This window comes from Lolium rigidum, chromosome 1, assembly GCF_022539505.1.
Source record: "Lolium rigidum isolate FL_2022 chromosome 1, APGP_CSIRO_Lrig_0.1, whole genome shotgun sequence".
Classification (NCBI taxonomy): Eukaryota; Viridiplantae; Streptophyta; class Magnoliopsida; order Poales; family Poaceae; genus Lolium; species Lolium rigidum.
This window is the reverse complement of record NC_061508.1, coordinates 212,218,200-212,290,288: the sequence shown is the minus strand read 5'-3', so window position 1 is coordinate 212,290,288 and position 72,089 is coordinate 212,218,200. Positions and strand designations below refer to the sequence as shown.

The window sequence follows — 72,089 nt, the reverse complement described above, 5'->3', positions numbered from 1 at the left end:
GCCATGAATCATGGTGGAAGTTTCAGTTTTGGACATATATCCTCAATCTCATATGAGAACACTAATTGTTGCCACATGCTTATGCATTAAAGAGGAGTCCATTATCTGTTGTCCATGTTGTCCCGGTATGGATGTCTAAGTTGAGAATAATCAAAAGCGAGAAATCCAAAATGCGAGCTTTCTCCTTAGACCTTTGTACAGGCGGCATGGAGGTACCCCTTTGTGACACTTGGTTAAAACATGTGTATTGCGATGATCCGGTAGTCCAAGCTAATTAGGACAAGGTGCGGGCACTATTAGTATACTATGCATGAGGCTTGCAACTTGTAAGATATAATTTACATGATACATGTGCTTTATTACTACCGTTGACAAAATTGTTTCATGTTTTCAAAATAAAAGCTCTAGCACAAATATAGCAATCGATGCTTTCCTCTTTGAAGGACCTTTCTTTTACTTTTATGTTGAGTCAGTTCACCTATTTCTCTCCACCTCAAGAAGCAAACACTTGTGTGAACTGTGCATTGATTCCTACATACTTGCATATTGCACTTGTTATATTACTCTATGTTGACAATATTCATGAGATATACATGTTACAAGTTGAAAGCAACCGCTGAAACTTAATCTTCCTTTGTGTTGCTTCAATACCTTTACTTTGAATTTATTGCTTTATGAGTTAACTCTTATGCAAGACTTATTGATGCTTGTCTTTAAGTACTATTCATGAAAAGTCTTTGCTTTATGATTCATTTGTTTACTCATGTCATTACCATTGTTTTGATCGCTGCATTCATTACATATGCTTACAATAGTATGATCAAGGTTATGATGGCATGTCACTCCAGAAATTATCTTTGTTATCGTTTACCTGCTCGGGACGAGCAGGAACTAAGCTTGGGGATGCTGATACGTCTCCGACGTATCGATAATTTCTTATGTTCCATGCCACATTATTGATGATATATACATGTTTTATACACATTATATGTCGTATTTATGCATTTTTCGGCTGTTGTGGGTATACTTCATGGGTGTACCATCGACAGTGCCTAGATCCGACAAGCCCGGGTGGCCCACAGACGGTGATGAGGCATGTGGCCCATCGGGCGGCCCAGTTGCTGTTGATCATGAAGGAAGAAGTCCAGCCCAGGATCAGTAAGCCGGATCCGTACCGACATAGGAGTAACCCGGATCCATGGAGGCCCATGACAAACCCGGATCCAGTACGACGTGTATGGAAGGCGGATCCGTGACGTGCACGGCAAGATATTGTACCGTAGTTAGGCAATCTGTAATCCGGCTAGGACTCTTCATGTAAACCCTAGATCCGTGCGCCTTTATAAGCCGGATCCCGGGAGCCCTAGAGGCACAACCACAACTCATTGTAACAACGCGAAAGCGCCCGGATAATTCCGGACAAGCAGCGGTAGGCCCCTGTCATCGTGCGGGTGTTCCGAAGCTGGGTAACTCGCGTACCACCGTCCCGTGTGCACTCCGCCCTATGGCCCCTACTTCTTCTCCCCTCGTGAGGATCCCTCCTCCGAGGTACCGTCGACTAGGCAACGACGGTTGGCGCCCACCGTGGGGCCTGCGGCGTCCGGAGGCCGGAACCGGGAGGGTTCCGCCATGGGAAGCTACGACGACACCATCGCTGTGGGGCGTGTCCTTTACGCCGGAAATCTGCCGATCGTCCCTCCGGATGAGTGTTGGATTCCGGCTAAAACCGACCATGTCAAGCTCTCCATCGTCCCAGATGGCGGCATACACATCTTCATCGGGGAAACCGTCGATTCCGACGGAAACCCACTGGTAAGTAGCGCTGACGCGACCGCCGCTGAGCAGGACGCAGTCGCGAAGATCTGATCTGAGACGCAGGAACTTCCTAGCGAAGATTCCGCCTTAGATCTGAAAAAATCAAAACCCACCCAATCCGCCCCCGAGCAGGAAGTAACGGTGGAAGACCAATGCGAGATCCGCCCGGGTCTCCCGGTGTTAGAGAAGCAAAGGTGTCACTTCGTACACTTCTTGGCCCATACCGCCGGAACCGCCCCTCAAGTAGCCGGAGCTGGTCCCGAGCAGGTCGAGGCCCCGGAAAACAACGCTGCTCTGGATCAGCAAGAGGCTATCGGAGAAAGCGAAACTCCGGTTGAAGAGTCGATCTTGGGAAATCTAAGCCCAATCTCCGGAGACACCCAGATCCATGGACACCGCAGAGTTTGATCGCAAGGTGACGGAACTCGGATACGGTGAACAGCCTGAAGTCGATTCCGTCCAGCCAAAGCGGTACTTGCAACCGTAGCGGCGCTCGGAGAAGACGGATCGAAGCAGCAGACACTCAATCCTACCCCCAGCCATCCCACCACGGATCTCCGATGTCGCGGGAACGGCCCCGTAGGGATCCTTCCTCGGAGAGCCTCTGTCGCCCGAAGAGATAGTTGCACAAGCTCGCATGGATTTGGTCGCAAAGTCAGATGTCCTCAACAAGCCAATAACTCCTGGCGATGCCGCAGATCCGGAGGCTTTAGAAGCCACTAGAAAGGAGATGCTGGCCACAGCCAAAAAGTTTGCTAACACCGCAGCTGCTATATTGGATGAGAGGGAAGAAGCCGCACCGATCATGGATCGCTTTGAAAGACGAGGATCGCGAAGTCACCGCAACGCTCGAGCAAGTCAAGAGTATGAGAAAGGAGTGGGAGGTGAAAATGACCTACGCACGAGGCGGAGGCTGATAGAATCGTCAGAGAAGCAATCCCTCCCCGCAGGATCAACTTCGCAACCCCTGCCGAACAGCAGCCGCTCGCCACCCCAAAGGACAATTTGGCAAAAGCTGCAGAAATTCTGAAGAAAAGTGACGAGGAGGTTGATATCAACTACTTGCGCACGCTCGTCGCTTCGGCGGTTAAACGAGCGAGCAAGGCGGATACTTCGCGCAAGTTGGAATCTAACCCGGAGCATTGCGTCTCCACCGCGCGAAGGACGCCCACAACAATCGCCGGCGAGATGACGAGTCGCGAACCGGATCCTCGGAACGCGAGAAGGAAAGCCGGGGAACACCCAAATCCGATCCCCGTACCATCAAAGACGCCACCGTCGGATCCGAGAAAGGGAAAGGATGCAATGTACTCCGGACGAGACAAGTACCGCAACGCCTCTCCTCCGCCTAATGGTTACCCGCGTCCCCCTCGGCGCCGTAGTCCAGCCGGAAACACCGAGGCCTCAAGGGCATGGTGGAATTGTTATCCGCGACATCGTGATGCCCTCCGGAAACCGGAACAGGGAGCGCACGCCGGAACCTCGCCGGAATCAGAACAATGATCGTGAGCCCGAGCCTAGGAGGAGCCGGAATGAGGAGCGCGACCCGGAGCCCCGCCGGAGCCGGAACGACCAGGGCAGCCAGCGCCACGGCGAAGGCAGCCACAGGAGCCGGAGCCAGCACCGGGAGGGCCGTGGAGAATCTGTAGGCGGAAGCGAGGAGGTCGGATCGGCCCCCTCGCAGGTCTCCCTCACCACCACCTAGCGGTGGCGGCGGAGGTGGAGGCGGAGGCGGTGGCCGGAGATCTCGCTCTCGCTCACGGTCCCCCGTCACGGCTCGCGCGACGCGCGGGAACGCCTCAACGAATACGGAACCGACTACATCGGACCGAAGTGCTTTGGCGGGATGATTCGAGAGGAACCAAAGCCAAGGAGCTCCCTCAAGCTACCCGGAAACCTGAAGCATTATGATGGCACCGAAAGGCCGGATACCCGGATTGAGGATTACTACAATGCGAGTAACCTTCGCCGGAGGAACCCCTAATATCGCCCGCCGCATGCTCCAGCTTGTACCTTGTAGGACCAGCTCGGATCTGGCTCAGTGACCTCGAGAAAAACTCCATCTTTTGCTGGTTTGACCTGAAGACCTCTTTCGAGAAACACTTCAGGGGCACCTACAAAAGACCTACCACAGCAAGCGACTTACAAGCTTGTATCCAGAAGAAGGGAGAATCCTCAAGAAACTTCCTCACAAGATGGTTGGCATGCAGGAACGAGTGCGAAAACGTCGACCACACCACTGCCATGTACGCCTTCATTGGTGGATTACAGAGAGGAGGACTGCTGAGGCATAAGCTTACATGTTTGGCCAACGCCAACAAACTGACTTTGGACGAGATGATCTCCATCGCCAGTGATCACACTGCCGCCGATGACGACGCAGGCGGTGATATCGCAGCTACAGCAATTCCCCTGCACCAACAAAAGAAGAACCGTGATAACGGTAACAACAGCGGCCACAAACGCAAAAACCCTGATGACCAGAAGAGTGGCGGATCCGACATGGTCGCCATGGCGTTCCAACGCGGAGGTTCAGGGAGGCGGAAGAGGACGCGGCCGCGGAGGCGGAGCCGGCGAGGGTCAGCAGCATGGCACGGAGGTCACCGCTGGCGGATCCCGCGCCCCGCAAACCTACGAGGAGTACAGAGACATGCCCTGCCTGGCCCACTTGGATCCGGCTACAGGGAAGTCCACACACACCAACCGCAACTGCAAGTGGGTCAACGACCTAAAGAACGACCCGGAGGCAGGATACAAGCGAGCCCGGAAGCACCGCCCACGCGGCAAAGGAGGCAAGGGCAAGAACAAGGACAAGGAGGAGGACAGTTCCGAGGCGATGGACGAGGATGATAACTCGCCGGATCCCAAAGCCGGATCCGCAGGTAAATCCAACCCCTTCGAGAAAAAGAGCGTGGGGGCTTACCACACTTTCCTCGGAACCCCCACAGTCCGTGCTACAAAATCAGCTACCCGGATCCTGAACGCCACAGTCCCGGCTGTGCCGCAGTACGTCAGGTGGTCGGAAGTTCCGTGCACATTTGACAGGGAGGATCATCCCGCCATTGTGCCAAAAGAATACTACGCCTTGGTTGTGAGTCCCCGCATAGACGGGTATGACTTCTCCAAGTGCCTCATGGATGGCGGAGCCAGCTTGAACATCATGTACCTGGAGACTCGGAGCGGATGAACCTCACCAAGGAACAGCTCAAACACGGCACCACCGAGTTTCACGGCGTGGTTCCGGGTAAGAAGGCGAACTCCCTCGGCAGCATCACACTTCCCGTGGCTTTCGGCGATGTTCATAATTTCCGCGAAGAAAAGATCACGTTTGAAGTTGTGCCCTTCAAGAGCTCCTACCACGTCATCTTCGGCAGGCCCACCTACCATAAGTTCCACGCAAGAGCATGCTATATCTACAACAAGCTCAAGATGCCGGGTCCTAATGGTATGATCACCATAACCGGAGACTACAAAAAGGCTCATGAGTGCGAGCTGGGCGAAGCCGCCTTCGCAGAGTCTGTCATATCCGGAGAAGAGCTGAAAGGCTACAGAGCCGCGGTGGATCCGGCCGAGATGCAAACCACCAAGAAGCAGATCTCCGAACGAGAAAAACTCCTTCGAGGCCGCGATAGAGACCAAGAAAGTCAACTTCAAGGAAGATGACCCTAGCAAGCAAGTCTCGGTCGGAGCCAACATGGACCCCAAATAGGAAGACGCGCTCGTCGAGTTCCTCCGCGCTAACATGGATATCTTCGCATGGCAACCTTCTGACATGTCCGGAGTACCTAGGGAACTCGCCGAGCACTACCTCAACATAAATCCGGGGCTAAACCGGTGAAGCAAGCTATGCGACGCTTTGGAGATAAGAAGCGCCGCGCCATAGGAATGGAACTAGCAAAGTTACTAGAAGCAGGTTTTGTAATAGAAGTTATCCACACCGATTGGGTCGCGAATCCCGTCCTTGTACCCAAAAAGAACACCGAAATACTAAGAATGTGCATCGATTACTCGGCTTGAACAAACATTGCCCGAAGGATCCGTTCCCCCTGCCGCGCATTGACCAAGTCATTGATTCGACGGCGGGGCGGAACTTCGTGTTTTCTTGATGCGTATTCCGGGTACCATCAGATCCGGATGAAGGAATCCGACCAAAAGGCGACTTCATTCATTACCCCGTTTGGCACTTCTCGCTATGTTACTATGCCTTTTGGTTTGAAAAACGCAGGTGCCACCTACCAACGTACGATGCAGCGATGCTCGAAGGACCAAATTGGCCGGAACGTGCACGCCTCGTCGACGACATCGCGGTCATGACCCGGAAAGGATCCGACTTGATCGGCGACCTCACGAAACCTTTGAGAATCTCCGTCGGTACAAGATGATGTTGAATCCGCTGAAGTGCGTCTTTGGCGTGCCAGCCGGAAAACTCCTTGGCTTCATAGTCTCTCACGGAGGCATTGAGGTTAACCCGGAAAAGATCAAGGCAATCCTGTGTATCAAACGGCCAACTTGTCTCAAAGATGTGCAACGACTAACTGGTTGTGTCGCAGCAATCAGTAGGTTTGTTAGCCGTCTTGGCGAGAAGGCGCTACCTCTGTACAAGTTGCTAAAGAAAACAGACAAATTCGTTTGGGACGACGCAGCTGACACAGCTCTTCGAGGGTTGAAGGAAATACTTACCTCCCCACCTATCCTGGCAGCCCCAACAGAGTCAGAGCCAATGCTCCTTTATCTGGCAGCTACCAACAAAGTCATCAGCCTCGTCATCGTGGTGGAACGAAAGGAAGAAGGTCATGAATATGACGTCCAAAGACCTGTCTACTACATAAGCGAGGTGCTGACGGAGTCAAAGCAAAGATACCCTCACTTTCGAAGCTAGCTTATGGAGTTTTCCTAGGCAGCCGGAAGCTGAGACACTACTTCCAAGAGCACCCAGAATGCCAGTTGTGAGCAAGGCTCCGCTGTCAACAATTCTCAACAACGCTGACGCAACAGGACGGACAGCTAAATGGGGCATTGAATTATCCGCCTTCGACATCGCTTACAAGCCAAGGACTGCGGTCAAATCCCAAGTCTTGGCAGATTTCGTTGCGGATTGGACGAAGCTCCGGATGCAAGTCCGGAGCCGGAACCAGAGACATGGGTTATGCACTTCGATGGATCCAAGCAGCATCAAGGCTCAGGAGCCGGAGTCACCCTGAAGTCCCCCACCGGAGAAGAACTGCAGTACGTTCTGCAGATCCACTTCGAAGCTACAAACAACATGGCGGAATATGAGGCTCTATTACACGGTCTGCGCATCGCTAAGGAAATTGGGATCAAGCACATCATATGCTGTGGAGATTCCGACTTGGTGGCACAACAAGTAGCCGGAACCTGGAACGCCAGAAATTCCGTCATGGCAGCCTACAGAGACGAAGTTGACGAGCTCGCCAAGTGCTTCCTCGGATACGAAGTCAAGTACGTCAGGAGAGACGATAACACAGCGGCAGACATGCTATCCAAGCTCGGATCCGGCGAAAGCCAATTCCGCCTGGAATTTTCCTAGAGCATCTCCGGATACCCTCGGTGAAGGGCGCTAACCCGGAAAACCCAGAAGTGGCAGGGTCTCCGGCTAAAGAGGTATTGGCTACCATTCCGGCTTGGACACGAGCCTTTCCTGGACTACCTCATCGATCGAAGTTGCCGGAGGACGAGGTCCTCGCGCGCCGGATCATCGGACGAGCACGATCCTACACAATTGTTGATGGACAGCTCTACAAACGAAGCGCAACGGGGGTGTTTCTCAAATGCATCTCCAATCAAGATGGCATTGAAATCCTCAGAGAGATCCACGCAGGGGATTGCGGGCACCATGCCGCTCCCAGGTCACTCGTTGCAAAAGCTTTTCGGCTAGGCTTTTATTGGCTCACAGCTAAAGAAGATGCTGACAAGATAGTCAAGACCTGCCGAGGTTGTCAGTACTACGCTACTCAACCAAACGCTCCAGCCCAAGAGCTGAAGACCATACCTATCACCCGGCCATTTGCGGTCTGGGGGCTCGATATGGTTGGTAAGTTAAAAAGATCATCTCCTGGTGGTTGTGAATACCTCCTGGTCGCCGTTGACAAGTTCAGCAAGTGGATCGAGGCCAAGCCAGTGAGAAAAGCCGACGGTGCTACGGCACTAAAATTTGTCTGCAGCCTCGTGATGAGATTCGGCATCCCACACAGCATCATAACAGATAATGGCACAAACTTCGCTCAGGGAGAATTAAAAGATTATTGTGAGACAATGGGGATTCGATTGGACCTTGCATCTGTGGCCCACCCACAATCCAATGGTCAAGTTGAAAGAGCTAACGGCCTAATATTATCAGGAATCAAGCCACGCCTTGAAGAACCGCTGCGACGAGCAGCTGGAGCTTGGGCCGACGAACTAGACGCTGTCTTGTGGAGTTTGCGAACTACCCCTAACAGGTCAACAGGGTTTACCCCTTTCTTCCTGGTATACGGATCCGAAGCCGTGATTCCCTCCGACATCATCCACGATTCACCGCGAGTTTCCGCCTATAATGAAGAAACAGCTGACGAGGCCAGACAGCTATCTGTGGACTTGATCGAAGAAGCTCGGAACCTAGCTGACCAGCGCTCCGCCATCTACCAGCAAAAGCTCCGACGTTATCACAGTCGTCGAGTACGGAATCGCTCCTTCATGGCAGGAGACCTGGTCCTCCGCCTTCGACAGGTGAAAGACCATAAGTTGCAATCTCCATGGGAAGGACCCTTCGTCGTTAGCAAAGTGCTTCATAACGGGTCGTACTACCTTGTTGATTTCCGCGAGCTGAGGGATAGACCTGCTAACTGGCGCCGGAAACGCAAGCGTGAGGATCCGGATGACATCTACGATGAAACAGATCGCCCTTGGAATATCGCACAGCTACGTCCTTTCTACACTTAGCATATTCTTTCCGAGTTACAAACTATGTAATAGTTATACATGATCAATGAAATAAAGCTTATGGTTCACTCTTTGAGTCTTTTACCTCCTTTACTCGTTCATTTTAGATCGTGTATGTTTTTTCCGACTAAAACCGCAGAGCTGGATGTTTTCCGCCTAGGCGTGTATAAAAGTTGTGATTTCTAAAACCGTCCTTTAGGACGTAAGTTAAGTTTTCTGATTAAGTTGTTATCTGTTGCGAACTCGTGGATTCCTAGTAGCGATTTCCGGCACCTATGCTTGGGGGCTTGTTTCCGCGGTTATGGACGGACTGCCATTGGGCTTCGTCGCCGCTGGCGAGCGTTTCCGGCTAAGGTTTTCCGGCTCGTGGAAGGTCAAGCGGGCAAGCCGGAAAATAACGAAGTCAGCACTTGCTTTTCCGACATAAAACGAAACATGCACATAATATTTAACGGATAGCAGGATAAGTGTTTCCGCCCCATGCATAATCGTTTCGTTCCTAGCTACTTAAAAATTTAAAGTCTTATTACAAACCCTCGCTGGGGCCAAAATGATGCAACTTGTTTCATTGTTTCAAACAGGAACTCTACTCGGAGTCCTCCTCTTCAGATTGCTGGTAGCTGGAGCCGTCGTCGCTGTCACCAGATCCGGCTTCAGAGTCGTTTCCAGAGTTTCCTCCGGAATGCTCGCTGCTGGACCCGGATCCTTCCCCATAAAACTCTGGCTCGCCTGCTTCCTCCTCTGCATCGGAAAAACCTTCGGGCAGGTTGTGCTTGTTGTACCAGAACGAGTGATCCACTCGCCTGACAAACAGCTCTTCATAGCCTTCAGTTTCCGCGAGGAGGGCGCTCATGTCGGAACTCTCGGGGGCTCCGCGTGCAACTTGCGCCAGGTTGAGTGAGGGGAAGAAAGCCTTGCAGGTGGCCAGGACCAAGGAGGCGGCTCCGCGCGCTGAAGACTTCTGCCAGTCCTTGATGAACTCCGGCACCTGTCGCATAAGTTTGGTCATCGTATCGATGACTGTGGTTTTGGCCTTCTTTAGCGACAGAGCCGTGGCGATTCCGCGACAGGCTTCAAACAGCGCATCAATTGAGATCCGCGCTTCCTCGTATGCCTCCGTCCTCGTCAGGTTTGAATCTTTTGTCCACTCAAAGCCAAGGCTTGCTGTGGAAGAAAGAGGTTCAGTTCCGTCAGAGAAAACATACAAGGTGGTTGGAGCAACGACGCGGAAAAATGCTTACGGAAGATAAGTTTGTCAATGGTTTCCGCCTCCGCTTCCAGAGCTTTATTCTTAGCAATTGTGGAGATCACGCGGCCTTGGCTTTTCTCCAGCTTGTCAATCAGCTCCGCCTGCTCGCGGGTATGCTTCTCGGAGAGCTCCCTCCTCGCCTCAGTCTCTTTGCTTGAGGATTCTTTCATGAAGTTTCTGAGGGACTCGTTCTCCGCCTCAAGCACCTTGACCTTGGCGGAAAGCTCATCAAGCGAGGAGCGCTTAGCAGATTCTTCTGAAGGCAGACAAGTTGCACATATTATGCATCATGAACTATGACAACACAAAAAGAGAAAGACCCGGATCTCGTACCTTTCAGGCGGGTCTCCAGCAGCTGGATAGCCTTTTGGCTGTTTTCCGCGTTCGGCGCAGCCCCTCGATCTCCGTGATCTGCTCAAGCACATGGATGCGCAAATCTTCGTGCAATTTCCGTGTGGTCCGTCGGCAGCGAGGGAGTTAGCCGGATTTTTAAAATCTTGGGGGCTAGCGAGGAATTCAGTTTGAGATATAAAAATTTTAAATTTCCGTCTAAAGTACATTCTGGGAAAGCATCGGATAATACACGTTACACGGAACTATATCACCCAATGCTTGGGGGCTAGTATTACCTGCCGCACTTCCTTGTGCTTGGCGAAAAATTCCTTCGAGGCCGTCCTCCGAGTTCCGCGAGCTCTCGCGTCTCCTCGTCCGGCTTCCCCCATACCTTGTTCGGCATCGCGGAAACCTCCGCGTGACGCCGTGCGAGGGTAAGTTTTTGGAGGGACGGAGTTGGCTCGAGGCTGACTCGGGTCGCATTGGTAACTTGGAGGAGCTTGACCTTTTGCTCTTGCTCTTCATCAGTAGGTCCCGCAAAAGCGGAACTTGGTTGATCCGGTGGAGGAATGGGTGGGGAGGTCCCCTGGGCGGAGTCGCCATGGTGGGCAGGGTCTTCAGGAAGGTCATCAAGGTCAATGATGTCCTTCGGATCCGGCTTGCTGGCAGATGAAGCCTTGGGCGGAACTTCCACCTCAGGAGTGATAGGGAAAGAAGCCGGAGATGGTTTGGCTTTCTTCTTGATGACCCTTGGGGCCTTGGGAGGTTGGCTTCCGGAACTTCAGGAAAAACATAAAAGCATAAGTACGAGTTTGAGCGAAAAAACCAGAACTTGGATCTCGGAAGTAAACGCTTACCCGGAAGGCTTGAAGAAATGCTGGATGGCAGGTTGCCCCTTGTTGCTGGTGTTAATCAGCGAGAGGCGCTTCTTTTCCGCCTCCGCTTTCCGAGTAGCCGCAATGCTGAGCGCTTCGCGGGGGCGTTTCGCTTGGGGGCTGGAAGGGGCTGGCCTCTTCCTCTTCGCAGGGCGGCTGGCTTCAGGAGCTTCCGCCTCCGATGCGGCTTCTGGATCCGGGTTACCGGTGGATGGGACTCGGAGGAGATTTCCGAGTTCATTTTCCTCAAGTGCCTCGAGCTAATGCAAAGATAAACACTTAGACAAAGTTTGAAGAAAAACAATAAACCAAGTCCAGACGGCGTACCGCGGTTCCGGATCCCTCCGTGTGGATGTCTTTGTTGCATACGTGAACATGGAGTTCACGTGGGATTTTGAGGAGGAGCCGGATCCTCTTGTCAATAGCGTCGGCGGACAGATTATCTTTTGTGGCGCGCATCTTGTTGTCACGCCCTGTGTATTCAAACATCAGGTGGTCCCTGTGTTGCAGCGGCTGGATCCGCTTCATGAACCAGGAAAGAGTTAGATCCTTCCCCGTCAGCCCCTCCTCCGTAAGCTTGCGAGATCCGCCTAACGGCGCGGGTCGGCTGGGGCGAGTCGGAGAAGTGAGGGCGAGTGCGTCCATGACGGAAGCTCGGTGGCGGGGCAATTCTTGAAAGGTGGCAGCTTCTTCTCGCTCGCGGGATCCGAGACGTCCTTCAAGTAGAAGAAACCCCCGGACCAATACCTCGCGGATTCATGGCGGTCGGTGTGGGGGTAGACGCGACCCGGGCGGAGGATGAAAGTGATGGATCCGCAAGTTGCCAACTCGGAAGTTTGGCGGATCTTCTCCTTCTTGACGGTAAAGAAATATTGGAACAGAGGAAGTTCTGGAGTTACCCGGAGGTGGCCTTCGCAGAGAGCGACGTGGTTGCTGATGGCGAGCACACTGTTCGGAGATATATTGTGAGGTTGGAGCCCATATGTCTTCAGAATCTCCCGGAAGAAGTCTGAAGGCGGAAATGAGAATCCGCGCTCCACCAGTGCCTTCGTCAGCACCATCTCGTCATCCTTTGGAGCCGGAGCTGGTTCAAGTGGAACTGACCTCCAGCTTCCGGGTTGCAGGAAACCCTCCGCCTCGAGGTTCTTCAGTTCCGTTTCGGTGGTGGTACAGGGCCACCATTTTCCCTTAGCTTCAGAGTCGCGCTTCCGAGCTTTTGATTTCTTGGCAGCCTCTTCCGCCTGCTGCTCCGTCTGGCCCGCCTCGGAGGTTTTCTCCGGGTGAGCGGAGGTCCCCTCAGCTTCCTTGCCGGAATCCTTTGAAGGATCCAGCCTGACTGGGGCGAAGGGAGGAGGGGCGGAGGAAATTGGCGTCGCCATGATCGGTTCCGAGGTCGGAGGCGGAGTTGTTGAAGACATCTGGAGAAAAAAGTTTGGCGGAAATTTTCTTTAGTCGGATCCCACATCGTCTTCCCCAAGTTCATCCCTACCAACTACGGCGCGAAAGTGAAGCTCGAAGGTTTACCGTAATGGCGTGCGGTGATCGGAGTTGCGGTGGCTCGCCGGAGTTATGAACACGAAGAACACCACGGTGGCGGGTTCGCTCCGGTGATGCTCCGGTGACTTTCCGGCGGGTTCCGGCACGGTGGAGGAGGAGCTCACGGGCGGCGCTCGGCAGAGAGGTGAGAAGGGGGTGAATGAGGGGTAAAGGGGTCGACGGCTGATATTTATAGGCTGAAGGGATAAGATTCGTGTTCCGCATCCTGTGGTCGGAACGCAAGCGTCGCGCCGTTGGATGCGTGACACGTGTCCCAAACCCTAGCGGTAAAAATGGCTAGAGATAAGTTACCGCGCGAATCGCGCAAAAATGGCGCCAGAATTGGCGGAACCGTTTGAGTCTTTTTAAAGATTCCGGGTAATTGCGTGAAGATAAGTTGGCTCTCGTTCGCGAGCAGGGAGTAACCCGGAAATATTCTTTGGAATGTCGATGGATGAAGTCCCGCAGGATGAGAGCATTTTCCGGGTGTAAGTTGGAAAAGGAAGAAAATGCAAAGTTGGAGCTCTTCAAGTTTCTCCGTGTTGCCGACGATGCCGGAAACCTAAGGAACAAGCATGGCGGAAACTGCAGGCGAAACTCGGAGAACTCTGGGGGCTACTCGTTGTGGGTATACTTCATGGGTGTACCATCGACGGTGCCTAGATCCGGCAAGCCCGGGTGGCCCACAGAACGGTGATGAGGCATGTGGCCCATCGGGCGGCCCAGTTGCTGTTGATCATGAAGGAAGAAGTCCAGCCCAGGATCAGTAAGCCGGATCCGTACCGACATAGGAGTAACCCGGATCCATGGAGGCCCATGACAAACCCGGATCCAGTACGACGTGTATGGAAGGCGGATCCGTGACGTGCACGGCAAGATATTGTACCGTAGTTAGGCAATCTGTAATCCGGCTAGGACTCTCCATGTAAACCCTAGATCTGTGCGCCTTTATAAGCCGGATCCCGGGAGCCCTAGAGGCACAACCACAACTCATTGTAACAACGCGAAAGCGCCCAGATAATTCCAGACAAGCAGCAGTAGGCCCTGTCATCGTGCAGGTGTTCCGAAGCTGGGTAACTCGCGTACCACCGTCCCGTGTGCACTCCGCCCTATGGCCCCTACTTCTTCTCCCCCTCGTGAGGATCCCTCCTCCGAGGTACCGTCGATTAGGAAACGACACCGGCATTAACCTATTAACGAGATGCCGAAGAGCCAGTTGCTGTTTTCTGCTGTTTTTGGTTTCAGAAATCCTAGTAAAGAAATATTCTCGGAATTGGACGAAATCAACGCCCAGGGTCCTATTTTCACACGAAGCTTCCAGAAGACCGAGGGGGAAAGGAAGTGGGGCCACGAGGCGCCGACACAACAGGGCGGCCCGGCCCAAGCCCTGGCCGCGCCGGCCTGGCGTGTGGGGCCCTCGTGTGGCCCCCCGCGTTGCCCTTCCGCCTACTTAAGGTCTTCGTCGCGAAACCCCCAGTATCGAGAGCCACGATACGGAAAACCTTACTGAGACGCCGCCGCCGCCAATCCCATCTCGGGGGATTCTGGATATCACCTCCGGCACCCTGCCGGAGAGGGGATTCATCTCCCGGAGGACTCTTCACCGCCATGGTCGCCTCCGGAGTGATGAGTGAGTAGTTCACCCCTGGACTATGGGTCCATAGCAGTAGCTAGATGGTTGTCTTCTCCTCATGTGCTTCATGGGCCTCCCCTCCGGGTCTCCTTCGGTGTCCTGGTCCGTCTCGGTGAATTATGATGTTTGGTCTTCGTTTCGTCGAATTCCGAGAATATTGCCCGAACAGCCTTTCTGGAACCAAAAACAGCAGAAAACAACAACTGGCCCTTCGGCATCTCGTTAATAGGTTAGTTCCGGAAAACGCATAAAAACATTATAAAGTGGAAGCAAAACATGTAAGTATTGTCATAAAACAAGCATGGAACATCAGAAATTATAGGTACGTTGGAGACGTATCAACCACCGCCACCTCGCCGGGAATCGACAAATTCCCCCCGGCCTCTCTCACGGCACACCTCGCCAGAACCCTACCTCGAGTATCCTCTACAATCCGTTCAGCCGCACCGCCTCGCTGCTCTCCGAAGTTCTTTCCCGCCACGCCCCCAAGCAGCCCCGCGGCCAAGAACCCTTCTTGGTCGGCGGGAATGGCGAAAAAGAAGTTCGACCTGAACATGGAGCACGGATCCCTGCCAGTCCGAGAGCACGGCGTCCTCCACGCCACGCCCAGTCCCTGCCCTGGCCGAGAGCATGGCGTCCGCCCTGGCCAAGAACGCCGTGCCCTCATCGTCCAAGGACTCGTCCAATAACAAGGACCCCGTCCTGGCCAAGAACAAGGCCCTCGTCGCGCCGTCCTCGTCCAAGAACAAGGACCCCGTCCTGGTCAAGAACAAGGCCCTCATCGCGCCGTCCTCGTCTAAGAACAAGCACCCCGTCCTGACCGAGAACAAGGCCCTCATCGCGCCATCCTCGTCCAAGAACAAGCACCCCGTCCTGGCCGAGAACAAGGCCCTCGTCCCGTTCAGGAACGCCGCCAAAAACAAGTCGTCCCTCTCGGCGAAGAACACAGCCCCCGCACCGGTCAAGAACACGGAGTCCGCCCTGGACGAGAACACAACATCCTCCATGGATAAGACCGCAGCACCCAAGTGGTGGCGGTGGCGGTGGCAGTAGCAGGGACTCCTCAACGCCTTCTTGCACCAGCTGCACGACAGAGCAAGAGAGAAAGAGGCACCCACTGAAGAGGTGAGGAACCACTGGCTCTGTTCACTTATGTAACACAAGTCTCATTCAAGTGGAACACTAACATTTGAGTTAGCATTGAGTAGGGAAATATGGGAACTGAGATGCTATGTCATGGCAAATGTGATGACTAATGTTTGTCTGTCGAATTTTGAGACATGAATAGTTGGGAAATGAGTGCAAGGCTTGCATTTTGCCAAGCCCACGAGGAGCCTTTCTTATGGTGCCTCAACCAGTCATTTATGATCAGCAGTCACATCCTTATGTCTGCTTTTGTGTTTCATTCGAGTATGTTATGGTGTCAAGATAAATTCGACCTTCCATATTTTGCTTAATTTTGGTTGCCCGTGTGTCAGCACTGCTTTAGTAATGGAGAACGTGCAAAGAAATGAAGAATGATCTTCCTAGCATTATCTCTGCAGGTTGAGGTTGACGACATTGCTTTAATTGATTGATCTTTATGGAGTGGAATGATTAAACATTGAAATCTCCTCTATGTTTTTCGATGATGTTCAGGAAGAGAAGGAGAAGAGGAAGGAGCAAAGCAATCAGATTTACCTGGAGGAGAAAGAGGCGCCCACTGAAGAGGTGAGGAACCACTGCCTCTGTTCACTTATGTAACACAAGTCTCATTCAAGTGGAACATTAACATTTGAGTTAGCATTGAGTAGGAAAATATGGGAACTGAGATGGTATGTCATGACAAATGTGATGACTAATGTTTGTTTGTCGAATTTTGCATCCTATTGAGACATGAATAGTTGGGAAATGAGTGCAAGGCTTGTATTTTGCCAAGCCCACGAGGAGCCTTGCTTATGGTGCCTCAACCATTCCTTTATGATCAGCAATCACATCCTTATTGTTATATTGTGATCCAAATTCCAAGAAGTGGCTAACTTCTGACGAGCGGAGCGAGGCCCGTCGCCTCCCGCGGTACGGATCGTTGCCACCGTCTATATATTTTCCCTGTAAGCCGCCGCTAGGGTTTGGTCGCATCATTGTACACCCACGGCGTTTGTAAACACCACCGAAATAGTGAAGTTTTGCTGGCTGGCGTCCGTGGTTTTTCCCTTGTGTGTTGCAAGGGTTTTCCACGTTAAAATCTCGTGTCCCCTGCAGTGTTTTACTTTTCGTTCTTCGTTTATTGTGCATCTCGATTATAACACTTATGTATGCTTTTGTGTTTCATTCTAGTATGTTATGGTGTCAAGGTAAATTCGACCTTCCATATTTTGCTTAATTTTGGCTGCCCGTGTCAGCACTGCTTTAGTAATGGAGAACGTGCAAAGAAATGAAGAATGATCTGCCTAGCATTATCTCTGCAGGTTGAGGTTGACGCCATTGCTTTAATTGATTGATCTTTATGGAGTGGAATGATTAAAACATTAAAATCTCCTCTATGTTTTTGGATTATGTTCAGGAAGAGAAGGAGAAGAGGAAGGAGCAAAGCAATCAGATTTACCTGGAGGATACGAATAAGAAGACTGAGCAGCAGGCTTCACCTCAACTTCCAGAGGTATATGTTTTATAAGTTTTCAAGGCGAACAAAAATGCTACACACAATTGCTTTCGTAACATTATACTCCCTGATTTTGGTAATGACATGGGGAATGTGGTCGGTAATGTTTGTCTGTGTAGAATATTGTGTCATACTGTGACATATGAATGGGCGAGAAATGAGCGCAAGGTTATTGAGTCTTTGAATTAATTTCTTACTAATTTGTAACATGTCGATGTTCAAGATTATTTTTTGCATATATTGTCAATTCACACTTTTTATATTCTCAAATGCTTTATTTCCATCTTAACTTTGTTTGCAAATGTTCTGTGGAACAATGCCTCAGATGTGTTAATGTTTAGTTAACTGATCTTTATGAAGTGGAAGCACTATAATGTTCAAAATTCCTCTACATTTTTGGAATATCTTCAGGAGTGCAAATGCCAGAACCATGCTTATATTTATGCTAAGAACGTCTAGCATAGGAATATGCATGATCATGATGAAACAGGATCAGACCACAGTAAACCTGCAGGACCTTCAACCAGTCGAGTAAGTGAAACTGCTTGATTGGTAGCTCTGGGAGTATTTCTGGGAGTAACTGTTAAATGAAGTAGGATGTTAAAGAAAAAATCATACATAACTTGCGAATTGTACACTTGTAGATTGTTGACGACAATCCGAAATTTGGCCGGTATTTGAGAAGTGCTATTCACAAGCACTATATTGAGCTTATGTCAAGATGCACACCTGGTATGGTGGTGTGCGCCGTTTGCTACTTTGAGAGAGACTACCGCCGTCCGAGGCCTCAGTCAAGTGTAAGTTTTAGCCAATGAAATATTGTCTCGCGTTTAACTTTATGGTGTTGTTGATTTGAGTCCATATATTGCCCGTTCATTTTGATTTTCAATCTGCAGATGATTAGGCACTTTAAAGACAATCATGGCCCATCGGCTGGTGTGCAGTGCAAGAACTGCGCCGCCACATTTCGTTCGTAGCACCACCGAGACCTGCATGGCAAGCACTGCAATCCCTAGTTCTAAGTTTTGCCTATTGGGAAGATCCGCAGTGGCTCTAGACTGAAACCAAAAGGACCCTGGAAGAGTTGCAAAGACTGTAACCTGCACTTCTTTGTGTAATCTGCACTCCCATGGATATGGTAGCATGGATTCTTTTTGAAGTCCTCTTTTTCCAGTCTGAGGTTTTAGGAGGCATCTTCAAGTATAGCCTTATTGGGATTGAAGAACTACACAGTGTGCTGATAAAAAGATATGAGATACAGTATGTTCTTCTAGGATTGAAGTCCTCTTTTTCCAGTCTGAGGTTTTAGGAGGCATCTTCAAGTATAGCCTTATTGGGATTGAAGAACTACACAGTGTGCTGATAAAAAGATATGAGATGCAGTATGTTCTTCTAGGATGATGTGTGAGAACAATGTCAACCACAGATTGTGAGCCTAGGGTGCTCAGGTTGTTGAGAAAATGATTTTGTTGGCGGATGATATGTTGGAACTACTGTAGAACTTACTGTGTCCATTTCGATTGAGCTGCTCGAAAATTACAAATGGGGAAGATGGTGACAAGCGTTGTCTTGGTCATCTTGACAAGGAAGAATGACATGTGTAGCTTACTAGCTTCACTTATTTGTTATGAGTTCTGCAGGCATAATATCATAGCCTCAGTTTTTAGTGTAGGTTTGACTGTTTCTCGGAAAAGTTTTGAGCATAAGTAATTCTGGTAAAGTTCAGCTTGGGAACCCAAACTAGGATGAAAGTCTTTCATATTTAGCTGAACATGTTCACCATCTTGTAGTTTTGAGTTTTGACAAAAGGACTGAAGTCCTTACATTGCAACAGAGCTAATGGAAGATGTACCATACATATATAGAGGATCAGAAGGTACCTAATGCATTGAGGGATACAGTTGTTGTTGCAAGCTTTACTGCCTGTGAAAAAGCACAACTAGTTTATGATGACAAGTTGAGCGTAAGAGGTTCTTTTAGATCAATAGGACATTACACCACAATCTCATTTTCAGTGAAGTTTATGTGGTTTTCGAAACTACAGGGTTCACAAGCTAAAGCCGGAGTTGTGGTATGGGAGATTTTGTTGAGGCATGAACTAAGAATCTTTGTTGCCAAAGGTAAATAAGTATTTTCTGTGGGGAAGATTAGCAGTAGCCGGTGATCATGGTAGCATGTTCTGAGGACAAAAATATACCAAATTATATTTCATTGTGAAGGCAAGTTTGGAGATTCTCAGTTTCTAGCATTGCTTGATGTCCATTAAAACAACCTTTGCCAAGTTTTGAACTAAAAATGTTGGGAATGGAATAAGAAGATTTACTGTAGGTAAAGATTTTGTTAAGGCAGTGAGTAAGAGTCCCTGTTGCCAAAGGTAAATGATTTTCTATGGGAAATATTAGCAGCTATAGATTTTATAAGGGGCACTGTCCTACTGTATTAGAGCAATCTTGGCGATCCTCTAAAACCATGGGGATACAGCTAAGGGAAAAGGTGGGGGACACGACCATGTAGTGAATCAAATACTGAATAATTGGTTGAGGAATCGCAGGAGTTGATGTCAATTTTTCGCAAGACTGTGAGGCACTGAACCAACATAAAACTATTCATCTACGAGGTTGGGTTTAGAAACACGGCGTGTTGATGGTGATAAGCATCAGCTTGGTCATGGTGACAAGGAAGCATGACCACTATAGCTTTCTCGAAGGGCCATGACCACTATAGCTTTACTTGCTGATTATTAGTTTTACAGGCGTATCATGTGATTAGAGTTTATTATAGTTTTACTGCTTCTGGGAATAGTGTTGAGGATGGTTAATTATGTTTATGGTAAGTTTGGGAATTTAAATTCAGATGGAAGCCTATCATTTCTAGTTGAACATGTTCACGAGGTTGCAGTTTTGAGATTTGACAATAGGACTGATGTCCTTACATTGCAACTGAATTCGTACCAAGGATAACTTTGTGGAAAGGTGGTGGCATGGTAATGTAGCTTGTCCTTTTGTGCTTCAGAATCAGAAGATGCAGTGTCAAATGGCGCGATATGTGGTAGCATGGGATTCAGTTTAAATCATCTACATTGCAGCCTGAAATCCCAGGAGGGGCCTTCTCCCACGGTTTTACTTGGAATGTGACTGTTCATTTGAAGATCAAGTGCTCATCAAATTTTTAGTACTCAAAACCTGAATTTGTACCAAGGATAACTTTGTGGAAAGGTGGTGGTATGGTAATCAGAAGATGCAAACCCTTTATGTCTTTGAGAATTTGTTTAGGCACTGGGTGAACGGTTTCAGCAATAAAACTCGAAAGCTGGTAGTGGCTGTGGAAGTGGAATATCTGATATATGTCTTATTGTCAGAATATTTTCCTAATTATTCTCTCACTGTCATTCATTCTATTTTCAGATTGATTCGTGATTTGTCTAGGTTTGAAAAGATGAAAAGATGGGCTCTAGTGGCAAGGAGCAGACTTGAAATTGGAGGAGCAGAATTTTCAGAGCTCCCAGATTCCTGCCTCGTTTTGTTTATTAATCAATGTTTTACATCTAACATGAACTTGTCACATCTTTTGTAGGTCGTCTGTTTGACGCCTTCATGTTGCTGCGAACCGGACCTTGTTATTTTTATGACAAAAAACAAGAAAATATGTTGAGGAAGCCATTTGGATTTGCTCCAGAGATTTCAGTGTTAGCCTTGCAAGGGAAATTTCTTCTCCGAAAAAGCGGCTACTAGGAAGAAGATAAATCTAGGAAGAGAAATGTGGATTTGCTCTAGATTTCAGAAGTATTATCTTACTGTAATGATACTTGGGATTCTCTTACTGTAAATATATTTTGACCCTGGACGCCTTCTTTGTTGTACAACTTGTGCATAAATTTGAGGAAGAGCTATCAATTCTGGAGGTAAGACTAATGATGGCAAATCAACCTCTATCTTTTGGACATGATAAATGCAGACAAAGTGCACATAATTTTCAAGGGATACAGGAACCTACTATCAAGGAAATACGAACGTTGGTATTGAATCTTGACGGCGAAAAGTCATGGACAGCTTTGTTTCTTGAAGAGAGCTGGGTCATCTCGCAGCTTGTCTCTCCACCCTCCAGTGGACATGATCTTGCTAAACTCTACAAATTTGATGAATTTCCAAACAACAACAACGAATAAACCTGTTAGCCATTGTCCCATAAGCTATTTCCAGCTTACTAAGCTGACCTCATCAAAACCGACACAAGCTTTCTGGCACGTGGCATTAATTCGTCAAGAGTGATCATATAGGTGCAATAGATTAACAAAAAAAATTATCTACTTTCAAACTCTCTCCAGTAGAATACAAATAAGCAAAGCCACACGTGCATTGCAGTAACAAGTTTACAGCATAACTTCTCAATTTCAACCGAGGGACAAACATCCCATGTGTTTAACAGATTATAGTGCCCCTACAGATCAGGTAAGCACAGATAATTAATATAAGAAGCAAATATAAGCGGCTCGCATGCACTCTCCTTACAAGAAGTCAAGAACTCAAACATGAAACTTGTACTGAGTCACTCAAACAAAGGAAAGTTCATCCTTTACAGTCTTGTAAGACTTGGTGTTATCCATACGGGCGTAGGCCAATTGGACCAAAGCTGAGGGGACACAAGTTCCTCACAAGTGCTATTTGCCAAGTCAAAGATTCCAATATCACGACGGTTATCCTTCCATCCAGAAAGATATGTCTCTTCATCATCTGTAAAGTAAACACAGTTTGCCTTCAACTGCAGATACTCTTGAGCACTTAGACAAAGTGTTTGGTTGTGCCCAAGAAGCAACACGTGATCATCCAAGCTATTTATTCCCACAAGCTTTTTAGCCCTGGTGTCAACTTTATATATCTTGATATCCGTGGTATTAGTCACATATGATGGAGGGCCAGCATCTTCACTGCCCTTCCGGGTTCTCCAGATTTGCAGTAGATCGCCGTACGGAGCCTGGACAATATACATATCCCAGTAGTATTCTACAATGTCTATAATTAACTCCGTTGTGATCATAGGGCCTCTGAGATCGAATGCGTGAATTTTTCCTTGCCATGTCACTGCATATAACAGACCATCCTTGTAGATGCAGTCCTGAAAACCAGAGTGTGGTGGCAGCCAGGTCCACTTGTTATCCCCTAACCTAGCAAATGAAAGCTGCCCGTATGGATTGTGGATAAGTGCCACAATATGTCCTCCTGCAAATGCATCATAAAATACGAATGCCTTCATATGGAGCTGGTTCCGCAGCGTGGCGAGAGCTAGGGATCTGGGTTCGTCACTACAGTTCTCAACTGTGTCGGGTGAATAATGGTACATACACAAGGTACCTGCTTCATTGAAAATGGGAGTCACATGCTCGATGGTGATCACCGACGGTAGAGCGATCTGTTCACAAGTGATTGAATTGAGAAGATGCATCTCAGACCTCTCATCAGCAGTAACCAGCCAACCATTTGAGGAGCCAATCAGATACCTAGTGCGAATAGGAGGCTCCGGGAGAGTCAACTTGTATGACCTCTTCTCCGCGAGGCTGTAGAGGAACCCAACACTCTCTCCAGCAGATTCCGAGGTGTAGAAGAGGCACGGCGTCTGGGGCCTCTTGTACAGCCCAAGACTGCATAGGCTGGTATGCATGGAGCGCCAGGAGGAGCAGATGGAGCTGGCACGCTTTAGGTCAGGGATTTCGAGAAGAGCAAATATATCCAAGAGGACATCCTGCGGCAACTCTGGCAGTTTGCCCACTTCAATCTCCAAGTGTGCTGGATGAATATGTTTTCGCTCGAGGAATTTCTTCATTAAATTGGGAGGAAGACCTAGCAGCTTGCGCAAAACTCTCAAGAGCAGAGAGCAGAGATTCCATGGGTGCCATAAGCCAAATATCCTGGCTACGCTACATGCCTTCATTGGAGCAAAACCGCCTCCGCGTGAAGACGACGAATCCCTTTAGCACTACTTGGAAAGTTGCAACCTTTGCTAATTGATTGAGAGGTCAGAGGGCCTAGGCATACATATGGGGAGGCGGAGCAACCCAAGGGCTCAGTACCAATTCGAGTAGGTTTTGTCAATCCGAGTCCAAATTCCGAAAACGTCACTGTGTATCGCCCGAATTCTTCATTGGATCCTTGTGGGTTCGGAGTTTGAATCGAACTGACAGATGCAACAGCTCCGAGTATTCAGTCCTCCCTCTTCTACAAGCGGATTCCTATTCTGAAAGATAGAAGGGGGGAATTACCCGCAGTTGATCGGATCAGTCCAGCACAGGGGCGTTTCCATGGGCGCTGCATAGAGTTTCAGAAGATGTGGGACGGAGAAGAACTATAATGGTACAGGAACGATGGCATCATCAAGCACAGTCTCAACTCTCAAGGCAATTTCTGGGTGGATTGTGTCATTGTGTGGACGATGATTGCGTCTGGAACACTTACCGTGTTGATGATAAACATATAGTACTTTTGCTCCGGTGCTTTCTTTGGAAAAATTCTGCCCACGATAAAAACAAAGACGGTGGAGATATTTCCATACCCCTTCGTAAGAAGGAGCATGATCGTAAAATTTATAAATCTAACATGTATAGTGATCCCTATGGCCCACGTTGTCATGTACGAGGGTACCCTCCTTCGATGGATTGGCGGATCCCAGAGCGGCCACGATATCACCGGCGATGGCGGATCCGTGCGCGTAGCACCATTAATTAGCAGGATCCTTGTCGGCGTAGTGATTCCGTCGTCCAACGGTGCCGTCGTCGGATCCCAGCAAATGCGTACGCAGGCAACAGGTTTCAAAACCACGCATGCACACGTGAAGCGGTAGTTAGGTAACTGGAATGGTTACATGGTCACGTGACCTTTTTTTTCTAACGCGGCGTATAGATACCGTATGTATAACGATTAGACAGATATACATGGGTTGGATATGGGTTTCGACGGGCCTAAGATAGAAAAAAATCAAATATAACCCTTCAACTTCACTTGGGGAGGAGCACCGGAGCAGGGCTCCATATATATATAGGGGTAAATAAAGATCCCGCAGAGGTATGGGCCTCTAAAATCACATGGATAGCTACAACATGTAGCACGCCTTTCGTTCCTTCTAACTTGGAATTGCTATTTTAGCTGATTGACAATACGGTAATATTTCTCCACGCCGACAACAGTACATGTACAACACCACTTTTTCCTCGTGGTCACGTCGGGCAGCACCCAACGATCCAGTATTTTCTTCATTAGAGAAGCCAGTGTCGACACTGAGTTTGCACCAGCCTGCCGTTGGTTTCTCCCAGGTTGTATGTGGTTCCATTACTTGCTGTGGCATACCATCCCTAATTTGGTTTACTGCTTTCTTTCCTTTTATGTCTAGATTAAGCTCTGAATTTTTAACATGCATAAACAAAGACAAATAGGATTGGATAAACGAGGCTGATTGCTCAACACAGCTTTTTTCGTCGCCAAAGATCGGGTTATTTCTTAGGTGTCAGGATCGTCACGATAAGAATAAGAATTTTAGGGTTGATGTCATTTCATCGTTGCATTGATTCAAAAGTATAAGCACCCAGTCCACACCTGAGTATCTGAACATACTTTAACATGGCAGAGACCAATGTTCCCCTTAGGTCATCTCCAACACGGTGACTCAAATCGGACGCGTTGGTCAGTCCGGATGAGGCCGTTTGGGTGGCAGCACGGATACGCGGATAGATGGATCTAGCCGTCGGTCCGTTTGGGTCGCGCACTGCTCCAATGCGCGGACCCATCCCAAATGTCAAATATAACAAAAATAAATAAGAAAATAAGAAAAACAAAAACAAATTAAATTTAAACTAGAGTTCATTTAAACTTAGCCCTATTTTGGGCAATTTTTACACAAAAGAAAGCCCTATATAGGCTTTAAACTAAAAAAAAGGAGGAAACCCTAGTGCCACCCTACTCCCAGTAGTACTCGTCGTCGTCGCCGTCGATGAGGACGACGCCCCCCGGCGGCGACGCGCTGTTCTGGCTGGACACGCCGGAGGGAGCCGGGGACTCCGGCCAGGGCGACCACTGGGCCCTTTCCTAGATGGAGTGCGGGTCCGGAGGGCTCGCCGGCCTGCGCAGGATCAGTGCCAGCCCTGCTCCGCCGCAGCGGCCTGCAGCTCCGCCTCGTGCCGGAGCGTGGCTAGGCGCTCCTACTCCTCCCGGAGCGCGGCCTGGCGCGTGGCCTCCTCTTGCCGGCGCGCCATGGCGAGGAACGCCCACGCCTCGGCGTCCTCCCGGGCCTTCCTGGCCTTCTCCTCCATAGCGGAGGCGCGGAGCGCGGAGGCGAGGTGCGGCCATTTGGGCAGCTCCTCGAGGTCGTTCAGCTCACGGGACGCCGCCAGCGCGGCCTGCAGCTCGGGGTCGTCGTCCTCCTCGGGTTGGGCCTGTGGCGCTTGCACTGGCGCCGCCGCGGGCTCGTCGATGTAGAGGCCGCCGGGGCGGCGGCCAGCCCTCCTAGCAGGCGTGCGCGGCTGCGCGCGAGGCCTCGCCGTCGCCGAGGTGAAGCATGTGCGCCGCGCATCGTGCTCCACCTCGAACCACAAGTCCTAGTTGGAACTTGTGTCGCTGTAGGCGGGGTCCTCCCGGAGGTCCGCTGGTAGCTGCGCGCGCCGCCAGCGGATCTCTGCGACGCGGGCATGGCCGGAGCCCGGGATCGGCGGCACCGGAACCCGATCTGGGCTCATGTGCCAACCGTGGGGGAGGTGCACGTCGCTCCACGACATTGGGACACCGGCCGGCTCGCCGGCTGCTGCCGGCCTCGTGGTCGTTGGCGGACGGCTCGAACTCTCGCTTCGGGGCCATGGCGACGCTGAAGGTCGAGCTCGTGCGGCAGAAGTGGAGTGGTGGAGTGGGGACTGGATAGGGACAGTCCCCCTCCCTAGTCCACATTTAGTAGGACTAGGGCACCGACAGGTGGGCCAGACACGCGGACCAGGCGGACACGCAAGGACGCCGTGTGGCCCAGATTTGGGCTGAGTTTGGGTCGTCCCGGACACCACGGCCATCCGCATTTTCAATGTGTGGCCGCGTTTGGCCGCGGTTTTGTCCGTTTGGACCCGTCCGGACGCGGGATGGGTCGCCGCGTTGGAGATGCCCTTAGGCAGCGTCTCAATGCCTTTGCCTGCCCCTACATCCGTGCATTTGAATCCCAAGCATATTAGAGGCAAGTTTCTAACCAAACAATTTCAGTTTAGGTGGCGCTTCTGCATTAGAGGCTAGTTGCTTCTTGCTTCTTTTTCATGCATTTGTAATCCCAGTGCATATGCACTTCTGACAGAAAATACGTCAGATTTTTCATGAGCCCATGCAATGAAATCATCTGTCGGGATTGAACGAATAGTGACACATGACTTCATCAGCAGCCGGCAGGTGTAGGATACATCTGACCATCGACTCATGCCTTGTTCTTGTGGTGGGGTTTATGATATCAGAAACGCACCTTAACTGAAGGTTATTTGCACTGCCCAGAACTTTGTGATTTCCCTGGGCAACCAGTTGTCACGCCAAATTATGCCTCACATATTTCAGGGTTCTGGTCATACCAGCAAGGCCACCTCCCGTGCACGGCTGCACTTTCGTTCCAAAGATCGGCTTTATTGTCATACTCCCCGAGAGTCTGCCACGCATTTTCATAACTGAAACTTCTGCCTGAGGGCACGTTCCTTTTGACCCCCACAACCACCACCAATTACACAAGAGCTACGTGACCACTCCTGCGCTAGCCTACAACCTGTCAAATAGTATGAACAACAATTTGTTCCATGCTCCTACCACATAGACCATTTCATAGGGAAAGAAAACAAACTAATAACATAGACCAGATGTTCAGCAGAACATGATTTCACCACAGTTAATGCTACCAAACTGGCAAATTCACAGTACCATTCGGAAGATGCACGCAGATGCTTGTTTACTGGAATAGCTAATCAGCGACCAGATAGTTTAGGGCTAGGCTAAACCTGGCTCATGAAACAGCTATGAGGCGCATAGGATCATAGCGCGATGAATTAAACAAGCTGATCCTTCGCCGACTAAGAGAACTTTCGGTAAATAGACTCGAGAGACATCAATGGACCAGACCATCTAAGAAGAAGCATCTAAAGGAACCTAATATCACCCGGTAGTTACTGCTGTCTGACACTTGCTTTCAACTTCAGAGCAAAGTTCATCCACCCAATATCACCCAATGGTCCAGCCACCACAAATCAGATGCAACCCAACAATCAACAGTGCACAACAACTCCGGCTGGTTCAGCGTTCAATCAGCACACAATTGCTGTCAGAATGATGCAACAAAAGAGGGAATGCCAGTGCCAACGGAGCTCTCTAATGCCAAAGACTGAAGCACGGAACCCTTGAAGGAGCAGGCTTCTCATTGCTGCAGACGGCGTCCATGAATGCATCCTTCAGTTGCGCCACCAGGCAAGCTGGGTCGTCGATGAAAACATCCACAAAGGCGCTCACGATGCGCCTGTCCTTTGCCGATGCCTTCAGGCTGAACCAGGTGAGGAACTTCACACGCAGCTCCTCGTCCATGTGTCCTCCGTACTCCAGCCACCTGATCACCCTCACGCAGTAATCGTATTGCTGCTCCGCATGGTTTTTGCAGGCCGAATCAGGGGTGCTGTTAAGCCAGTCGGGTTTGTTGGGAGGTGCTGAAGGACAGGAGTTGGAGCTAGTGAATGGTACAACTTCTGATGTCAGCAGCTGCTGGCTTTCATCATTGTCGCTTACACCATCCAACCTTGCAATCTTTGCCCGCTTGTGATGCCTTTCAGGGGACTCATTGTTCTCACTTGAGTTTGTAGAACCCTTTGGCGACTCATATTGAGTGTCTCTTTGTTGCTTCTGCACATTCGACTCTTTTTTCTGATACTGTGGCCCATCCTCTTTGGCACACATGCTCTCAGAATTTTGAGTTGAGCATTGGCTGCTGCCACGGTCAAGGCTCCGTGTAGAGCATTTTGCCTCACAATCACTGAACACCTGTGTGCTTCCAAAAGGCAAAACCTTAAAGAAATATTCAGTTGATGGGCTTAAACCTGAAAAAAGGTTCCTCGTATTTGGCATCAGTATGTGGCATGTGGGCTCTGCTGGGTAGTTGAGTACATTGGCACTTCGGTGCCAAACTCTGCAACCATCAATGTCCTCCTTATCGATATTATCCTGATATTTCAATGCAATAACCAAAGAAAACGGAGTGATCTCCTCAAAATGGATTTGGGGTTGGAGACCTGCAGAAGTAAATACCATCGGTCAACACGCAGATTTATGTCTGGAGCATTTGTAAAGAAAATTTTAGAATTGCATTTTCAGCACATGCAACTAAGACTAGTTCTACTAGGATGAGTTCACAGAGTGCAGCTGTTGTTCAAGTAAGTCCACAGTACAAATTTACCTGGGGGTTTCAGATTATTGTTTGTCTCAAGCACTAAGGTGCTTTCCAATGTAGAGTCCACTATTTCTAGTGCGGAAGAACAGAGCTTCTGAACATCAGCACCACAACTAAGCCGGTTCACAAGGCCCCGACCAATGATTACAGAAACTTGATCCAATGCACCTCCAACTTCCTTCTTAAGCATTTTCACAGCTGAGCTAATTATGTTCGACAGCTCCCTGTAACGCTCAGACCCTTTGAACATTTTATTGCTCAACGATAAACGCTCACATAGTACATCAACCCTTCTAGCTTCCCTTGCAACAGCTAGTTGTTTCCGCAGATTCCTGCAAAAGGTAGTGTGTGACAGTGTGAGAAAACAAATTTACTAATGGGGTAGAGATATAAATGCCTATAAATTTGTAACTTGAGAGGGGTTTCATAGTGTTTCAAATTATCAATCTGAAGCCGCTTTCATCATTCTCTTTTTCCATGAAAATTTGTCAAATGAAGGATGAAAAGTATACAGACTGTCATGATGAAAACTAGCAAAGAGCAACAAAAAAAAACGTAGTAACCTATCACAACTCCTTAACCCATAATTTAATTCGGCACCAAAAATTTTACTTTCATATTTTTTCTATTGAAACAATAATTACATAACTGCCAGGAGTATGAGTAGATTGACACAACTATGGCACAAATTTCCCAGGTGAAGTGTGGACTTCAAATTATTTGGCACAAAAAAGCTATGGATGTCACAGATTCACAGTTGACTATAACCTGATTAAGAACAAGTACCACACTGCACCTACTGATAGTATGAAGGGTGTTACTTTTGATTTGAAAATCCTATGTATAACACTTCAATTGATGCATGTTTAAATGAAAATAGTCAAGAGGTTAGCTCATGAGCAAGTTGATCTTCCTACAGGAAACACAGTAGAAACTACCATCTGACCCATAATCTAATTCATCATCAATATTTAACTCTCAGATGTTTTGTTTCGAAGCAAAAGTACATAACTGTCAGGTGTGTGAGTAAATTGACACAATCTGGCATGGACTTCTCAGGTGAAAAGTGCCCTTCGAACTATTTGGCACACAAAGAGCATGGATGTCAGACTCACATTTATAAGTTGCTAAGAACAAGAACCACACTGAGCCTACTGCTACAGGTTATTATTCTTGATTTAAATGTCATTTCTATAGCACTTTTATCCATGCATGTATAAACGAAAATTGTCAAGATGTTACCTCATCAGCCAGTTGATCTTCCCACAGCAAAAACAGTAGAAACTACCGTCTAACTTGTTGCATGCATTCTTGAGAATGCCAGACTTTTTATTCTTTAGAGCACACCTTAAATGACATGACAATCCACATGAGAACCCACTATATGGATTATCAGAGCTGCAAACCAACCATAAGCTAGGATCCTTATTTTCATCATATTTACGGCAAATGCAGCAAGAGCATCGCTTGCAATATGCATCTCCTTTGTTTAGAGTGGCTTGGCATGCAACATTTCTGCATATCAAACTACCAGCATGGGCCTCTCTACATAATGACAGATCCGAGTTTACACTTTTAGTCAAATGCTGTGGTTGTTCCCCATTTGCTTTCTTTTGCGTCACATCTTTATTGTTGTGGCCCAATAGTAAAGCATTTGAATTATCATCCTTCAGCTGACTGTTCCTTCTTGAAACTAGTTTTAACAGATGGGAAATCATCTTAGCTTTTGGAACATTGGTGTACTTCCTCTCCTTGCCCAACTCAGTACAGATAAGCTCGAGAAGATCCCTACGAGACCAGCATTGGAGAATCTCAGCGGCACCTTGTGGAAATCTAGCAACTTCATACAATAATTCTCTCTTGTCTTTCAGACTCATCCCGTTTCGTTTTTCTGGATCCATCACAAATCCTAGATGAAAGAATCATAAGTTGTAGCAATTAGTGATTATTTAACTGAGATAAAATTCATAAATAGACTGCTGTAAATGGACACAGAAAAAGACACAAACAGAAGTATAAAAACATATAATGACTTGATGTAATATAATGATACGAATAAAAAGTGCATTAACACCACTGCATAGAGAAAACTGACACATGCGTGTGCACACACTACTAACACCAAAACCGGGGCATGGAGGGGACCCTTATCAGGTATTATTAGTTGATGAAGGATGTGCAGTATAGAGTTCTTTAGTTCCAGGTTAAAAATCGAACTCATGCCAGGTTCAGAAGTGAAGCTTTTTCAAAATTTTAAATCAGTCAGCTAACTAACAGTATCAGAAAAGGAAAACTGCTTCAACTTTTTTCCCTAACGCTAGGAGTTAGTATTAACCACAAAATTATACTGCATGCTCCCTTTCTACAACTTGGCTACCATTCAGAAAGCATCTGAAAGTAAGTTGTAACCAAATTTTACCTTTTGGCATCTCAGCAGAAACAGGTGCCAAAATTTATTATGGTTTGAGCAACTTTCCTCTGTAAATAGAAAATGTGTGCACCTAAAATCATTTCAGGTATTTTGAAAAGAAACCTCATAAAAAGAAAGGAGATCAGTTCGGTGAAATGGATATTGACATTCTCGAGGTGCTCCTGTTCAGGTAACTTCAGATTTGACAACATAATGAAATTGAAATTCACTCTACACAATATTTCTCGCATGCTAACAAAACAGAATGAACCAAACATAAGGTCAAATTTAGACCATTATGGTCTGGACAGTTTTACAAATCTACAATCTCTCAAAGGGGACTAGATAAATTTTCTCATGTCTATAAATTCAACACATGCTCAATTATTGCAAACTAAATACTCTAGAATGACTTAACAGGGTAAGACTTCATTTCACTGGCATAGTTGGACAGGCATTCACTTCCTACCAATCCTCGTCACACAACACGAAACACAATAGAGTTACCTAAATTGGATAGTGTTTTATTAGCACAATCAATCTCGTTGAACATCACATAAAATCCATGATTGGCACTACAGCTTAAACATCGAACACCTCAACATACCATGCTCCGGATTTTTAAGGAAACCTTGAACGCTAGGATCCAATTGCCCAACAGATCCAAGATTTTAGAAATCGTGGATCCAATTGCCCAACAGATCCAAGATTTTAGAAATTGTGGATCCAATTGCCCAACAGATCCAAGATTTTAGAAATCGTGGATCCAATTGCCCAACAGATCCAAGATTTTAAAAATTGTGAATCCAATGCAAACAGAACTGCACAGATGAAAAGGCTAACAAACAAGAGGGGCAAGGCAAGGAATTAGAGATTCTCATCACCTTGGCCGCCTTTTAAGGAGTTAGGTATTTCCGCCTCTTGGGGAGAAACTCGCGAGTGTCAAAGCTACATGCAGGAGAACAGGAGAAGTTCTTCAATGAAAGCAATATTTATTGCTTCAGCGGCATAATGACGTAATCTTTTGGCAAGACACACAATGCATAATATATGTGTAAGTTTTCTGATTTTATTTTTTCTACATTATTTTTTAGAGGAATTACATTGTAGCGCCACAAGCCACACCTTTTTTCGCACGGTCTTTGATGCATAACTTTGACCACTAATATATACCAAATTATATGGATTCAAACTGTATAAATGGCATCGTTGCATTCTCGTCTTGCAAATCCCTTTTGTTTCATATATGTTTATACAAAAAAATTGGACATATTATAAGAGCAAATCATAGTCAAAGTTGTAAGTTGACCAGCGAAATTTAAGGGCGCCTTCTATTTTGGGACGGAGGGAGTAACTTTTCAACTCAATAACTATAATGACGGACCATTAAACATTACAAACTTTGCCTTATTATGGTTACCTACTCTCTCTCATTGTATCGTTAAGTCTTGCTGCCTTTGGCCTTCCTTCTATTCGCCACTACAACTGCCAGCCCACAGCTGTTGGCCCTCTCTATCCTCCTCTATCACTGCCTCTCCTCCTGCAGTACTTCATTATCTGAAGAGGAGGAACTCAAGGGCAATGGATCTCGTGATGGAGAAAGGCCGAAGATGAACGAGGATGTCCATTTTTCACCGGATTATCGGAAGTGTATCAGACAAGTATTGGGAATATAGAAAAGGAATTATTTAATAAGCCCAGATACAATCAGTGCCATAACAGTACCCAATAAGACCGTTTTCGTAGGACAGCTAATTTGGGAATGAATTTGACTGAAACCTCCCTGAGCATCGCATTATAAGAACTTGAACCTCGGCTGTCAGGTCAGATTTGCATGCCGCTACAAGGTGCTATGATCTGATGCTAAACACAGAATAATCCTGACGGTCTTCTGAAGAGGATGTAAAATGTTGTTGTCATCTGATCTTGGCCATCCAAAACTGACCCAGCAGTCAACATGGTTACTGTCCGTTCGCCTATTTACTGATATTTATAATTCTACATTTTCCGTACAAATACAATCAAAGGGGACACTACAACAAGGGAAATCTAGAGGGCTGAAAAGAGCGAGCAAAATAAATTGAAACTTCAAGTACGTGGGAAAAACATGGCACGCGGTACTGCCAAATTAGAAAACTCATCCAATTTGTGTCAACACCATACTTTTTACGAATATAAGCATGGCTAGTCAGTACCCCAAACAGATGACAAGAAAATGCAGCAGTATATGATTAAGCTGACAGCATCCCCGTCCGCAGAAACAAATTTACCAGGAAGGCGGAGACTATGAAACCAATCAGCGGTGCCCCTTTTCGCCGAAATTGGGTCTCTACATGAGCAAAAATATCATCAATTGAAGTGTTTGGAGTACTTAATAATAGCACATAAAAGAATGACACTGGCAGCAAGCAATGAGTGAATGAGCCTACCATGTGAAAGAGATTTGACAGTGTTCTTGAGAAAATCCAGTTCACTTTGTTTGACACAGGTTTCTACAAAAACAGAAACAAAAAACTAAGACAGAATCTCAAGAACATTGGAGATAGAGGATTAGAACAAATCCAGTAAAAATACAGAAAATCAGATACTACATGGATAGAGGTGACACAAATTAATCATGTGCAAATTGCAACATACTGCCTCAGTTCCTAAATATAAGCCATATAGTGTTTCGAGAAAAATTCTAGAATATAAGATTTACTACGTTGCCCTACTTATATGGACAATATTTTTAGTGATATTATTATGTTTCCCTAGCTTATGCAAAGTCCTCTATTAGCTCATGTTAATTGTCTAGGATTTATCCCACAAACATGGTGTAATTTTTCCTAAATGTGTGTTTCTTAATTTCCGTGCCAAAAACTATATGGCTTATATTTAGGAACAGGGAGTAACAAACTACGTTCGTTGGAAAATCAAAACAGTGTGGACAGTATAATATAACCACAAAATTATACTATACTACTAGGTAGAATGAGGGAGATAGATCAAACAAATTAACCACTAAGGGCATCTCCAGCGGCGCGACGCAAACGGACGTTGAGCGACCGTTTGCGTCCGCCGGGCCGAAAAATGCGTCTGGTACCTCCTCCAGCGGGGCGACGCAAAGTGACCGAGCCGTCCACGGCGACGCAAACCTGGCCCAAATATGCGCCTTAGATGCATCTCTGCGGATGCTGCGTGGACGCGCAAAGTGTCGCTCGCGTCTGGCGGACGTTTCGTCTGGCCTCCTGGCAGTGACCCAGCGTCGATGCGTCGCTTCGGCAGGCCGCGTAAATGGCGATTCCTCGCGTGGCGCGCGGCCATCGCCTACCTCTGCGCACAAAGTAATGGCGTTGCCACGCGTGCCGCGGCCGTCGCCCTGCCTCTGATCTATATAAACAGGGGCGCAGGCATCTCATCTCCTCCCCACAAAACCCTAGCCGCCGCACAACCTCCACCGTAGCGCCGCTGCCGCTCCCATCGGAGCCACCATGAGCAACGCCGGCCGCGGCCAGGCTGCCGCGCCTCCACCTCCACCTCCACCTCCCACTCCACCTCCCCCGGCCTCGAGCTCCGACGAGGAGTTCGACGACGACGACAGCACGGGCGACCTCCTCGACCCGGTCAGGGACGCCAAGTTCCTGGCTGACGCGGAGAAAGAAGCAGAGGATGAGCGGGCGGCCCACGCGGCGTTCGACACCGAGATGCAACAGCGCAGGCTGACGGCCGCCGCAGCCGCAGAGGACTCCGACTCCGACATATCATGGTCTTCCGATGACCCTGATGCGCCTACCCCGGAGGAGAGGGTGGCGGAGTAGAGAGCTATAGTCGAGTCCTTCGAGACGCTCAAGGACGACGACGCCAACGCGAGGTTGCAGCAGTTCTTGCAAAAGGACGCGGCGGCGCACCAAGCCATAGCGGCTGCACGTGAGGCGGCGGAGAAACGGGCGAGGGAGCGACGCAACGACGGGGCCGGCCCGTCAGGCAGCAAGTAGTCTAGGGTTCTAGAACTACTTTGTATAGTTTCTATGTTTTGAAATGTACTACTTTTATTTGCTTTCAAATATGTTGCAAATCTACAAATGGGTTGCCCTGTGGAAGCACCCAGACGCAAACGGACGCGCGGACATGACGCAAACGAACGCTTGCGACCACTTTTGGGCGTCCGAAATGCGTCGTCACGTTGGAGATGCCCTAACAAGAACAAGGAAAAAAAAACTAGCATGTAAATCCAACAGCATTGCCTAGCGATACATCCACAAGAACCGGAACAACCCTAGAAGATGGCGGAACCAGCGGCATTGCTCCCCGGCGCCTAGAATAATCCTAGATGGGGACACCATACAGCCTAGATTTGGGCCATGGGGCAAGATACACACATCACGCGCCGCCAGCATTGGACAACTCCATCCAACCAGGGGCGGACCCGAGGATCGGGAACCCAGGACGAGAATCGTACCTTTCAAAACACGCAAGAACCCCAAGAAAATAAATCTCCGACGAGGAAGTAATTGGGGACAGATAAATCGTGAGGGGGGAGGAGAGGGGAGGCTATGGCTGCAGCGGCGCCCTCTGCTGCTGCCGCTCCTGCCGATGCATTGGTGGTGGTGGGACTATAGAGGTGAGGGTGTCAGATGCAAAAGGTGATGCGTAGGAGAGAGGGGAGCCGTTTTCCCGAAGTGGCATGGGAACAAGCGATACGAAACAATGCGAGATTTAGGGCAGAAAGCACGATGGTGGGCTGGATGGTGCACATGGCCTGGTAGCCCAGTTAGATTGAGGCCAAACTCTTGGCATGGGGAAATTGGGCCAGAAGTATTACAGCCGAGCCAAAATTGGCCCAAGCTCGTCAGAAATTGCAATTCGGCCGAGAGGGAGAGAAAGTCGGCCTTTTTATTTGCCGCCCAATGCGTGCGTACTTGCGCATCGCTCATAATTCTCAAAAAAAAAAAAAACTTGCGCATCGCTCAATCACGAGCTAGTTTTGGGCCGACCCATCGCGCTTTCTGAGAAGCGGATTTTATCAGTTTTGCGAGTGGGAAGTTTCTACAAGCTTTTGGCCAGGTTTCAAAATAAAAATTTGCTGCAAGGATTTGTTTTGGTTCACGATCAAATTTGTTCAAGCAAAAAAAAAAAAATTGTTCACAATCAGACTTTTGATTAAAATGCTTTAGAAAATTGCAACGGTAATTTGCAATTCCAAACTTTTTATGTTTTATTTTCAAATATTCAATTTTCTTTGGTTCAAGTGTTTCTACGCTTCTCCCTGTTTTGAACAAACTGGTAAAGCTATTTTTCGTTCATGCATTTTTGTTCAAAGATTTTTTATCAAAAAATAATTAGCTCCTTTTAAAGTTCATACATTTATGTTCAAGGGTGATTTAGATTTTTTTTGTTAAATAACTACTCCCTCCGTCACTAATTAGGTGTCGGACTAAACATTTCGCGAAAAAATCGCCCGACAAAAAAATACGGTCCACGCGTTATCTTCCTCGCTGTCTCCACGCGACTCCTCTTCCTAGCTCTCGTCGTCGGCGACCGTCTCCCGAGGCCGCTTCCCTCCGCCCCAAGCTCTCTCCTTGCGCGCGTCGTCGCCGACCTCTCCGTCTTTTGCGGCGCGGGCGATCTCTCCTTCTCTGGTGTTGCGGTGCCCTCGTCCTCTTGTGCCCACCGATTCTGTGCTAAAAATGGGGATTTTACCACCGGATCTCTCGCGGTGGAGGTGGTGGTGGCACGGTGGAGCTCAAGCCGGGATGGTGGCTGGTGGCGGCACGACGGACCTCCAATCATCTCATCATCTTTGACTCTCTCTTGTTCCGACATCATCTTATCATATTTGCCTCTCTCTTGCACCAGCATCATCTCATCATCCTTGCCTCTCTCCCGCACTTGCATCTACTGCGATAGACTCAAATTGAGATCAATGACACCATCCTAGCCTCTCTCTCTCCCACACTTGCATCTGTTGTGACAGACTCAAATTGAAATCAATGACACCATCCTTGACTCTCTCTCGCACTTGCATCTGTTGCGTTGGTCTCACATTGAGATCAATGACACCATCCTCGCATCTGCTTTGTTGGGCTCAAATTGAGATGGGCTCTCCTCCGAGGGAATCTCTGTCTCATCTGGATCAAAGGTTTGGAGAAGATGTCCCGTTGGAGCATTTTGTTATATCTCCACAAACCTTTTGCACCAAGGGGTACTTTTTTCCTCTTGTTAGCTTATACTCATCAGTGAACTTTCTTGTTAGTTAATCTGGTGGGAAAGTTCTGAACCATGAGGCACTGGAGCTTACATATATAGTTTGCAGCATTACCACTTTCAGATAATGGTGTTCATTGTTGCTGACAAAGTACAGTACTTCCAGATAATACAGTAAGGAGTACTTTCAGATAATGGTGTTCATTATTGCTGAAACATATGATGTGTATCTTTTTCAATACATGTACAATCCGCAGATTATTACAGTATCTCGGTATCTACTACGATGATACCCCAACTTCAGCTCCAGCAGCTTCAGAAGTATGCCAAGAATGGGGTACCTGCACGAGAAGGTGCTGGTCTTCGACGGCAAGATCGCCCCGTCTCCACTCCACCAGCTTTGGGGTCTTCCACCACTCCTCGAGATCCAGCGGCGCCAGTCTGCGAGAGGTCACCGGCGCGAAGGGAGGGAGGCCGCCCGCCGGCGTGAGCCTGTGAGCTCCACCGGGAGCCCCACCGGTGCCAGGCAGCGACGAGCGCGGGACTTCGCCGGCGTAGGCTGCGAGGCGCGCGGGACTCCAACGGCGTCAGGCTGTGTGGCGTGCGAAACTCCGGCAGCGTCAGGGGTGCGATCCGCCGGTGGGAGCCTGCGACATGTAGCGCGGAACTCCGGTGGCGCTAGGCTGCGCTGGGTGCGGAACTCTGGCGGCGTCAGGGGGTGAGATCCGCCGGCGGGATCCTGCGACATCGAGCGCGGAACTCCGGTGACACCAGGCTGCGCTGGGTGCGGAACTCTGGCGGCGTCAGGGGGTGAGATCCGCCGGCGGGATCCTGCGACATCGAGCGCGGAACTCCGGTGACACCAGGCTGCGCGGGCGCGTAACTCCAGCGACGTAAGGGGCGCGTGATCCACCGGCGGGAGCCAACGACAGCGAGCCCACGCACGCGAACTTGGGAGATACGATTGGGGATTTGATCGTCATCTTTTCGAAATACAAAGGGTTCCATTGCAAATACTATTTTACACTGTCCCTACGACACCTAATTCTTGACGGAGGGAGTATTGAACAAATTTTTATGTCATGAAAAAAGTATTAATTTTTAAATGAGATAAATTATTATATTGGAATATCATTCAAATAACATAAACATTTATATTAAAATCGTTAGTATGTTGTTATTATTTTTTCTTTTTCAATAAAATTAATGTTGTTTTTAAATAATCGTTCAAGTAACATAACTGATTACATTAAAAAATAGTTCACATAGGATAAGTTTTCTTTTAGAAAGTTAGTTCGCAAAACATAGATGTTCATGTTAAAATGTTCAAATAGGATATATATCTTTTGAAAAATCTTTCACATAACACTAGAAAACAAAAAGCAATGGAAAATAAAAAAAATAAGAAACGATATCTATATTCGGTCCACATTGGGAGCAGCTCATATAGAAGTGTTGCAGGGGCGCAATCCCGCTCGCATAACACGGAGAACAGGATCTCCCACCAATATTTTTTTTTGGCGGCAGTTGATTTGCATCTGATCATCATATTGGTTGGTGTGCAACTTACGGAAGTCTCTCCTTGATTTTGTTTACTCTGGTATATATAAAACTAGTGTAAATCCGCAGATATATGTATTAGTGTGTACACGCCTATGTTACGAAAAAAACATGCACATCCTGAAGTCATTATGCAATACTAGCAGAATGCCCGTGCTTCGCTACGGAGCAAACGACCGTTAATATATTTTAGATGTATCAAGGGTGGAAAGTGTTTCATTTTTCAAATTTGGAAGCCCTCCAAATTTTTTGTGGTGATGCCGATGTATAATGGGTGCCAGGCTTCCCCTAAAAACCATAACGAACTTGCGGTTAATTAGATTTTTCAAAGCATCAATTTCATAATGGAGTTTGATATTAATACATATGAGTGTCAACAATACAAGATTCAACATAATGTTCTAACAATAACGAAAAATAAGCTCAGTTTAATCTTTATCATTTCGAACAGATAAAAATGGGAGTCTATAATTTATGATCCCCAAATGTTTCGTGGATTTATTTAATAATGAGAAAATTGTAAACGTATTTAAATTGGGTACATAACCTTTCTATAACTCCATAAAAAACCAGAGCATGAACATATACCATGAATCAACAGAAAACTTGTTGAGATAGTAAGTAGATGTGACCGAGGCAAAAGTATCGGGAGCGAAGGACGAGAGGGATAATGACTATCAGTTATGGGTGGTATTTGGTTTGTAATTTATAGATATGTGACACCATACATTCACAAGTTTCACCTTCATAGTAAAGATTTGTTAATTCTAGCCGATTTACACGGAGGGATTTTTTGAGATAGTAAGTCGATGTGACCGAAACAAAATTATCGAGAGCGAAGGACGCAAGGCATTGCCTAAGAACGCCTACGCCTACTCGTCGTCGTCGTCGCTGTCGATCACGACGGGCTCCAGTACCGGCCACGACCAGTTGGCAAGCGGCGGAACATACACCGGTGCCGCCGGCGGTGGTGGAGATGGAGCAGCCCACGTCTGTGGTGGTGGTTGAGCAGCCCACTCCGGTGGTGGAGGTGGAGCCGCCCACGGGTTGTACGGCGAAGGTGGAGGCGGCGGTTGCACCGGTTGCGTGGCCGAGTCCTCGAGCGCCCGTCGTAGGGCCTCTTCCTCCGTGAGGCCCGGCGGCATGATGTCAGTGGCGTACCGGGGCAGCGGCGGCTGCACCGGTCGGTCCACCTCCGAGACGAGGACGCCGAGCCTCGTGATCTCGTCGTCCGTCATCGTCTTCGGGTACTCAAACTTTCGGCCCTCCGCCATGGCCAACTGCCATTCCTGCAAAATGCAGGCGACGTAGTCATCGCTATCGTCTTTGGTCTCCTCGTTGTGGTAGGTCAGCGCGTCGTTGTAGTTGTCGTCCTCCTCGTCGTCCTCGTGGAGGTGCCGGCGGCTCCCGTGTTCGCCGAAGAGGCGGCGGTGGATAGTCAAAGGGAACTCTATGTCGCCGAGGAAGCCTGCCATCCTCTTCGGATCCTTCTCGGTCTTGCGCCGGGTGCGCCGGTGTTGGAGTCGATGGCGTAGGCGGGATCGGCGTGGAGGTCCGACCGCGAGTACCACCGCCGGTGCCGGATCTCGGCGCTCCTCTCTGGCTCGCGCGGAGGCACCAGCGGGACAGGCACCCGGAGGTATCTGAGCCGCCAGCCGCCGCCAGGCAGGTGCACGTCCCGCCAACCCGCGCACCGCGTCCAGTTGCTGTACATGAGCCGCGCCACGTTGACGGACAGCGGTACCCTGTGCGTCCGCTCCGCCTTCTTGGTGCCGCTACGGGACGCCTCGAAGTCGTTCTTCTTCTTCCCCATGGTGATGCGGTGGCGCACAGTGGTGAGGGGTTGGAGTGGAGGTGTCCGTGGTGTGGGCGATGCCAGAGACGATATCGTCGACTTTTAAGGCCGGGCCCGCGCGGGACGCGATGTCATTGATGGCGACACAGAAGCCCAGCCGCCGCCCGCCAGTGCGTGTGCAAAAGAGGCAGTCGCGACATTGATGGCGAAGGCTGCGGCGAAGACGCGGAAGCGATGCCCTCGATACAGCCCTATGGCTCGCTGCCAGGCGGGCTCGGTGGAAAAGTGAGCGGTCATTTGGGGCGTCTGCGCCGCATCCCAGGCGCAGATATGCGCCGCATTTGCGTCGCTGCGGACAGCCCGATTACTATGCGTCACCCGCTGGAGCTGGTTCCTGACACATTTTCGGCCCGCTCAGATACAAATGGTGCCTTTAGCGTCTGTTTGGGTCGCCCGCTCGAGCTCCACAAAACACATGCGCACATGTACATTAGTGGAAAACTTGGCCTACATGAGATACCCAGCCAAGACGTGGACAAGAGCAGTTCCCACCCGTCCTTCCTGCCGCCGCTGCTTCTGATTTGGCTGCCCGTCGCTGCGCTCCGTCAGAAAGGTTCTTCCTTGCCAAACTGCGTGGTCGCCATCCCGAACCCGCGATTCCATTTTCGCTAAGTAGCTCTGCCTGCCTCTGCTGGGTCGCGGGTATGTGCTTCGTTGTGTCTAAGGAACGGGAAAGAAGGAACTGAGATTGAATTAGGAAAAGGGAGAGCGTGGCAAGAAAATCGGAGGCAGTTAAAATGCCTTATATCACGAATGTGCTAACGCAGAAATTAAGAGCCAACAGCCACCCCCGATTTTTCTTCCACACAAGAGAGCTACGCGTCAGATAAGGTAGGGCGCGCAGGTTTTTTTTTCAAGATTGCGTTGAGATAAATCATCTTGGTAGGATAAAGACGTGTTAGTTGAGAAATAGTAGGTGTTTGTTGTGCCATTTGAAATTTTGAAAACCTACGCCTAACTGGACGAGAGATTTTTAAGGGCGGTGGCATTTAAAGACGTGAGGGTATTATTGTCCATCCTGAAAATGTGACACCAGGCATTCACCAGTTTATTCTTAATAGTAGAGATTCTTGTTGTCTAGGGGTCACTAGTACAGAAAAGTTTATCACCGATGCGCCAAAATAAACGTTAGTTGTGTGGGGCAGCACATCGATGATATGGGGCCATTGGTACTAGTTATCGATGGTGTCTGCCGCGTTCTCAACTGATACACATTATCAACGGAGTGGCGGTGACGCGAGCGTGCGGGTGTGGACCGTGGACGGTTGGGGTACGTGGGCCGTGGTGCGCCCTTAAGTTGCAAGAGGCATACTGACGGCATGGGCTTCAGCGAGCATGCCACGAGTAACTTGTATTATTAGTGGCGTGCATAAATTGGCCAACTCACTAGTGCCACGTTTGACGTAGTTGTGCACCCTTTTGTCACCAACCTTTTATAAAGGAGTGGGTTAATTTAGCAGACCACCAATATCGTTAGCATCATTTTCTGTAGAGTTATATACACTTTTGGTACCACAACTTGTACTGAATGTGCAGTTTAGTACCACAACTTGCAAAACGAGCATCGGGAGTACCACAACTTGCACCGAGCGAGCAAATAAGTCCACGACCAATCAGGAGAAGCCATGTGGCATTGTGATTTTTGCAAAAAATCACCCTTTATATTTTTCTCTCGCAAATGTGACCTTGTTGCTTTTTTACATGCCGGTCCCACCTGTTAGAACATAGAAAAATTTGAGAAAAATAGGCACTTGCTGGGATTCGAACCCGCTACCCGGAGCCACCTCAAAATCAAGGTTGCCACTAAGCCAGCCAACTCTTTCCTTAATTGTTGTCGGACTTTATTATATTAAACTATGATTACTGGACGAACACGGGCATCTCCAACTATGCTTAAATACATGTTTAGAGGATATTCACATGGTTCCAACTTCTAACAAACTAAGCTAGGATATCTTCTTCAAGCACATGAATAGCAATAACGTGAGCTACGTATACTTATTTTAGATAAAAGGCCAAAGGCCCGATGTTAAATTAATAACGTCTTTAACGAAGAAAGAGGTACACGATGATGAGCAATGATTCTCTATTGACTCATTACGGCAACCGTCGACACCATCATGTGGGTCACCTACGATGCCACCACGCTCCGTACTATCAGCTAATGCAACAAATATACATTCAACAAGTCTTTACAACGATAACATCCTATCACGTAGTGTACCTAGCTCATATTATTGCTATTAATGTGCTTAGAGAAGATATACTAGCTTAGTTTGTTAGAAGTTGGAACGATGTGAATATCCTCTATACATGTATTTAAGCCTTATGGAGATGCTCGCGCCGTCCAGTAATTGTATAATACAGTTACGCCCGACAGGTATTCACGCAAGTTCGAATCTCAGCGAGCCCTACTTTATTTTCAATTTTTTTCTATGATGTGACACATGGGACTCGCATGTAAAAAAGCAACAAGGCCACATTTGCGAGAGAAAAATATAGAAGGTGCTTTTTTTTGCAAAAATCGCAATGCCACATGGCCGTTTCCGATTGGTCATGGACCTATTTGCTCGCTCGGTGCAAGTTGTGGTACTTTGGATGCTCGTTTTACAAGTTGTGGTACTAAACTGCACATCCAGTACAAGTTGTGGTACTAAAAATAGGCAACATATCTTATGCATCCGATGTTTTTGTGTATCCATGTATCCGTCCGTCCTGAACCCTTAGATGAAAATCGCATGCACCGTGTCACAACCATAACTAATTTACAATGAGAGGCCCGCCTGGAAACTTAAGCCAAAAAAATCTTTCGATAACCCCCTCCTGGCGTTGCATAGAATAGATCGCTCGAGGAAAAGAAGAACTTGGCCTGACCTGTGGCGGCCGGCGGTTGCCACACAACGCACGTCCCGGTGGTTGCCGGCAAGAAACCCCCGGCGACATGCCAAAAGATTGGATCGTATGCACACTTAATTACTATAGTTTTGATCAGTTGTACATAAAACGTGAGGTTTCATGCATGTTACGGGCCCTTCAGGAGCCATGTTTGTTCGACACCGGTGATGCGTGCGTCGTGTGGTCGTCGTGGTTGCCGATTCCCGCCGGCCGCTGCCGTTATGTGTTATACGGTTTCACGGCGGCACCGTCGGCCGCTGCCGTTATGCTGTCTACGATTTTCCGGTGTCGCCGTCGGCCGCTGCCGTTATGCTGTCTATGGTTTTCCGGCGTCGCTGCCGCCCGATCCGGTTATGTTGTCTACGGTTTTCCGGCGCCGCCGCCTCTGATACACGCCATGTTGTGTAGGTGGCCACCAGCCGCCACGTTTATGCGATTTGATCGTCGATCAGTGAGCCTGCGTCGTCCTGAATTAGCGATCTGGTCATGGGCATGGAATCAATCTGTTCCATCAGTAGGAACGGTAGCACGGGGGGCCTCGCAAGATTTTTTGACTTTGGGTGTTGACTGTTGAGGCGGGCGTCTAAATGTAAATTTGTCACAGTTCTGATGTGGTGCGTGTGATTTCAATCAAAGGGCCGACAACGAGCGGATGCACAGATACACCAAGGCACTAGATGCACAGGATATGTTGCCCTAAAAATATATATACCTCTTTTCTGTACTTGTGTGGTGCATGCGTTTGAGTTCTTATTATCGTTGCCGTTAATAACGACTAGTATTTTATATTCATCGGTGTTTCCTTTTGGAGCAAGACCGGGGCTAACATGCGTGCGACAGTATTGACAAAGACTGACCGTCTGTCGAAGTGGATGCAACACGGCCAAAAGCACGCCACGCCCGTGTGTTGGTTTGGCACAGTCCGCGCGTCCGTGTCCATGGCGTCCACATATGGCCACCACCACCAGCAACATCTCCAGCACCCATCAAGAAAGCATCACCGGTCGATCGACACAGGGCCTGCCGGCAAAGCCACACAAATCGTGGAAACCAACATCTCCGTCTCCGTCTCCGTCTCCGAGAGCTGAGCGTTGCCACAGGATCCGATCGTCGTGCATCACGTGGCTCGTGGACCAGTGCGTGTCACGCCACACTGGCAGGTTCCATTTGAAGTTTTGAACGGACGGATGGATCGCTGCCGGCCACGCAGCTGTGAGCTCGTCGTCGTTCACAGCCTCGATCGCATAAATACATAGCTGAAAATGAAGCTCGGCCGGGCGGGCGCGGGCTCTGTGTGGTTCGTGCGTCGCCGTCGCGTCTCTACATCGCTCGACCGGCACGATCTGCAGCTCCGTGACAAGAAGACGACCATGCGGCTGCATGCCCCTTCTCACCGGCCGGCGATGCCACACAAATGCACGAAGCGATCGACCTCTCCGGCCGGAAGCTCAGCGTGGATCGTGCATCACGTGGCTCCCGGCCGGCCCACGCGCGCACAGCCGCAGCATTTTGGATCGATCGATGCCACACAGCTAGGAGCTTTATGTTTGTCCCGTGCGCGCGCGCGCCGCCGTCCCGTTTGTAGCTCCGTGACAAGCAGCTCTCCTGGCGGCAGGGCCCCGGGCAACCGACTAGTCTAGTCTATTTGCTCAAGCATGACTTGGCTATATGTGCACGGGCACGAATGGTTATTAGCTATACTGTATTTCGGTCCATCACATGTACTGTAGGAGTACTAGTTCAGTCCTAGCACGTGCTGTACATACGTACACCGCAGGGTAGTGTCACATTAGAGGACGATCCCAGCATCCGAGGCGGCGGGTGTCCTGTTGTGAATTTCCTGTCATCGTGCATGAGATCGCGCATCCGATTTCGGACAAACAGGGAGTCAAGGACACTAGCTAATTGATCAAAACCGGTTGCCCTAAGAAACGCTCAAGAGACGATTAGATTTCTTCGCCTCCAGTTGGCGCTGCCGCTGATCTGCCTTGCTTGTGTGACCTCCGGCCGGGCTATGGAGGCGGGGTGTGGATCTAGGCCCCGTCAGCGGGAGGGCTTCATTCGCCTGGTTTTAGAGTTTTAATTTGGCAAGGCGGCGCACATGCGGATGTAGTGACGTCTTTTTTAATGAAGTCTTTTCGATTTTAGCTCCATCTCGCCGACGACGTCGAGAAGCTTGTGGGAGTGGTGTGGTTCTCGAAAATTTCTAGCAAGGGGATCATCGTGGAGCTTCATCAGTGATTATTCCACCATCTTCGTCTCTGGGATGAATGTGTTCTTTTTGACCCGTTCGGTGACTTCCGTCCGCAACCAACAACGCTAGGCCGACTCATGGAGGAGCGGCAGTGGCAGCGTGCCATCGTCACGGTCTAGTGGTTGAAGATGATTAGCATCTTAAAAATTTTGTTACTAATTGACTTTAATATGGATGTATCTAGAACTAAAATATGTCTAGATACATCCATATTAGAGTCAATTAATATGAACCGGAGGGAGCATAATTTTTTTTTGTTCAGGTACTTTATATTGTTCGATGTTTCTCATGATGATTAGATTTTATTCGCAAAAAAAGACAAAGCAGCTCTCCCGGCGGCAGGGCCCCAGACAACAGACCGGTCTAGTCTATTTCTTCAAGCATGACTTGGCTATATGCGCACGGGCACGAATGGTTATTAGCTATACTGTATTTCGGTCCATCACATGTAGGAGTACTAGTTCAGAACTAGCAGGTGCTGTACATACGTGCACCGCAGGGTAGTGTCACATTAGAGGACGATCCCAGCAACCGAGGCGGCGGGTGTCCTGTTGTGCATTTCCTGTCATCGTGCATGAGATCACGCATCCCATTTCGGACAAACAGGGAGTCAAGGACACTAGCTAATTGATCAAAAGCGGTTTCCCTAAGAAACGCTAAGAGCATCCCCACTCGTTTGGCCTCTCCACGCCCAAAATTCGGGGTAAATTTCGTCCGGATTGGACGCAAAAATGGCGTGAGGAGGGCCAGTTTCCCAGCCGCGACCTCAAGCGAAGATGGCGATCTAATTTTGAAAAAAAACAAAAACTTGATGAAATACGGTTAAAAACGATTGAATTTAGACTAAATTTAATGATATTTACTATATAGAGGGCGAAGTTCATACATAGAGGCTGGATTCGAATATATTTCGAATTCGGTCAGGGGAATACAACTTTAAATATTAAAACACGGCGCTCTACATGCCGAAATGGCGGTAGAACATCGTGTAGTCCTTGTCGCCGTCGCTGATGTCTACGCACACTCCTTTTCCTGTAGACAGTGTTGGGCCTCCAAGAGCAGAGGTTTGTAGAACAGCAGCAAGTTTTCCCTTAAGTGGATCACCCAAGGTTTATCGAACTCAGGGAGGAAGAGGTCAAAGATATCCCTCTCAAGCAACCCCGCAATCACGATACAAGAAGTCTCTTGTGTCCCCAACACACCCAATACACTTGTCGGATGTATAGGTGCACTAGTTCGGCGAAGAGATAGTGAAATACAAGTGGTATGAATGAATATGAGCAGTAGTAACGGCACCGGAAAATAGCTTGCCGGGCGTGCGCTTGATGGTAGTAATATTGCAGGAAGTAAAGATGCAGTAAAACAGTAAATAAGCGATGATTGCAGTATTTGAAAACAAGGCCTAGGGATCATACTTTCACTAATGGACACTCTCAACATTGATCACATAATAAAACCACTCTACACTCTCTTGTTGGATGACAAACACCATTAATTGTGTAGGGCTACAAGAGCACCTCAATGCCGGAGTTAACAAGCTCCACAACATTCGATGTTCATATTTAAATAACCTTAGAGTGCATGATAGACCAACACAATTATACCGAGTACTAACATAGCATGCACACTGTCACCATCAAGCTATGAAAGGGGGAATAGATCACATCAATGCTATCATAGTAATAGTTAACTCCATAATCTACAAGAGATTACAATCATAAACTACGCCAAGTACTACATGATGCACACACTGTCACCATTACATCATGGAGGAGGAATAGAGTACTTTAATAACATCACTAGAGTAGCACATAGATTAATAGTGATACAAAGCTCATCATATGAATCTCAATCATGTAAGGCAGCTCATGAGATCATTGTATTGAGGTACATAGGAGAGAGCGATGAACCACATAGCTACCGGTACAACCCTTAGCCTCGATGGAGAACTACTCCCTCCTCATGGGAGACAGCAGCGTCGATGGAGATGGCGGTGGTGTCGATGGAGATGCCTTCCGGGGGCACTTCCCCGTCCCGGCGGCGTGCCGGAACAGAGACTCCTGTCCCCCAGATCTTGGCTTCGCGATGGCGGCGGCTCTGGAAGGTTTCTCGTACCGTGGCTTTTCCGTGTCGAAGATTTAGGTCAGGGGGCTTCTTATAGGCGAAGAGGCGGAGTCGGAGGGGCTACGGAGCCGCCACACAATAGGGGGGCGCGCCCCTCCCTTGGGCCGCGCCGCCACTATGTGTGGTGGGCCTGTGGCTCTCCTCTGGTCCCTCTCGGGTGTTCTGGAAGCTTCGTGGAATTATAAGATGCTGGGCGTTGATTTCGTCCAATTCCGAGAATATTTCCTTACTAGGGTTTCTGAAACCAAAAACAGCGAGAAAACGAGGAACGGCACTTCGGCATCTCGTCAATAGGTTAGTTCCGGAAAACGCATAATAATGACAAATAATGTGTATAAAACATGTGAGTATCATCATAAAAGTAGCATGGAACATAAGAAATTATAGATATGTTTGAGACGTATCAGTCGCCGCCATCATCGTCGGAGCCGTCGTCGTCGAAACGCGGCGGCGCCGCCTCCGCCTGGCTGCTGGTGCCCTGGCCGGGGTCTCCCCACCGGCCACTGTTGCGCGGCGGGGACGGCGAGGGCTTGTACCACTCGTCGTCGGACTCCTCTTGGTCGATGACGGGGATGGGGACACCAGATGGAGGAGTCGCAGGCCGGCGGTAGCGAGCGGCCTGCTCGAGGAGCCAAGCCTGTCGCTCCGCCTCCTCCTTCTCCCACTGCTCCCTCGACCAGGCGCAGGCCTGGTCGAGGGGCATGGCGTTGTCGGCGGGGACGAGATCCCGGAGGGACCTCGCCATGACGGCCTCGAGGATTGCGGCTTCCTCGGCGTCGTGGACCTCCTCCACCTTCACCGGCTTGCGCTTCCGCTCGTCGGAGGTGCCTGGTTCGCGCTTGGGGCGAACCAGGCAGAGGTGGCCGCGTGGCGTCGATGACTCGCGGATGACGATCCCGCCGCCACTGCGATCATGGTTGCGCGACGGGGAAAGAGGCTCCCGTTTCACCGGCGCCAAGGTTGGCGTTGACCTGGAGATCGGCGTCGACCTCGACGCCGATCCGGACGACGAGGAGCTGGCAGCCATGCGCCGTGGATGCCAGCTGCCCCGGCGGCGGCTGGCCGATGCCCTCGACGGCGGCGACATCGTCAGAACGGGCGCGTTGCCGCCCTAGATGTGCTCGATGACGGCGTCGAGCGTGCGGCCCGGCACGCTCCACCAACGCTTGCGTCCGGCGGTGTTGTTGCGCGGAGGCGGAGGCGGAGGCGGCGGGCCGTCGTAGGAGGCGAGCTCCTGCTCCCACCGCCGCAGGAAGTACGAGTTCCACGCCGTGTAGTTGTCGGGGTGGTAGCGTGGCTCGGCGCGTTCCTGGTCGGACAAGGTCATTCGGACCTCCTCGATGGCGATGTCGAGAGCATGTCCCTGGGGCGGCGGCGGGATTGGCACGCCGCCCGCACTTAGCCGCCACCCGCCGCCGGGAGCCCTCGTGTCCGGCGGGTAGGTGTACCCTGCCTGGTGGAGGAGGTGTCCCTCCCACGCGTGGAGCGACCGGCGGGGAAAGCCGTTGTTGGCCGTGCCATCCTGATCGTTCAACGCCATGGATCTCGGCGAGGGAACAGCGGCGGATAGGGTTCGTCTCTGGCTGGGGTTTCGTCGGTGCTACCCGTCGCGGCGAGCGGGGATTTATGTAGGCGGGGCTGGACTCGGCGATTAAATGCCGCGTGGATGCTACGCGTCCACGGCGAGCTGACCGGCGGCAGCCTTTACTGCGCGCGGAAGACGATGCGTGTGCTGCTGACCGGTCGGGTCCACCTCTGCGGCGAAGCCGAAGCGAAAGTGCGGGAGAGAATTCTCGGCGTTTCGCGCGCTTTCGCTTCGTCCGGAGTCCCCGAGCGCGCCTCGAGGGACCGGGGATGGCGTGGGCTCGCCGGATGGATGAAGACCCAAATCCGGGGGAAAACGAGGAATCGGGGGCGCGACTGGGCCGAATTTCGCTGTCCGGATGGGAAAAATGGCGCTCGGGGGCCTCGTCGGAGAGACGAGTGGGGATGCTCTAAGGATACGATTAGATATCTTCGCCTCCCGTCGGCGCTGCTGCTGATCTGCCTTGCTTCTATGGCCTCCGGGCTACGGAGGCACTAGTAGAAAAAGGCCCTTTAGTCCCTATTCATAATGGGCTTTAGTCCCGGTTGTGCAACCGGGACTAAAGGGTGGAGATTAAAGGCCTCCCTTTAGAGCATCTCTAGCCGCGTCCACCAAAGCGTCCCCCAAAGGGATTTGGGGCGCGCCGGACCAAAAAACCGTTCCAGACGCGTCCCCCAAAGCCCTTTTTGTCCGGCGCGGCCCGATAAGGTGTCCGGCGCCCCGAGCCCGTCCCCGTCCCACAGGGGACACTCCGCCGACGCCGGACACACCGAAAAGCGAGGCGGGCTCCCACATGTCGGCGACTATATGCATAAACCGTTGGTTCGCGCCTCTTTTCTCGTCGCTCCTTCCTTCCCGTGCCTCCCACCCCACCGCCGCCGCTGGATTTCCCGGCCGTTTGGGCATCTGATCTCTGCTGAGAGTCGGCACCGTTGTCGCGGCTGGGGCTCCCGCCGGTCGTGCCGCCGCCGCTTCGCCAGCACGTCCCAGAATGCGCCGTCAAATCCGCCCCATCTCCGCGCACAGAAGGTGCTCGACGACTTGCCAGGTAGGGGCGATTGGCCGCTGTTTGTTCTATTTGTTGCGTCGTCTGCCTCGGCGCAATTTTAACCATTGATTTTGCTTTAGCCATGGACAGCGACGATGAGATGCTTGCCCTGCTGCTGGAGGACGAGCAAGCCTTCGACGACGACCTGCGGGAGCATTTGCTGATCATCGCGTCCCTCCAGGACATGGTTGACGCTGAGGCGGAGAAGAGGAAGAGGCCGCGCCGCAGAGGATCAAGGCCGAGAAGAAGGAAGTCGAAGCCCCGGCAGAGGATTGATAACCCACAAGTATAGGGGATCGCAGCAGTCTTCGCGGGTAGTAAAACCCAAATTTATTGATTCGACACAAGGGAAGGTAAAGAATACTTATAAGCCTTAACAACTGAGTCGTCAATTCAGCTGCACCTGGAAAAGCACTAGTAACAGGGGTGATGTGAAAGTAGCAGTGATATGAGAGCAGTAGTAACGGTAACACAACAAGACAGTAATAGTAACACGAGAGCAATGGCACCGGAAGATAGTTGATACTACTTCCAATGACATGTAGAACGAGTATATGATGATGAAAGATGCACCGGGGTTCCCAGCTGTCTACACTAGTGGCAACTCTCCAATAACAAGTGTTGGGTGAACAAATTACGATCGGGCAATTGATAGGATTGAAATAGCATTAAGACAGAATATCAAGATCATTAATCATGTAGGCATGTTTTCCAATTATAGTCGTACGTGCTCGCAATGAGAAACTTGCACAACATCTTTTGTCCTACCAGCCGGTGGCAGCCGGGCCTCTAGGGAATCTATTGGAAATTAAGGCACTCCTTTTAATAGAGCACCGGAGCAAAGCATTAACACTCCGTGAAAACATGTGATCCTCATATCTAAGCCTTTCCCTCCAGCTTGTCCCAATTCTGTCACTTTGGGGCCTTTGGTTCCGGACATAGACATGTGCATACAACTTGTAGATACAATCTAAGCAATAAGTATAGAGCTGAAATCTAAGATCATGCCACTCGGGCCCTAGTGACAAGCATTAAACACAACAAGATTGCAGCAACAATAACTTCATAAACTTTGTAGATAGACAATCATAACGTAACAATCCATCGGATCCCGACAAACACAACACCGATTACATCAGATGAATCTCAATCATGTAAGGCAGCTCATGAGATCATTGTATTGAAGTACATGGGGGAGAGAATACCAACTAGTGATACGTCTCCGACGTATCGATAATTTCTTATGTTCCATGCCACATTATTGATGATATCTACATGTTTTATGCATACTTTATGTCATATTCGTGCATTTTCTGGAACTAACCTATTAACAAGATGCCGAAGAGCCATTGCTTGTTTTCAGCTGTTTTTGGTTTCAGAAATCCTAGTAACGAAATATTCTTGGAATTGGACGAAATCAACGCCCAGGGTCCTATTTTGCCACGAAGCTTCCAGAAGACCGAAGGAGAGTCGAAGTGGGGCCACGAGGCGCCGCCACACTAGGGCGGCGCGGCCTAGTCTTGGCCGCGCCAGCCTGGCGTGTGGGGCCCTCGTGTGGCCCCCGCGTTGCTCCTTCCGCCTACTTAAAGCCTCCGTCGCGAAACCCCCGGCACCGAGAGCCACGATACGGAAAACCTTACTAAGACGCCGCCGCCGCCAATCCCATCTCGGGGGATTCTCGGAGATCTCCTCCGGCACCCTGCCGGAGAGGGGATTCATCTCCCGGAGGACTCTTCACCGCCATGGTCGCCTCCGGAGTGATGAGTGAGTATTTCACCCCTGGACTATGGGTCCATAGCAGTAGCTAGATGGGTGTCTTCTCCTCATTGTGCTTCATTGTTGGATCTTGTGAGCTGCCTAACATGATCAAGATCATCTATCTGTAATACTATATGTTGTGTTTGTCGGGATCCGATGGATAGAGAATACTATGCTATGTTAATTATCAAGTTATTACCTATGTGTTGTTTAAGATCTTGCATGCTCTCCGTTATTAGTAGAGGCTCGGCCAAGTTTTCGCTCTTAACTCCAAGAGGGAGTATTTATGCTCGATAGTGGGTTCATGTCTCCGTGAATCCGGAGGAGTGACGAAACCTCTAAGGTTATGGATGTACTCGTTGCCACTAGGGATAAAACATTGATGCTATGTCTAAGGATGTAGTTATTGATTACATTACGCACCATACTTAATGCAATTGTCCGTTGTTTTGCAACTTAATACCGGAAGGGGTTCGGATGATAACTCTGAAGGTGGACTTTTTAGGCATAGATGCATGCTCGGATAGCGGTCTATGTACTTTGTCGTAATGCCCAATTAAATCTCACTATATTTATCATGACATGTATGTGCATTGTTATGCCCTCTCTATTTGTCAATTGCCCGACTGTAATTTGTTCACCCAACATGCTTTTATCTTATGGGAGATACACCTCTAGTGAACTGTGGACCCCGGTCCATTCTTTTATACTCGAAATACAAATCTGCTCGCAATACTTGTTCTTTGCTGTTTTCTCGCAAACAATCATCTTCCACACAATACGGTTAATCCTTTGTTACAGCAAGCCGGTGAGATTGACAACCTCACCTGTTTCGTTAGGGCAAAGTACTTTGGTTGTGTTGTGCAGGTTCCACGTTGGCGCCGGAATCTCTGGTGTTGCGCCGCACTACATCCCGCCGCCATCAACCTTCAACGTTCTTCTTGGCTCCTCCTGGTTCGATAAACCTTGGTTTCTTTCTGGAGGGAAAACTTGCCGCTGTGCGCATCATACCTTCCTCTTGGGGTTCCCAACGAACGTGTGAGTTACACGCCATCAAGCTCTTTTCCGACGCCGTTGCCGGGAGATCAAGACACGCTGCAAGGGGAGTCTCCACAATCCAATCTCTTTACTTTGTTTTTGTCTTGCTTTATTTTATTTACTACTTTGTTTGCTGCATTATATCAAAACACAAAAAAATTAGTTGCTAGCTTTACTTTATTTACTATCTTGTTTGCTATATCAAAAACACAAAAAAATTAGTTACTTGCATTTATTTTATCTAGTTTGCTTTATTTACTACTGCTAAAATGGCCACCCCTGAAAATACTAAGTTGTGTGACTTCACAACCACAAATAATAATGATTTCCTATGCACACCTATTGCTCCACCTGCTACTACAGCAGAATTCTTTGAAATTAAACCTCGCTTTACTCGAATCTTGTTATGCGAGAGCAATTTTCCGGTGTTAGTTCCGATGATGATGCTCGCTGCCCATCTTAATAATTTTGTTGAACTATGTGAAATGCAAAAGTATAAGGATGTAGATGGTGATATTATTAAATTGAAATTGTTTCCTTTCTCATTAAGAGGAAGAGCTAAAGATTGGTTGCTATCTCTGCCTAAGAATAGTATTGATTCCTGGACTAAATGCAAGGATGCTTTTATTGGTAGATATTATCCCCCTGCTAAAATTATATCTTTGAGAAGTAGAATAATGAATTTTAAACAATTGGATAATGAACATGTTGCTCAAGCTTGGGAAAGAATGAAATCTTTGGTTAAAAATTGCCCAACCCATGGATCGACTACTTGGATGATCATCCAAACCTTCTATGCAGGACTAAATTTTTCTTCGCGGAATTTATTGGATTCAGCTGCTGGAGGTACCTTTATGTCCATCACCTTGGGGGCGGCTACAAAGCTTCTTGATGATATGATGATTAATTACTCTGAATGGCACACGGAAAGAGCTCCACAAGGTAAGAAGGTAAATTCTGTTGAAGAATCCTCTTCCTTGAATGATAAGATTGATGTTATTATGTCTATGATTGTGAATGGTAGGACTAATGTTGATCCTAATAATGTTCCGTTAGCTTCATTGGTTGCCCAAGAAGAACATGTTGATGTAAACTTCATTAAAAATAATAATTTCAACAACAATGCTTATCGGAACAATTCTAGTAATAACTATAGGCCATATCCTTATAATAATGGTAACGGTTATGCTAATTCTTATGGGAATTCTTACAATAATAATAGGAACATAGCCCCTGGACTTGAAGCTATGCTTAAAGAATTTATTAGTACACAAACTGCCTTTAACAGATCTGTTGAGGAAAAGCTCAATAAAATTGATATTCTCGCTTCTAAGGTTGATAGTCTTGCCTCTGATGTTGATCTTTTGAAATCGAAAGTTATGCCTAATAGGGATATTGAAAATAAAATTGTTACTACAGCAAATTCCATCCAAGTTAGAATTAATGAGAATATAAGATTAATGGTTGAATTGCGTGCTAGGTGGGATAGAGAAGAAAATGAAAAACTAGCTAAAGAGAAAAATGTAGCTAAAGTTTGGACTATTACCACCACTAGCAATGCTAATGATCCACATATTGCTGCACCTCCTACTATTAATGGTAAAATAATTGGTGTTGGCAATGTTTCTGCTCCTAGCGCAAAGCGCGCAAAATTACCTGAAACTGCTAAAACTGCTGAAACTGCCTGTGATAAAACTGCTGAAATTTTTTCCAACCTTGGGGATGACGATCCCATTGCTGTAGCTCGTAATGATTTAGATTTTGATGATTGCCACATCTCTGAAGTTATTAAGTTCTTACAAAAACTTGCTAAGAGTCCCAATGCTAGCGCTGTAAACTTGGCTTTCACAAAACATATTACAAATGCTCTCATAAAAGCTAGAGAAGAGAAACTAAAACTTGAAACTTCTATTCCTAGAAAGCTAGAAGATGGTTGGGAGCCCATCATTAAAATGAGGGTCAATGATTTTGATTGTAATGCTTTATGTGATCTTGGTGCAAGTATTTCTGTTATGCCTAAGAAAGTCTATGATATGCTTGACTTGCCACCATTGGAAAATTGTTATTTGGATGTTAATCTCGCTGATAATGCTAAAAAGAAACCTTTGGGGAGAGTTGATAATATTCATATTATGGTTAACAATAACCTTGTCCCCGTTGATTTTGTTGTCTTGGATATTGAATGCAATGCATCTTGCCCCATTATATTGGGAAGACCTTTTCTTCGAACCGTTGGTGCTACTATTGATATGAAGGAAGGTAATATTAAATATCAATTTCCTCTCAAGAAAGGTATGGAACACTTCCCTAGAAAGAGAATGAAGTTACCTTATGATTCTATTATTAGAACAAATTATGATGTTGATGCTTCGTCTCTTGATGTTACTTGATTTACACTTTCTGCGCCTAGCCGAAAGGCGTTAAAGAAAAGCGCTTATGGGAGACAACCCATGTTTTTACTACAGTATTTTTGTTTTATATTTGAGTCTTGGAAGTTGTTTACTACTGTAGCAACCTCTCCTTATCTTAGTTTTGTGTTTTGTTGTGCCAAGTAAAGTCTTTGATAGTAAAGTGAATACTAGATTTGGATTACTGCGCAGAAATAGATTTCTTTGCTGTCACGAATCTGGGTCTAATTCTCTGTAGGTAACTCAGAAAATTAACCAATTTACGTGAGTGATCCTCAGATATGTACGCAACTTTCATTCAATTTGGGCATTTTCATTTGAGCAAGTCTGGTGCCTCAATAAAATCCATCTTTACTGGACCGATCTGTTTTGACAGATTCTCGCCTTTTATTTCGCATTGCCTCTTTTGCTATGTTGGATGAATTTCTTTGATCCATTAATGTCCAATAGCTTTATGCAATGTCCGAAGTGTTAAGAATGATTGTGTCACCTCTGAACATGTTAATTTTTATTGTCCACTAACCCTCTAATGAGTTGTTTCGAGTTTGGTGTGGAGGAAGTTTTCAAGGATCAAGAGAGGAGTATGATGCAATATGATCAAGGAGAGTGAAAGCTCTAAGCTTGGGGATGCCCCGTGGTTCACCCCTGCATATTCTAAGAAGACTCAAGCTGTCTAAGCTTGGGGATGCCCAAGGCATCCCCTTCTTCATCGACAACATTATCGTGTTTCTCCCCCGAAACTATATTTTTATTCCGTCACATCTTATGTGCTTTGCTTGGAGCGTCGGTTTGTTTTTGTTTTTGTTTTTGTTTGAATAAAATGGATCCTAGCATTCACTGTATGGGAGAGAGACACGCTCCGTTGTTGCATATGGACAAGTATGTCCTTAGGCTTTACTCATAGTATTCATGGCGAAGTTTCTTCTTCGTTAAATTGTTATATGGTTGGAATTGGAAAATGCTACATGCAGTAATTCTAAAATGTCTTGAATAATTTGATACTTGGCAATTTTTGTGCTCATGTTTAAGCTCTTGCATCATATACTTTGCACCCATTAATGAAGAAACACTTAGAGCTTGCTAATTTGGTTTGCATATTTGGTTTCTCTAAAGTCTAGATAATATCTAGTATTGAGTTTTGAACAACAAGGAAGACGGTGTAGAGTCTTATAATGTTTACAATATGTCTTTTATGTGAGTTTTGCTGCACCGTTCATCCTTGTGTTTGTTTCAAATAACCTTGCTAGCCTAAACCTTATATCGAGAGGGAATACTTCTCATGCATCCAAATCCTTGAGCCAACCACTATGCCAATTGTGTCCACCATACCTACCTACTACATGGTATTTCTCCGCCATTCCAAAGTAAATTGCTTGAGTGCTACCTTTAAAATTCCATCATTCGCCTTTGCAATATATAGCTCATGGGACAAATAGCTTAAAAACTATTGTGGTATTGAATATGTACTTATGCACTTTATCTCTTATTAAGTTGCTTGTTGTGCGATAACCATGTTTCGGGGACGCCATCAACTATTCTTTGTTGAATATCATGTGAGTTGCTATGCATGTCCGTCTTGTCCGAAGTAAGAGAGATCTACCACCTTAATGGTTGGAGCATACATATTGTTAGAGAAGAACATTGGGCCGCTAACTAAAACCATGATTCATGGTGGAAGTTTCAGTTTTGGACATATATCCTCAATCTCATATGAGAATAATAATTGTTGCCACATGCTTATGCATTAAAGAGGAGTCCATTATCTCGTTGTCCATGTTGTCCCGGTATGGATGTCTAAGTTGAGAATAATCAAAAGCGAGAAATCCAAAATGCGAGCTTTCTCCTTAGACCTTTGTACAGAGCGGCATGGAGGTACCCCATTGTGACACTTGGTTAAAACATGTGTATTGCGATGATCCGGTAGTCCAAGCTAATTAGGACAAGGTGCGGGCACTATTAGTATACTATGCATGAGGCTTGCAACTTGTAAGATATAATTTACATAACTCATATGCTTTATTACTACCGTTGACAAAATTGTTTCATGTTTTCAAAATAAAAGCTCTAGCACAAATATAGCAATCGATGCTTTCCTCTTTGAAGGACCATTCTTTTTACTTTTATGTTGAGTCAGTTCACCTATCTCTCTCCACCTCAAGAAGCAAACACTTGTGTGAACTGTGCATTGATTCCTACATACTTGCATATTGCATTTGTTATATTACTCTATGTTGACAATTATCCGTGAGATATACATGTTATAAGTTGAAAGCAACCGCTGAAACTTAATCTTCCTTTGTGTTGCTTCAATACCTTTACTTTGATTTATTGCTTTATGAGTTAACTCTTATGCAAGACTTATTGATGCTTGTCTTGAAGTACTATTCATGAAAAGTCTTTGCTTTATGATTCACTTGTTTACTCATATCATTACCATTGTTTTGATCGCTGCATTCATTACATATGTTTACAAATAGTATGATCAAGGTTATGATGGCATGTCACTTCAGAAATTATCTTTGTTATCGTTTTACTCGCTCGGGACGAGCGAGAACTAAGCTTGGGGATGCTGATACGTCTCCGACATATCGATAATTTCTTATGTTCCATGCCACATTATTGATGATATCTACATGTTTTATGCACACTTTATGTCATATTCGTGCATTTTCTGGAACTAACCTATTAACAAGATGCCGAAGAGCCGCTTGTCTGTTTTCGCTGTTTTTGGTTTCAGAAATCCTAGTAACGAAATATTCTCGGAATTGGACGAAATCAACGCCCAGGGTCCTATTTTGCCACGAAGCTTCCAGAAGACCGAAGGGGAGTCGAAGTGGGGCCACGAGGCGCCGCCACACTAGGGCGGCGTGGCCTAGGTCTTGGCCGAGCCAGCCTGGCGTGTGGGGCCCTCGTGTGGCCCCCCGCGTTGCCCTTCCGCCTACTTAAAGCCTCCGTCGCGAAACCCCCAGTACCGAGAGCCACGATACGGAAAACCTTACTAAGACGCCGCCGCCGCCAATCCCATCTCGGGGGATTCTGGAGATCTCCTCCGGCACCCTGCCGAAGAGAGGATTCATCTCCCGGAGGACTCTTCACCGCCATGGTCGCCTCCGGAGTGATGAGTGAGTATTTCACCCCTGGACTATGGGTCCATAGCAGTAGCTAGATGGGTGTCTTCTCCTCATTGTGCTTCATTGTTGGATCTTGTGAGCTGCCTAACATGATCAAGATCATCTATCTGTAATACTATATGTTGTGTTTGTCGGGATCCGATGGATAGAGAATACTATGCTATGTTAATTATCAAGTTATTACCTATGTGTTGTTTAAGATCTTGCATGCTCTCCGTTATTAGTAGAGGCTCGGCCAAGTTTTCGCTCTTAACTCCAAGAGGGAGTATTTATGCTCGATAGTGGGTTCATGTCTCCGTGAATCTGGAGGAGTGACAGAAACCTCTAAGGTTATGGATGTACTGTTGCCACTAGGGATAAAACATTGATGCTATGTCTAAGGATGTAGTTATTGATTACATTACGCACCATACTTAATGCAATTGTCTCGTTGTTTTGCAACTTAATACTGGAAGGGGTTCGGATGATAACCTGAAGGTGGACTTTTTAGGCATAGATGCATGCTGGATAGCGGTCTATGTACTTTGTCGTAATGCCCAATTAAATCTCACTATATTTATCATGACATGTATGTGCATTGTTATGCCCTCTCTATTTGTCAATTGCCCGACTGTAATTTGTTCACCCAACATGCTTTTATCTTATGGGAGAGACACCTCTAGTGAACTGTGGACCCCGGTCCATTCTTTTATACTCGAAATACAAATCTGCTGCAATACTTGTTCTTTACTTGTTTTCTGCAAACAATCATCTTCCACACAATACGGTTAATCCTTTGTTACAGCAAGCCGGTGAGATTGACAACCTCACTGTTTTGTTGGGGCAAAGTACTTTGGTTGTGTTTTGCTGGTTCCACGTTGGCGCCGGAATCTCTGGTGTTGCGCCGCACTACATCCCGCCGCCATCAACCTTCAACGTGCTTCTTGGCTCCTCCTGGTTCGATAAACCTTGGTTTCTTTCTGAGGGAAAACTTGCTGTTGTGCGCATCATACCTTCCTCTTGGGGTTCCCAACGAACGTGTGAGTTACACGCCATCAACTAGCTACAGCTAGAACCCGTAGTCCATGGGGGAACTACTCACGGAGCATGATGGAGGCGATGGCGTTGATGGAGATGGCTTCCGGGGGCACTTCCCCGTCCCGGCAGGGTGCCGGAACAGAGACTTCTGTCCCCCGAAACGGAGTTTCGCGATGGTGGCGGCGCCCCTGGAGTCTTTCTGGAGTTTCGTCAATTGGTATCGCGTTTTTAGGTCGAAAGGGCTTATGTAGGCGAAGAGGCGGCGCAGGAGGGCGCCTGGGGCCTCCTCCCCATAGGCCGGCGCGGCCAGGGTGGAGCCCGCGCGGCCCTGTCGTGTGGTGGCCCCCTGGCCCGCCTCCGACTCTCCTTCGGTGTTCGGGGTCTTCCGGGAAAAATAAGATGTTTGGCGTTGATTTCGTCCAATTCCGAGAATATTGCCCGAACAGCCTTTCCGGAACCAAAAACAGCAGAAAACGAGAACTGGCACTTCGGCATCTCGTTAATAGGTTAGTTCCGGAAAATGCATAATAACATTATAAAGTGCAAGCAAAACATGTAAGTATTGTCATAAAACAAGCATGGAACATCAGAAATTATAGGTACGTTGGAGACGTATCAGCATCCCCAAGCTTAGTTCCTGCTCGTCCTCGAGTAGGTAAACGATAAACATCATACTATTACAAAGCACATGAGATGAATGAAGTGACTCAAGGCAATAATCTATAGTTGCTAACAAATAGATAACATATAGCAAAACTTTTCATGAAGGGTACTTTCAAGACAAGCATCAAAAGTCTTGCACAAGAGTTAACTCATAAAGCAATAGATTCAAAGTAAAGGCATCGAAGCAACACAAAGGAAGATTTAATTTTCAGCAGTTGCTTTCAACTTTCAACATGCATATCTCATGGATAATTGTCAACATAAAGTAATATAATAAGTGCAAATAAGCAAGTATGTAAGAATCAATGCACAGTTGACACAAGTGTTTGCTTCTAAGATGGAAGGAAGTAGGTAAACCGACTCAACATAAAGTAAAAGAATGGCCCTTCGCAGAGGGAAGCAGGGATTAAATCATGTGCTAGAGCTTTTTAAGTTTTGAAATCATATAGAGAGTATAAAAGTAAAGTTTTGAGAGGTGTTTGTTGTTGTCAACGAATGGTAGTGGGCACTCTAACCCCCTTGCCAAACAGACTTTCAAAGAGCGGCTCCCATGAAGGACATTATCTCTACCAGCAAGGTAGATCATCTCTCTTCTCTTTTGTTTACACATGTACTTTAGTTTTAGTTTTATGGTTGACACTCCTCCCAACCTTTTGCTTTTACAAGCCATGGCTAACCGAATCCTCGGGTGCCTTCCAACATTCACATACCATGAAGGAGTGTCTATTTGCAAAATTAAGTTGCTTACTGATGAGTCAGGGCAAAACACGTGAAGAGAATTATTAGTGAAGGTTAATTAATTGGGGCTGGGAACCCGCTGCCAGCTCTTTTTGCAAAATTATTGGATAAGCGGATGAAGCCACTAATCCATTGGTGAAAGCTGCCCAACAAGATTGAAAGATAAAACACCACATACTTCCTCATGAGCTATAAAACATTGACACAAATAGGAGATAATAAATTTTGAATTGTTTAAAGGTAGCACATGAAGTATTTACTTGGAATGGCAGAAAATACCACATAGTAGGTAGGTATGGTGGACACAAATGGCATAGGTTTTGGCTCAAGGTTTTGGATGCACGAGAAGCATTTCCTCTCAGTACAAGGCTGTGGCTAGCAAGGTTGTTTGAAGCAAACACAAGTATGAACCGGTACAGCAAAACTTACATAAGAACATTTTGCAAGCATTATAATACTCTACACTGTCTTCCTTGTTGTTCAAACACTTTTACCAGAAAATATCTAGACCTTAAGAGAGACCAATCATGCAAACCAATTTCAACAAGCTCTACAGTAGTTCTCCACTAATAGGTTTAAACTACATGAAAAAACTTAATCATGATCTACTTGAGAGCTCAAAACAATTGCCAAGTGTCAAATTATTCAAGACAATATGAGGCATTTTCTGTTTCCAACCAAATAACCATAAGTGATGTAGCTTCCAACTTTTATAATTGAACATTAAAAGTAAAACGAAGAACAAGTGTTCATATGAAAAAGCGGAGCGTGTCTCTCTCCCAAACAAGGATTGCTAGGATCCGATCTTATTCAAACAAAAACAAAAATAAAAGCACATAGACGCTCCAAGTAAAGCACATATGATGTGACCGAATAAAAATATAGTTTCAATAGAAGAAACCTGATAAGTTGATGAAGAAGGGGATGCCTTGGGCATCCCCAAGCTTAGACGCTTGAGTCTTCTTGAAATATGCAGGGATGAACCACGGGGGAATCCCCAAGCTTAGACTTTTCACTCTTCTTGATCATATATCATCCTCCTCTCTTGACCCTTGAAAACTTCTTTCACACTAAACTTCTCATAAACTTTATTAGAGGGGTTAGTACTTAAAAACTTGAATCCACCTTGGTCCTGTAGTGACACATTGCAAGAACTCAATAAAACATTAGCTACAGCTCTCCACGTCTAGAAAGCCTTGCTTAAAGTCCACAAGAGACAATGCAAAAAACAGAGACATAATCTGCCAAAACAGAATAACAAGTAAAGATGAATTTTAAAGATGTACTTCCGTTGCTCAAATCAGAAAACTCAAAACTAATGAAAGTTGCGTACATATCTGAGGAACACGCACGTAAATTGGCATAATTTTCTGAGTTACCTACAGAGAAAACAGCCCAGATTCGTGACAGATAGAAATCTGTTTCTGCGCAGAAATCCAAATCTAGTATCAACCTTCGATTAGAGGCTTCACTTGGCACAACATTGTAATAAAATAAAGATAAGGAGAGGTTGCTACAGTAGTAACAACTTCCAAGACACAACAAAACAGTAGCAAAATAAACACATGGGTTATCTCCCAAGAAGTGCTTTCTTTATAGCCATTAAGATGGGCTCAACAATTTTGATGATGCACTCGCAAGAAATAAGAGTTGAAGCAAAAGAGAGCATCAAAAAGCAAATTCAAAACACATTTAAGTCTAACCCACTTCCTATGCATAGGAATCTTGTACACAAATAAATTCATGAAGAACAAAGTGATAAGCATAAGAAGATAAAACAAGAGTAACTTCAAAATTTTAAGCATATAGAGAGGTGTTTTAGCACCATGAAAATTTCTACAACCATATTTTCCTCTCTCATAATAATTTTCAGTAGCTTCATGAACAAACTCAACAACATAACTATCACATAAAACATGTCTTTCATGATCCATAAACACATAATGTTTATCAAGCTCAAAAATAGTGCGATTAAAACTTTCAAACACACTTTTATCAATAATATAACAAGATGGTTGATAAATCTCAAGAGATATGGGACTCATAGATAATGTCAAGACCTCTCCAATCCCATTTTCATTAGTAGTACAATTAATATTATCAAGTAACATAGGACCATCATCAAGAGCTTTATCATAAACATTTGCTACGCAAAATTCTTTAGTACCATGCATTTCGACATCGAGCACAAACAAAGCATTATCATAAGATTTATCAAAGTAGCATGGATTATCATAAATAACAGTAGCATAATTATTCTCACAAGTTTTACTCATAGGGAATATTTCAAGAGAATCCACAGGAACATAACATTCAACCTCTTTCGGTAAGCATGGAGGACAATCAAATAGTGTAAGAGATAAAGAGTTACTCTCATTAGAAGGTTGGCATGGGTAGCTAATCCATTCTTCCTCCTTTTGTTCATCACTCTCCTCTTCTTTTTCATCCAATGAGCTTTCGAGTTCATCAATTTCTTCTTCCACAGGTCCCTGCAAATTGTGAGTGCATTCTTGTGCATTAATGAGTCTCTCTTTATAATCAATGATATAAGGATTATCGGTGTAACTTTCATTGCAAAAATTAAGGATAGAAGAGACATAATCTTTAAGGTCCTTACAAACAACACAAGTTTCATAATTTTTAACCATGAAGGATTCTATCTCAGAGGCTCCCATAAATATGACAAATTGTTCTACCTCTTCAAACCCAAAATGAATATAGCTCTTCCGATTATAGTTCTTAATTAGAAATTCCTCACTAAAGCCACATTGAAATTTAAGATGTTTAGTGTCCTGTTGAGAGCAACAGTTTATATCATGGCGTTTAAGCAAGATTTTAGCAATTGTATTCAATTTTTCTATCACAGCACTCATCACTTTTCCCGCTCTTGATTCTCTATAATTATTATAATATTCTATAAGCTCCAAGTAGGTTATGGGTTCTCCCATAACAGCAGTTTTTAATTTTTCGATTTTTCAAATTTTTATGGATTTTCGGGTATATGAGGAAAATAAAACAAGACAAAAACAAACTAAACAAAAGTAAACTAAGCAAAACAAAATAAAATAAAATAGGGAGAGAGGTAGAGTGTACTCCCCAGGTGAACTTATGAGTAGAGCTATGCCTCCCCGGCAACGGCGCCAGAAAACAGTCTTGATAACCCACAAGTATAGGGGACCGCAGCAGTCTTCGCGGGTAGTAAAACCCAAATTTATTGATTCGACACAAGGGGAGGTAAAGAATACTTATAAGCCTTAACAACTGAGTCGTCAATTCAGCTGCACCTGGAAAAGCACTAGTAACAGGGGTGATGTGAAAGTAGCGGTGATATGAGAGCGATGAGTAACGAGTAACACAGCAGCAGTAATAGTAACACAGGAGCAATGGCACCAGAAGATAGTTGATACTACTTCCAATGACATGTAGAACGAGTATATGATGATGAAAGATGCACCGGGGTTCCCAGCTGTCTACACTAGTGGCAACTCTCCAATAATAAGTGTTGGGTGAACAAATTACAGTCGGGCAATTGATAGGATTGAAATAGCATTAAGACAGAATATCAAGATCATTAATCATGTAGGCATGTTTTCCAATTATAGTCGTACGTGCTCGCAATGAGAAACTTGCACAACATCTTTTGTCCTACCAGCCGGTGGCAGCCGGGCCTCTTGGGAATCTACTGGAAATTAAGGTACTCCTTTTAGTAGAGCACCGGAGCAAAGCATTAACACTCCGTGAAAACATGTGATCCTCATATCTAAGCCTTTCCCTCCAGTTGTCCCAATTTCGTCACTTTGGGGCCTTTGGTTCCGGACATAGACATGTGCATACAACTTGTAGATACAATCTAAGCAATAAGTATAGAGCTTAAATCTAAGATCATGCCACTCGGGCCCTAGTGACAAGCATTAAACACAACAAGATTGCAACAACAATAACTTCATAAACTTTGTAGATAGACAATCATAACGTAACAATCCATCGGATCCCGACAAACACAACACCGATTACATCGGATGAATCTCAATCATGTAAGGCAGCTCATGAGATCATTGTATTGAAGTACATGGGGGAGAGAATACCAACTAGCTACAGCTAGAACCCGTAGTCCATGGGGGAACTACTCACGGAGCATGATGGAGGCGATGGCGTTGATGGAGATGGCTTCCGGGGGCACTTCCCCGTCCCGGCAGGGTGCCGGAACAGAGACTTCTGTCCCCCGAAACGGAGTTTCGCGATGGTGGCGGCGCCCCTGGAGTCTTTCTAGAGTTTCTTCAATTGGTATCGCGTTTTTAGGTCGAAAGGGATTATATAGGCGAAGAGGCGGCGCAGGAGGGCGCCTGGGGCCTCCTCCCCATAGGCCGGCGCGGCCAGGGTGGAGCCCGCGCGGCCCTGTCGTGTGGTGGCCCCCTGGCCCGCCTCCGACTCTCCTTCGGTGTTCTGGGGTCTTCCGGGAAAAATAAGATGTTTGGCGTTGATTTCGTCCAATTCCGAGAAATATTGCCCGAACAGCCTTTCTGGAACCAAAAACAGCAGAAAACAGGAACTGGCACTTCGGCATCTCGTTAATAGGTTAGTTCCGAAAAATGCATAAAAACATTATAAAGTGCAAGCAAAACATGTAAGTATTGTCATAAAACAAGCATGGAACATCAGAAATTATAGGTACGTTGGAGACGTATCAAGGATGGAGGGGCATGCCATGCTGCACAACGACTACTTCGCCGATGATGCAACACATGCCGACAATTTTCGGCGCCGGTACAAGATGAGCAAGGGGCTGTTCATGAATATCCTCCACGACGTTCGAGAGTTCGACCCCTACTTCAAGCTCAAGCTCGACGCTGTAGGCGTTGTCGGGTTCTCGTCCATTCAGAAGTGCACCGCCGCCATGAGGATGCTTGCATACGGAGCACCTGCCGATACACAGGACGACTACCTTCGCATGAGTGAGTCTACTGCCATTGAGTGCATGTACAAGTTTTGCCGAGCTGTGGTGGGAAAGTTTGGCAAATACTATTTGAGAGGGCTAAGCGAGGAAGAGATCGCAAGGATCATGGCACAAAATGCTGCCAGAGGATTCCCTGGAATGCTTGAAAGCATCGATTGCATGCACTGGGCATGGAAGAACTGCCCGTTTGCTTGGCAATGTATATACAAAGGGCGTCATGGATATTGCAGTGTGGTGCTTGAAGCTGTGACATATTATGACTTGTGGATTCGGCATTCTTTCTTTGGCATGGCGGGATCACACAATGACATCAACGTGTTGCAGCAGTCTCCGGTGTTCAGCAAACTAGTTGAAGGGCATGCTCCACCATGCAACTATGAGATCAATGGCCACGAATATACCAAAGGCTATTATCTAGCCGATGGTATATATCCAAAATGGGCCACTTTTGTCAAAACAATCTCGAATCCATCGAGTCCGAAGAATTCCCACTTTGCTACGCGACGGGAGGCTTGCGGGAAGGATGTCGAGCGGGCATTTGGTGTGCTTCAAGCACAATTTGCCATTGTCCGGTACCATTGCTCTAAGCTGGTCTCACGACCAAATGTGTGAGGTGATGCAGGCTTGTGTGATCATGCACAACATGATCATCGAGGATAACCGCAAGAATCATGCTAGGTCACATGTTGGTCCCTATGAGTGTGAAGGCCCTCTTGCGGAGGTTGATCATGAGTTGCCTGCAGATTTTGCTGATTTTCTCGCCATGCACGCAGAGATCCGTGACAACAATGTTCATGATCAACTTCAAGCTGATCTCGTTGAGCATTTGTGGACGATCAAAGGAAATACCGTGGCACCTTGATGTAGCATCTAGCCCTATTTATTATATTTGTTTACTTGTTTTATTATTTGTTGTAATTTAATTTGAAAACAATCCTCGCAAACATTTTTATTCATATGCTATATTTGATAAATGGTTCTGTGTTAAAAAGAAGTATTTTAAATGTTTGGGGGCCGCGTTTGGGGGACGCGGCTGGGGAGCGACATCCCCCAAAGGCGGCACGAACAAAACACGTCCCCCAAACGCTCAATTCGGCGCGGTTTGGGGGACGCGGCTGGAGATGCTCTTAGTCCCGGTTGCTTACGAACCAGGACTAAAGGTCCATCCATGTGTGTTCCGCGCGTCGGGGTGAAAATATTTTCAGATTTCTCAATTTTATTTTCTTTCACTCCATTTTTTTCTATTTTTCGGAATTTCTATTATTTCAGTTAGTTGCATAGTTTAGTCTCTATCTCTAACTATACTTATCTCTACTCAAATTACTTACTCGTGGTCAAACTTCCCGCTCGGTCATCCATCCTCCCGCACTAGCACGCTTAACTTTCGAGTTTCATTTCATCCCGCATCCAAGTGCTTCGCGCGCATGTATATGATACTAGTATCCTATCAATCCTATTAACATGTTGGTCGATGTCACATTTATTTTTTGTTTGAATTTGAAATAATTCTTTTAATAAACAAAAATAATGATGTAATAATAATCTTGAATAAATAAATAACCATTAACTTTTTAATTTGTATTATTTTTAATTTTGTTTTGCCAAACCTAAAACCTAAAATTCTGAAAATCTAAAAATTGGGTAAAAGTAATAGTAATCTTTATGCAGGAGGCAACTATTAATTTTAATTTTTAAAAAATTTAAAAAATATATAATCCGTAATTTATAGCAAAAACTAAAATCTTCCTGCTTTCGTATTTTCATTTGGAATTTTGAGAATCTAAAATTTGGCTAACTGGGTAAACCCCGGTGAATTCGGATGTAACTTTTTCCCACGATGATTTTGATATGTTATACGTTTTTTCCGACGTCGTATGCAAAAGTTATTGCGGTTTTACCAATTTTCAAACATTTTTTGCAAAAAAAGTGAAAATTCGAATTTCTTAATTTTCCCTAATAGTAGGTTGCGTAAGAATCTCAAAAGATTTTATTTTTTGAATTTTCTATCATTTTCTTTTCTATTTTACAGAGTTAAACTCAAAAGATTTTATTTTTTGAATTTTCTATCATTTTATTTTCTATTTTACAGAGTTAAAAAGGCGATCTAGAGGGGGGGGGGGGGTTGAAGGGTGCGTGGGGAGTAAAAACCAGAAAAACCTTTAGTCCCGGTTGGTGTTACCAACCGAGAATAAAGGGTACCCTTTTAGTCCCGGTTGGCACCAACCGGGACTAAAGAGGCATGCACCGGCCGCAGCCCATCATAGCCCTTTAGTCCCGGTTGGTGTTACCAACCGAGACTAAAGGGTACCCTTTAGTCCCAGGTCAAAGTATTTGGGGACTAATGGGTTGGGATGAAATGCCTTTTTCTACTAGTGAGGCGGGGTGGATCTCGGCACCGTCAGCGTGAGGGTTTCGTTCGTCTGGTTTTAGAGTTTTAGTTTGGCAGGGCGGCGCACATGTAGATGTGGTGGCTGTCTTTTTAAGTAAAGTATTTTCATTGTTAGCCCATCTCGCCGGCGACGTTAAGAAACTTGTGAGACGGGTGTGGTTCTCGAGAACTTCTGGCTGAGGGATCTCCGAATCGTCGTGGAGCTTCACTGGCGGTTTTCCTCCTTCTGTCTCTGGGACGGATGTGGTTTTCTTGACCTGTTCGACGACTTCTCGTCCGCAACCAACAACGCCATGCCGATTCAGGGAAGAGGCGCGCCGTCATCACGGTCAAGTGGTTGAAGACGAAGTGGATCTTAAAGATTTTGTTATAATTTTTTATGTTTACGTGCTTTGTACGGTTCGATATTTCTATTAATGATTGGGTTTTATTCGCAAGAAAAGACACTAGCTAATTGCCAAACGTGCATACTACAGAAAGAGCCGGAATTCTACATGCATTCCATGGGACATGGAAAATGGCCATGCATGTGTAATTTCACAAAGAAGTTCACCAGAAAAGTGGTAGAACCTTATCCTGAAAACTGTGTATGACCATGTGTTCACCAGAATCGTACCAGAGTTTGAAAACCGGCAAAAATTCATATTTCTATGTTTTGGCAAATTTTATAAAATCATGCCCCATGCATTTGGCTTGAATCTTGCTTGTGCAAGAAAAATAAGTTCAAAATCGATTGTATGTAGCCCCCACAGGGAAAAAAAGATAAACCAAAAAATTGCAAGTCGAAATGCCGCGCATACATCCTTGAGATGCATGATTTATGGCATGTTTTTATTTTATTTTATTTACTACTGTACTGCTCATCCAAGTTCAGGAGTACGCCACGTCACAAAAAAATAGTTTGGCAGGGCGGCTCACAGGTGGATGCGGTGGTGTCTTTTCCAATGAAGTATTCCTGGTTTCAGCCCCATCTTCCCGGTGATGTCGAGAAGCTTGTCAGAGTGGTGTGCTTCTTGAGAACTTCTTCTAGCTAGGGGGGTCTTCGGATCATCATGGAGCTTCATCAATGGTTATTCCTCCTTCAACGTCTCCGGTATGGATGTGGTCTTCTTGACCCATTCCACGACTTCTAGTCCACAACAAACAACTTTGCAGGCCAACTCAAGGAGCAGCAGCATCGGCGGCGCGCCATCGGCATGGTCTAGAGGTTAAAGATGCAGGGCATCTCAAAGATATCGTTGTAATTTTATTTTTTGCTAAGGTGTTTATATTGTCTAATCTTTCTCTTAATGCTAGGGTTCTATTTATAAATAAAAAGATACCAGCTAATTGCCAAACGTGCCTACTACAGAAAGAGCCAGACTTATACATGCATCCATGGGACATGGAAAATGGTCATGCATGTGTAGTTTTACAAAGAAGTTTGCCATGCAGCTGCAATTAAGTGGTAGAACCTTGTCCTGAAAAGTGTGTATGAGCATTGTTCACCATAACCGTACCAGAGTTTGAAAATCGCAAAAATTTCATATTTCTATGATTCGGCAAATTTTAGAAAATCATGCCCATGCATTTGGCTTAATCATGCTTGTGCGAGAAAAAAAACAAGTTAAAAATCGATTGTATATGTAGCCACCACGGGAAAAAATGATAAATCAAAAACTTGCAAATCGAAATCCCGCGCATACATCCTTCAGATGCATGATTTATGGCATTTTTTTCTATTTTTTTTCATTTACTACTGTACTGTTCATCCAAGTTCAGGAGTACACCACGTAAAAAAATGCACTTATGACCATTATCTTGCATACAACATATCGACTGAAAATGTTCAAAACAAAATATATATCAACCAACAAACTGTAACACACATGACAAAGGACACCAACATATATTGTTCAAATTTCGAGAAAGCCTCACTACTAGAAAACCATCCTTCCACTAATATAATGGACATGAAATGGACTAGATGCACCCATTTATGAAAAAATGCATTTAAATACATTTCAAACTTTCAGAAAAACTAGACCGTGGTGTACGTCCAGATATTATATAACCACACACAGATTTTTGCGAAAAAGAATTTTTTTGTGTGATCTTTAGAATGGACAAAGGAAGTCTCGTGAAAAGCTATTTTCGAGCACCGAAATTTGTGTTTGTAAAAAAACATCTTTTCATGAAACTTTCTATGCGAACATAAAATGTCTGATGTACACAACGGTTATTTTATCTAAAACTCTAGACATTTTTAAATACGCTGTTTGGACAGTGGATGCATCTTATGACCTAAAATGGATTTCCACCTATCAAAACCCTTTCGTTCAGAGAGCAATGCTTTGTCTTCCAACGCTGTTTTTTTCATGCTCGTACCAAGTATATTGAGGTAGATTTTTTACTTTATCCATGAAAAGATGGCTCAGAAGTTGCTCCAGATTTGATTCATATCTTCCAAGGATCAACTGTCGGACATATTCACCAAACCTCTACCACTCCCATTGTTCCATCATTGTGAGTGCAATCTCAACATTTGTGGCGGTTGTGATTGAGGGAGGGTGTTAAGCTATGTATTTGTATCGGTATGATGTACATATAATGATATAAACCTACAATATACTACGTTATTTGTACATACGCAACCCTGTTTGTAACCTATGCTCTAACACTACCCTATTGATACCATACCGCCGGTCCTAGATGGGTTTCTGTGTGATTCATCAACCTTTGTTCTCTCGTGACTCGTACAGACAACAACCGCACACATGGCCACATCCATGCACGTCAGAGGCAAGAAAGTAACAACTTCATCCGCGGAGATAGAGGTTTGGTGGCTCAACCTTCTAGCTCCCAAATCTGAAGCATGCCCTCATCCGCTGCCTTTTGTATCATGCGGTTCAGCACCGCCATGACCTTGACGAATAGCAGGGATCCCCAGTGACGCCCCCTGCTTGTTGTCCGTGAGACCTCTAGGCACTCCATTGAGGAGTTCGTTTGTCGTCACCGAAGAGAGCATGGCGCAAATCCAAATCAAGAATTGCTCGCCAAAACCTATCTTGTTGGCAAGCACGTTGAGGAAGAATGCCCAATCCACGATGGTGAAACCCTTGGTGATGTACAGCTTGAACATCACCTCACTAATGCCCACACCATTGAGCCGCCGAGCTGTTTCAGCTCGAAGTTATCATGGAGGCATCTTGTTGAGATGAAAGCGCTTTGGTGGGACCCCACCAACTCCCGCATAGCACGCTGTCTGAACGTACAGCCCAAGCATGCCCGCCGGTTGTTGTCTCCCGACGGGACCGCTACTGCACTCGCGGCTCTGGCTAATCTGCAACCACGCACGCATATGCGTCGTCTCTTTTAGATGGTCCGTGCCAATGTGCCATCAGCTTCAGGTTTCCTTTTCCATTTAATTAATCTGGTGGCTGACTTGCTATGATTCGGTTCACAATGGTGCTGACATCCATCTGCTTAGAGATACAGACGTGGCATACTGTACATTATTAAATAAATGGATGTATATGTGTGCAACCGCCACAGCTGCGTTTTTCTTTGGCAGCAACTATATCACGGTTTGCATTGTATCGGTATATATGGACCATGGAGCCAGCTTTTTTTTTCTCGAAAAGTGAGCAGT

The 72,089-nt window shown here is 46.9% G+C and overlaps 2 protein-coding genes across 2 annotated transcripts; both read right to left on the bottom strand.

Annotated features, from left to right (window-relative positions):
• Window positions 1–21,593: 21,593 nt before the first annotated feature.
• On the bottom strand, window positions 21,594–22,946 carry LOC124683088 (probable F-box protein At4g22165). The gene has a single exon (XM_047217664.1). It carries the CDS (start codon window positions 22,944–22,946, stop codon window positions 21,594–21,596), a length of 1,353 nt encoding a protein of 450 aa, XP_047073620.1.
• A 3,996-nt stretch (window positions 22,947–26,942) lies between these two features.
• LOC124683087 (VIN3-like protein 2) lies at window positions 26,943–33,356 on the bottom strand. Its single transcript, XM_047217663.1, has 5 exons — window positions 33,285–33,356; window positions 33,126–33,184; window positions 29,688–30,354; window positions 28,452–28,777; window positions 26,943–28,287 (listed from the first exon to the last, which is right to left on the bottom strand). Exons 3-5 carry the CDS (start codon window positions 30,344–30,346, stop codon window positions 27,380–27,382), a joined length of 1,893 nt encoding a protein of 630 aa, XP_047073619.1. The 5' UTR covers window positions 30,347–30,354; window positions 33,126–33,184; window positions 33,285–33,356; the 3' UTR covers window positions 26,943–27,379.
• Window positions 33,357–72,089: the final 38,733 nt, after the last annotated feature.

Coding starts and splice junctions, on each gene's coding strand:
- LOC124683087 (XM_047217663.1), bottom strand. CDS start 30,346: ATGGATCCAGAAAAACGAAACGGGATGAGTCTGAAAGACAAGAGAGAA. Junction 28,778..29,687: donor AAGATCAACTGGCTGATGAG/GTAACATCTTGA, acceptor TACCTTTTGCAG/GAATCTGCGGAAACAACTAG. Junction 28,288..28,451: donor CAATAATCTGAAACCCCCAG/GTAAATTTGTAC, acceptor TTACTTCTGCAG/GTCTCCAACCCCAAATCCAT.
- LOC124683088 (XM_047217664.1), bottom strand. CDS start 22,946: ATGAAGGCATGTAGCGTAGCCAGGATATTTGGCTTATGGCACCCATGG.